This window comes from Castanea sativa, chromosome 9 (genome assembly GCF_040712315.1).
Source record: "Castanea sativa cultivar Marrone di Chiusa Pesio chromosome 9, ASM4071231v1".
NCBI lineage: Eukaryota > Viridiplantae > Streptophyta > Magnoliopsida > Fagales > Fagaceae > Castanea > Castanea sativa.
The window spans coordinates 10,600,783-10,672,006 of record NC_134021.1 but is presented as its reverse complement, the minus strand read 5'-3'; the positions used below and the strand labels follow the sequence as shown (position 1 = coordinate 10,672,006).

Genomic DNA, 71,224 nt, shown 5'->3' with positions numbered 1-71,224 from the left:
AGCATTACATTGTGCACATGGGTGCACATTCATATCCAGACTCTGATAGTGTGATAAATTCCAACCATGAAATGCTTTCTTCATTTGTTGGAAGGAAATCTCTAATTTAATCTAAAAATTTATGTGGAAAAAATTTTGTGTTGGTTCCTAATATTTATAGTATTCATATGTTATTTTCAGTGTTGATGCAGCTCAAAGAGCAATAGTGTATCATTACACTTGAGAGTTTCAGAGGACCAGAACAAGCGGACAGGATATCAAGTATGTGAAATTTGGCGATATATGATTCTGATAGTATTTTTTTGCATTTAGTATACATTTTATTTATTTATTTATAATATTGTGTTCATTGTACAGAACATGAATCAGTTGCATCTGTTGTTGAGGATACTGTTCATCATCTTCGCACAACAAGGTCATGGAATTTATGGGAAATCGTAGTTTCTTTTTTCAGCAAAGATAACAGGCACGATGTCAGAGTTGGCTATTTAGATAGTGGTAAATCTCTCTTTTCTCATGCACTTTTAGTGTGTACTAATTAATTAGTAAAATGTTAGATACTAGTTTTTAATCTACATGTGTTTGGAATTTTAACTGGGACCTGAGTTCCTACTTAGGGCCTATGCCAGAGAATTTTAGAGGATGTTGTGTCACAGACTATGAATTCAAGGAATCCAATTGTAACAGGTAAAAGGTTTGATAAACTCTAAGTCTACTATAAATTTGACTATAAAATGATTACAAACTAATATGACAATGAATGTGATTGGTGCCACATCAACAGCATAATAAATACATTTCTAAATTACTTTTTTGTTTTTATATTTAAAAGTTGACTTATCAATTTGTTTGGTTTATGTAATAAAATTTTCTGTGCTGCAGCATCCTCAAAAGGTTTATTTCAAGCTTTACTTTTGGCCATGGTACAAGTTATGCCTTGGAATGAAATTAGACAATAATTCATTTGACTTATTTACTTTTCTTTTAGACGCTTAATTAAAAAATCAGCATTACTTATAATATATCAATCTACACTTATTTTCTTTTATCAATAATGTTTTGACACTAACAATTTTGTATGTGTAATGCTTGCAGTAAATTAACTGGGTCTCAATACTATCATGATGGATTTTTGGAACAAATCGGCCCTCCTGAATCATTTGGAACTGTTTATCGATGGCCATGACACTCATACAGCATCCAAAGCTGTGTGATCAGAAGTGAATTTGATGAATATACAAGGATGGAAGGGCCACACAGCACAAGGTGGGGCACCTCTTGCTCGATTTGGTGCGTGCAAAGTTTGTTGGCATAACATGTTCTGACATTTGTAAAGCTTATGGGGATGCAATTGATGATGGTGTTGATATCATTACTATGTCTCTTGGTCCCAGTGACCCACCACTGAACTATCTAAAAGATTGCTTTTCAATTGGAGCTCTCAATGCTTTTATAAATGAAGGTTTTGTTTCTGCTTCTGCTGGCAATGTTGGAGCTACTGGAAGTGTTGTAAATGCATCTCTTTGGGTTTTGACAGTTGCAGCAAGTACAATTAATCGAGAAAGCTTTTGCTAATTTGTGTCTTGGAAATAGAAGAGAACTGCAGGTATGAACTAGCTGAAGTTCTATTTCTATGTTGAGTATTGAGGGCAGGCAATATTTTATCAAATAGTTTAAAAATTATAGTCTTGATTTAACAGGGGAGACTTTTTCAAGGTTATGGATATAAGTAACTTATATGAACTAAAAGGTTATTATGAACTTGTAGCAGCAGCTTTTGTGGTTTTTAATCAGGTAGCAATGTGAGTAAAGTATGTCACTAGGTATGTTCCGGTACACTTATTAATTCATTAGTCTTACATATCTCAATTAACTTAATTGCTTTCTATTTAGCTATTGTAAAGATACACTCGATCTCATCTGATCTGTAAAAAGATTGTGGTGTGCATAATTTGGAATCATGGGATGAAAAAGTATGTGAGAAATCAGTAGTAGTAACAGAACAAGGAGGTGCTGGGATGGTCCTCATATCTCCAGATATAGGAACTGATATGACATACAATTTTGCTGTTCTTACCATGATAATAATTAAGAAAGGTGAAGTCGACAGATACATGTGTAGCACAAAGTGAGTATTACATGCCTAAATTCATGGGTCTTTCTTTGGTTTTTGGGTTGAACAATATAGTGTAAAATATGTAATTTGACAGTATTTGGGATAATTGCAGTAGTCCAGTTGCAAGCTTTTTGTTCAGTGAAGACAAGGTTAAACCTAAGCTGAGAATAGTTATCTTCTCTTCAAAAGGATCTTTAGATCTAGTTCATTATCTCCTGACATCATTAAAGCAGGCATTTCCTCCTCCATTATTTAACAAGAATCTTTTTATTATTATTTTTTTCTAATGTTTATGATGCAATATATGTATTACTCAAGCCTTCATTATATCAATGATGCTCTTTTATAATATGATGTTTATTTTTCTGAAATTGTGTTTGCAGCCTGACATTACTGCACCAGGGGTCAATATTTTGGCAGCTTACCCTCCCTATTTCATGAGTCATGACCTACATGTAAAAATCATATACATTGGAGTATAGTACTTACGCTCTATATAGCTTTGTGGTTGTCATGCTTTTAAGTTCTTTTTCTTTTTATAATGTTGGTTACACTTATGAATTATTTTTCTGATCTGTCACTTGTGTTAGCTCGATCATTTTTTAAATATTCATGATTAATCGGTTTTTTTAATTAAAACTTACATGGTTTTCATTTTTTATATTTTTAAAACAGTTGTAATTAGAGATAGTACAGGAGGTATAATTCAATCATCGAAAGGAAATGATGCATCGCCATTTGACTTTGGATCTGGACATTTTAAACCTGACTTAGCACTTGATTCAGGCATGGTATATGATTTTTGATGTGGATGACCCAGTTGATTTTCTTTGTTATCAATATGTGGATCTTTTTCAACTATACAAATTGCTTCAGAGGGAGGTAACTTGCAAATATTCACCAGTTGCTCCTTATTACAATCTCAATTACCCTCCAATTGGAGTTAATTGATTATATTTGTCTTGTAAAAACAGTAATGCAAGGATACTACAAATCACCTTTTGTTTTTCCAAAAATGATGACTCTACAAAGATTCATCAATTACTCCTTGCAATGATCCCAGAATTTATAGTTTCCAATGAAAATCCTTCTGGAGCTGATATTACAGATTTACGGTGGTGCCTAATGTGCTTGATTTTTCAAATGGTCACAAAACTTGAGTACTTTTCAGTTTTTTTTTTTTTTTTTCTTTTTATACATAACAACTACTTGAACGGTATATGATATACGTAAAGGAAGTTAAAATAGCCTGGTTTATATAAAATGAAAAAAAAAAATGAAAAAAAAAAAAAAGAGAAGAAGAAAAGAGTCTGGTATTAACTTGCAAAATATGGTGAGAGTGACTAGTTAAAACCTCAAGATTAGTTATGCAATTAAACCAACCTTTCCTATAAAACTTGATGATTTTCTGCTATTGCTATCACCAGGCTGTGTGGATGGAGAACTGAGTTAACCATTTGAAGGGTGAAAACCATTGATGATGCTAACTTAGCAAAACTTGGCAGTGACGCAACTTAGACATATATCAAGATCAAAATTAAAAAGCCTCCTTGTTATAAGAAAAAAAAATTAACAAGCCTCCTATCAAAATTATCAGAATGGAACACATTCTCATACTATAGAGATAAGGTATATTTATCACATTAGACATTCACATATCAAATGCTTAAAATCAGTACAGCAACTCACTTCTAGAATTCAAACACCCCCAAAATCAATATTAATATAAAAATCAGATACAAGAACTTATAAAAAAATTCCTCCATAAAGTTCATCATGAGTGTAAGAATGTTGAACTACATCAGTCAAATAAAAAAAAAAACAAATATCAGTAATACAAGCAAGCATTACCAAATCAAAACATCAGCGTAAAGAAGAGGCCTAAAACCCACTTTAGAACCCCATTACCCAAAAGACCATCTTGAAGCTATCCTTCACATCCCGAGGGTGGTTAATCAACCAAGGGCTAACCCAAATATCTAAATCAACCCAAGATTATGGTTGAATTATATATTAACAACAAATAGGGCACTGAATCAACCCATTCTCATTGCACCCACCACACCTCACCATCTTCTTTTGCTCCACATCCAAAACCTTACAACTTCCACTACAATTCATGCACATCACAAATCTCACACCAGCACAACCTTCACATCCACCAAGAGCCCTTGGAATCCCATCAAATAATATACTCAATTTCCCTTCCTCTTCCAACTTCACCACCTCATCAACTCCACCAATCAACCTTCCCTTCACAAACACAAGTGGAACCCTCACATCTTTTGTCCCCATTAGTCCCCTCAGTTCCTCCTTCAACCCCGAATCCATCGATATATCCCTCTCCAACACCTGAATACAATATGATTCAATGATGGACCGGACTTTGTTGCAGTCTTCAAAAGTCTTCCTGATCCCTCTCAATGTTGTTGTGTAAATAACAACCGCGTTTTCACCACCGGGAGGGCACTTCATCACAAAAGAATGAAGAAGACTAGACTCCAATACTTGGGTATTCCTTGCTCTACGCAATTTTGCATTGGGAGAAACCATCCTCTTGATTTGCTCTTCCTCTTCAGACAATTCTCTCTCATAATTCGCAACGAGTTCCGGATCAAAAAGAGGACTATAACTCTGTCTCCTCGACAAATACCCCAAGTCACTCCCAGGAGACTCTACTCTTTTAGCCCCAATCGGAGATCCTTTCACCGGATAACTGAAATTCAACACTGCCTTACAAGAATTCTCAGAAAAATTCTTACTTTTCAGAACCCTTTTGGGGCTACAATCAGACCGAAACAAACTAACCCTTCCTTTATTCTCTTTCCCAGAAAATCTCTTCGCTTTCTTAGGTGAACCAGAGAACTTCGCTGGACTAAGCTTGGAATCAAAATCAGTAAACCCACGAAGAAATACCCGGGGTTTCGGGCTCTTCTTTGGAATGGGTATTCCTTCTTCTTCAAGATCTTCCATGAGTTCCCAAGCATTAATAACCTCTGGCTCTTCACGGCGAGAACGAGGAGGATTAGGAGGAGGGGATCTCTGCAATTTCTTGGTCTCTGAGACACACTCTTTGATGGGTTTCTCATCGTCCAAGTTGAGAACCCCATAGGTGCTCGAAGTGAGAGACACAACGTGGTTCACAGACTCTCCGCCGCCATTGTTGAAAAACAACTCTCGCTTGAGTTCTTTTCTGAACAGTTTTGAAGAAGCACAGCCCATTGATTGATCAGTGGGGTTTGCTTTTGCTCTGTTTTTTCCGCAGTTTTTGTTTGTGGGGTTTTGGATTTGAAGAAAAAAACTGTAATGTGAGAGCGATGCAACGGTATGGGAGTTTTTTTTTTTTTGTTTCTCTCTCTTGGTTTTTTTGAATTTAACGGTTACCTTGTGTGCTTGGGCCCAACGGTCGAAAAAATTCGAATGGACATCATGCGCAAGAGAGATTATTTTGTCGGAAGCCCCTGTAATTACAATTTTTTATTATTTAAGCCGCTTATCTTTTGTAATTTAAGCCCTTGTAGCTTTTTTCATTTGCTTTTTTTTTTTTTTGGGTGCGATTGTACCCTTTACTTTATTTTTTTAACAAGGGTTTAAGTCTTTAAGAGTACACATTAATCATCAATTTTTGAAAAAAATTTATGAGAAATTAAAAAAACTGTCAAAAAAATTAATGATTTTTTTCATAAAACATTTCTTAAAATAGTTTATTGATGTGTGCCCTTAGTAAAAACCTTTATAATTGGATACTTTTTTGGTGTACACTCCAATTATGGATGCACTTGGATTCTCCAAAAAAAAAAAAAAATGGATGCACTTGTTTTGATCCACCCCAACTGCCGAAGACCAAGAGAATTTGTAATGCATAAAATGTAGATGCAAAAAATTTGAAGTTTTTAGTTTGATATTTTTAAAATGCAATATTTGATATTTTCTTTGTAATATAACTGATGGTAAACCTATGACACAAGTTTATTTTTTTCGTTGGACACAAAACCCAAGTGAGTGCATCCCAAAAAGGAAAAAAAAAAAGTGGGGATTTGCAAACTAATATCTTTTTGACATAAATTCAGCCGAGCCACTTGGTACTTTTTTTTTTGAGAATCAAGCCACTTGGTGCTTCAGAAATGAATTCAGGTGGTATGAATGTTTGGTCAAGATTTTGTCAAATGAAAGTCCACAATTAATTTTTAAATTTTGTAATATATATATATATATATATATATATATATATATATATGAGTTTTACTAATATATGCCTTACATTAGTAAATCATTTTTAAAAACTTTTTATGAAAAACAAAAAAATAATTAATTGTTTTGACAGTTTTTTCAATTCTTCATAATTTTTTTCAAAATGAATGGCTAGAGACATATATTAGTTGGATCCTATATATATATTTTTTGATATTTTGATATTTAAAAAAAATATTTTGACATTATAAAAAATTGTAATATCTAAGTTCTTATCAAATAAAAACTCATAACAGATTATTAAAATTATTAAAAATAAATGGCCATTTCTAAATTTTTTTTATTTTAAAATCATGTATTTCTTAAAACTTTAGTTTCAGTTTTAGAATTTGATCTAGAATAAATTATTTTAAAAATATAAAAGGTCACATGGTAGAAGTAGGTTATTCTAATACTAATGTGCTCTAAAATTCTTTTTCTTTCCCCTTTTTTTCAATGTCAGATTGTGAAGCAGCTGAATCTCTTTTTCTGGATATAAAATAGAAGGAAAGCAAAGCATCAATGCGTGGATCTGACATCATAACAGCAATGTGTGGATCTTGAAATTATTGTCCTTCTAACAGTGCTCTGAATCTGATTGAGTTTTTGCTACTATTGATTGTTCAAACCAATTTGGTAGCAGTCCAAGTGAACCTGAACTAAAAGATAAGGTGAAGGTGGACCAATATGTCAGTGTTGAAGCCAAAACCTCAAAGAATTCTTTGAACATTATTGTCCTTGCAATTAGCCTGTAAAGGTAAGGTTCTAGGATGAATCTTAATGAAATTAGGCAAAAGATTTTTAGCGATTGTGGCTTTCTAGCTGATGGGCTAGCCCAGGTTACAAATGAGAAGAGACCCAATTGATTTCAGATCGAGTAGTGCTATTCATATATAATAATAATAATAAATCATAATTTATGAGGGTGTTAAATTGCAAATGGTTGCACCATTAGTTTTTGAGTTATGTTAACGAGTGTCTTTAGGACAATTTTTACATAACTTTCATAAAAAATATAAACAATAGTAAAAAAAAAATTTAATTATTTTAGCATTTTTCCTTAAAATTTATCTAAAAGGAGTTTCTAAACTAATGCTATTAAAACATTCGTTAAATCTTTTTTACTATTTCTTTTTTCGAGTTCATTGTATACCAATCAATCTAACTCAATAATTATTGAACACCTTGTCCTAATCCTAGGCAACTAGTGTCGCTGCTATCGAAAGGGAAATATCAAATATGAACTGTAACCTAACTGCACTGGGACTAGTCACCAGTAGTTAGTAGTTATCTATCAACTACTTGTCTTTGAAGTTGTTGAGGCCTGCAATGTCGTTGAAATCTAAAGCAACTTGAGCAAAAGATGGGGACACATATCCAGAAAATTATATATATCCTAATGGTACATGTCCCCCAAAGTTACCTTATTGCCTCTCCTCCTGTCTTGTAGTTACAGCAACCAATTTTTCTTCATAAATTACCCTGATTCATGGGTCGGCTCCACCTTACTCATCTAAAATTACAAGCAATTATTAGGAAAATTGTCTTATTCTTCGTCTTCCAGGTAACAAAGCAGTTCATTTGTTAGTTAAACATGTTCAAGGCATAAATAATTTTGTTATATGAATAGAAAAGAGCCCATATTTCTTAGAACATGCTCTATCTCGTGATGTAATTCCTATTTCTATTTAATAAACTTTACAACACTCTCTTAAAACAAAAACAACAAACAAAGATTCCTTTTATGTGAGAGGACTCTTTAGGAATTAAAGACTCGTTTGGTAACGTTATTTGTATTTTTTGAAATACGTGTGAATGAAAAAGTGTGTAAAAATACATGTAATATCGTTTAAAAACTGAAAATTGTTGCTCAAAATCCCATACCAAACAGTCCTTCAGTTGCTAAATTTGAAGGGTTGCTTAGATTAATTGCCACTCCTTGGTCACTTAATGCACAAAATCTTCACCATCATCATTGATCAATTATGATGATGAAGAAATAAATATATGAAAAGAAATCATGAGGTCCCCCTACTCATTACTTAGCTAATTTCACGGGAGTATAGGTCTCACTCAAGTCCCAGCTTGATTCTTTTCCCAAGAATGACTTTGTTTTTATCTGAAAAATGCATATGAATCTCATCTAAAACATGAACTTCTAGATACCTTTAACATGTTGTAATATAGTGCTGCTTTGTGATCCTTTTTACACTGCCGACTAGAAGGATAGAAATTAGTCACATGTTTTAATGTCTATGCAAACCACATCAATCTCTCCCTCACCCTCTCTCTCTCTCTCTCTCTCTCTCTCTGCACACACAAAATCAGAAAGATCATCCAGATTAAAATATGCAGATCTATTCCTTTGCCAATATCTTGTGCATCCACCTTGTTCACTACTTCCACAACTAGCATTGAATAGACTGCGCATGATTAGAAATGTGAAAAAAGTACATATCTTATACCTTACGCTTGCAATGTTTTAAGTAATGAGAAAATCTATTAATACGAAAAATTTGACATCAGTTGATGTGGTAAATCATTAATGACAAATAAAAAAGTGATATCAATTATAAGTTTAAATTAGAACTGGTAAAATCGTTTCATCTCAATTATAGGATTGCTTATTTTAACAAAAGAATATAGCATGTTATAGTTGTACTTCTCCGAGGATAATTTGCACAAGCTAGAAACTACTATTTCCTTGGTAAGGATTTGCAACTATAAATTCACTTAGCCCATTGAATTCAATCACAGTTTTCATTAGGGGGTATTTTTCCAACTCATTAGTCATAGGACATTTTCAACAAAACCGGACCCTATGGTTGAAAAGTCTCCAACCCAACACACAACCCTTGATACTCTAAAATCTAATTCCACTCCAACCAAACTTGTAGAGAGTGAGTTAGGTTGGATTAGGTAGTCAGGTTGGGGCTATTTTATCTAGCCAATTTCAAAATTTGGTTTTGCCTTTAACTTTTTAAACGCATTATTCAATAAATGATTACAATTATATAATTGAGTCCAACTTTATCAAAATTAAATTTCAAAAATACTATTACTCAATATTTCAAAAAACAAATACCATTACCAAAAAAAATTCTGAATGCTAAAATAAATCTAGCTAAAAATTAGTCTAAGTTTCAAAATACAAAATAAATTAAACCAACAAATTTAAAATACATATATATTGAATCAGATTACTTTAGTTGAATATTTTACCAACTCGAATCTAACTCAACCCAAATTTCAATGGCAATTTAAGATCTGATTCAACCCATCAATCCAAAAAAAAAAAATCATTTGAGAGGTTTGGTTGGATTGGGTTGGGTAGTGCTCGCTAGTGGGTTAAATTCACATGGTTGTTACTCGAAGTCTTTTTTTTTTTTTTAATTGATAATGGTACTCAAAGACTTGATGTTAAAAGATCCACCGAAAGTGTTCAATTTCTTTTTTGTTAGAAGAAAGTGTTTCATTTCACTTTCAATTGTTATTGAAATGTAATGGGCAACACAAAAGAGACATGACACTCTAGCAATCTAGCTAAACCTTACAAGTCAAAAACCACTATTTCGGCTCTTTCCTCCTTTTGAAGCTATTCATTTATTTAGAAAACAGGTTGATATACCAATTCCATAATATTCAAACAACAACACTACCTAATTAACAGTCATTATCATTAAAAAAATATATGCATTATCAATGATCAATATTCCCAACATTTTTCTTTGAAATTTTTATTACTATAGCTTTCTGCAGTAGCATTGTGATATGCAAGAGAACTTTGTGTTTTTTTTTTTTTTTTCCTTTTAATCTCTATCTTTCTTCATTAGAAAGTTTTTGTTGTATTGCCTTTTTTATCTTCTGGAAGATGAGAAAAAGAAGAAGAACAAAGAAGCTTCATCATTGCTCACATAAGTTTTACCTTTTCGGCGGCGGCTTTGTTTGGAATTGAAGCCAAAAAGAAAACATTCTGTGTATGTCTTTATCTGTATTACTATTATATTGTAGAACTTTAACATGGTTTGACTTTCTCTTTGAACCCAACAGGCAACCACAACACTACCTCCACTTTTTTCTTTGTTTATTTTTTTTCCTTTCTCCTACATGGCTTGTCTAATTTAGAATGGGACTTTTACAAACCTCTTATGTATGATAAAGATAACTTAAAACTTTACTTTAACTTAATTATGGATTTGTTGAAACCAAAGAAAGAGAGATGGTCAATATTGGGTAACTAAACGTACAAAGTCGGTGTACTATTGGATTTGAAGTCTAAAACTTAATTATGGAAAAGAATATGATGGGGGACTGATTTAGCCCATCTCCAAGTCGTCCATACAGGTCGTCCATAACCCACCTACCACCGTAAACACCCTCAGAAACTTGCCTACAAGTACCTCGTCCAGGGAAGAAGAGATCAAGACGAGGTAAGCACCACCAGAGTGATGCACTCGTCCAGAGTGCCGACAGCCTCGTCTTGATCAAATTCGCCCGTTAGACGAAACAGCCCCTGCGCGTGTAATAAAGCACACCCATCTGAGGAACTCCAGGACGAGGGTATCACACTTGGGAAAATCTCCGAATAAGATGTGATAATCCCTTATCTCACGCATAACCGCCAGGTATCCGTTGTGAAACAAGAGCATAACTTCCAAGCGGTTATGCAAGTTACGTTTGATTTCTATCTCTCCTTGAAGCCAGGAGAAGTTCCAATTTTGATAACCGCCTATGAAAACACTATATAAAGGCTGTTTCAGACAAACCCAAGGTATGTTCATTTCGACTCCAAAAAAGTTGGAACTCAGATAATATAGAGAGAAAAACTAACTTTGCCATCGGAGGATTTTTGGCCGGCAGCCCCGGTCGCCTTTGATTCGCTTTTCTTTCTTTTCCAGGCCGTAGAGAGAACCAGTGGTCCTTTGAAGTCTGAAGCATCCAGTCTACTGATCTTCTTGGCATCATCAGAATACATTTGTTAAATCAACTTCAACTTCAACTTCTTTTTTTCATTTAATAAAAAAAATTTCAACTTCTTTCTGGGTGGAATTTGCTCCTCTGTACTTTAGAAAAATAATATAACATGATAAAAAAAAATAAAAAAAAAATCAACATGCAGAACACAAAGGGTCCAAGAGGCCTAATTCAAATTAGGTTCAAGAAAAATAAAACTTGGTCTCTTCCACGTATTAGACCAAACAACATCACAATCACAAATCAACCCAAACAACTATAGTCCACAGATCATTAGCCTCCACTGACTCGAAATCCTAGCTCCATACTTACATGCCATGCTGTCATAGTCATATGGCCTTTACCTAAAAAATTAATCTTAATTTACTGATACAGTGCTCATGTACGTATATGTCATTAAAAATGATAAAATATTAGTCATAATATTTTTTGATGATTCAATAGTTAGAATGGTGGAGTGAAGACTTAAACTCTTGACAATTCGTTAAAAACACCAAGAATTATTAATTGAGTTATACGATTCTCGACAACATTAGTCATAATTGACAATCATGGAAACTTGTTTTGCATGTCTAATTTTTTCTTAAAAATAAATAAAAATGATTCTTACAAAAGGAATACTTTTTTTTTTTTTCTTTTGGCTTAGTAAGTATAATTGTATAAATATGGTATCAGTTTCATTACCTTAATCTGAAAAAAACAGGTTTCATTACGCTAGTCATTGACTCATTGTGAGAGCGACGAATATAACATAGAATTTTAGACTTAAACTGGCTATCAATATGGCAATAATTAACAAACTTGACTGAAGACCTTGCTTGCTTGGTGCTAGTAGGAGAAAAGTCAGTCCTTACTCCATAGGGCACATTTATTCGCCCCACTCCTTACTCCTTAGGGCACATTTATTCTAGTGAGTTGACAACTTGACATATGGAAGATAATAATAATTGTTTAAGCATTAGTTTTCATGGCACAAAAATTAGAAATCCAACTGAATTGATTGAATACCCAATAAGAATGATGAAGAAACTGAAATTGAGCACCGGCCGTGATGAATGGTATTATAAAATAACCTCTAAAAGTTGCAATTGTCTTGAATTCAAATATTACTTTAGGTGGAGATTGTAAAGAAATTCAGAGTTGTTAGGCACGGTTGTAATGAATATGTGTTGGACCAAAAGGTAATTATAGTGTCTTTAGAATTATGAACATTTTTTGAACATTTTAATCAAGTCGTCACCCCCAACCACAACCCCAACTAAAATAAAATCAAAATTCTGTGGGCTTTTAAATTGATGGCTAGAGTGGAAAATTCATTTTTCTGTTTATTACTCATGGAAAGAGAAAATCTGATATGAGAGACAAAAAATAATGCTTGAAATTTTCCAATGCCAAAAGCTAAAACCACACAACAAGTTGTGATCGGTGGAAGATAACGTGAAACACAAAAAGTGGTACAGAAAATTTGTATGAGAAAAATGTTAAACACACCTACTTTTTTATAAACCGCTAATGGTTATTGATAAATAAATCCATTTTTTTGTTTATTACTCATGGAAAGAGAATCTGATATGAGAGACAGAAAATAATGCTTGAAATTTTCCAATATCAAAAACTAAAGCCACACGATAAGTTGTGATCGGTAGAAGATAACGTGAAACACAAAAAATGATACAGAAAATTTGTATTAGAAAAATGTTAAACCCACCAACTTTTTTATAAACCGCTAATGTTTATTGATAAATAAATAAGTGATTCTAGCAGTGAGCTTAGATGAGAACCGATAATAATTTCTCTATTAATATTCTGTAAAAATATTGTAAAATTTGTATTATTAAAAAGAAATATTATGTTTATAACATTTTTATAACAAATTTTAAGTGGTAGGTTATTATTGGTTGTTATAGGTAGGAAAAAAAAGTAATTTAAGTTATGGGTTTAAATTAAGACTATCTTCTAAAAAAAAAAAACCCATAACAAATAAACATTTATATTTGTTTTTATTATGAAAGTGTATTGTAAAAATATTATGGACGTTACAATTCTCATTATTAATTAGTGCATACATTGCATGCACAATTGCACATTCACAAAGAAAGGAATTGAGTGAAAAGGCAGCAACATGAATGGTTCCTCAGAAATGTCATAATATCCGATTTTCACGTTGTTTATTAGTTATTATCAATTGCTGACTTTGTGGGATATCTGAAAATGATCCACCTAATAATTAATAGAATCCATATCTTTTACCTGCCAAATAAAAAGGAATTAAAAAAAAAAAAACAAGATTTTGGGGACGTGGCAACATATCACAGGTCATCAGGTCAATTACAAACGATGGATTATATGCCCCTAATATCAGGTCATCTCCTTAAAATAGGGGTGTCAATCTGTTCATTATTGTGTTTGATTATATTCCTCTAGAATCTAAGATATTGAGGTTAGTGAAGAACAGCCACAAGATTTGGTGGTAGATGTTAAAGATGGGCTAAATTCTGGATCTAAATTCCAAGGCTGTTGGTAATCCTTTTCTTTACTATTAACTAGGGATTTGATTTCTTACCGAATGTATTATTGCATATTAAAATCATGATTTTTGAGAATATCATTTTTTTAAGACATAAAAAGATCCTATTATTGAATCTTAATTACTTATATATTACTACCATATACACAAAATATAAAAGAGAAGGTTCGTACTACATGGACACAAAATTTTCAATATGAGGCCAAAGTTATTATTGGTGGATAATAAAAATAATTATAGTAGTGAGTTTGTGTGAAAGTTTAGAAATATTATCCACCAATCATAGCTTATCACCTCAAAAAATTATGAAAAAATAGTAACAAATAGTTGTATTCATGGTGTAATTGGTTTGAGGAAAAAAATATTGAGAAAAAATTGTCATATTCTTATTCTGTTAACGTATACTTATATAATACACATACTTGTACAATACTCATATGTCTTCTATTATTAGTACTTCTCAAGTTGAGAGACAATGCTTCCATCACCACCAAATGATATAATTGCACATGAAGACCAATGGGACATCATTGACACAAGGAATTCTTGTACTCCATTTCCTCTCTTTCTTATAAAACTCTATCTTTCAATAATGTATGTCAATGTTTACAGCAGGGAAGCATTAATAGGTCATCTATTTATAAAGCTTCTTCATTTGTTGTTATGCCATATATGATATATGGAAGACTTTTCTTACACCAACATTTGTAACAGGTCGTACCTAATCAGCCTCTAAATAATATTCCTCCTAGCTACCACAACAATTATCAGACCTAACTAGGTGTGCATGACTGAATATATGCTCAAGAAAGAGTAAAGGCAACTGTAAATAAAACAGAATAACAAAATATAATGGATTAGGACAGCACTAAAAATATAGGTCTTTTTGATAATCTCAGCATCCTCTTGCAAGTCAAATACAAAGCAAGAATGTTCAAGTCATTGTAATTAAAGAATCACTGCCAAAATTGTTTCTTTGCATAGTTCATACGTAAGTTAGACTAATTGAATGATGGGTCACTATCATCACTTTCTTTAATTGAGGGAGGTAGGCGCATAAAAGACCTAGAGATGTTAGTGATAAAAAAAATTTTACAAAAAAAAAAAAAAACACGTATGAGCCCATGCTAATATTAAAAACCTAGCTTAAAATTCAACTAATTTATTAGTTACATGTTACACAATATGCAACTTTTTATTATTATAATTTGATAGTTTTTTTTTTTTTTTGAGAAAGCATAATTTGATAATTGAGGGTAGAATATTTAAATCTTAAATTTTTCGTTAAAAATTTCTGAATATAACAACCATTTAAGTTACAATATTCTTAACACACCCACAGGACTTTTATTAACGCTCCGTTTGTTTCAATGGAAAACCTTGTGTAAAAATAGTTTTCCTTATTTTCCAATGTTTGGTAACATAAAAAAATATGAGTCAAAGGAAAACTATCTTTGGTCAATATAAAAAGTATGGCTTATTTTTAGAGATTGTTTTCCATTAAATTTTTTTGGAAAACAACTCTATCTCACAGCAAGCTAAATAAGGGAAGTTAAGAAGTTATTTTTCAACTTATTTAAAGTTGCTACCAAATATTGGAAAATGAAATAGTTTTATAGAAAATGCTTTTTAGAAAATGACTCATTTTCTAGAAAATATCATTATTGAAACAAACAGAGCGTAAAATTACAACACTTCATAATTTTACATATATATTTTTTCAATTATATATATATAAAATATTTTTCATGTTATTTCATATCAATCGAATTTAAGTAGGGCATGTGCGTACCCCATGTATGCATGTGCGTCATACCCACGCAATTCCAAAAGAACGTAGTTATCAAAAACAAAAGTGGGACATGTTATTATTAAATATCTCCTCCTATTGTTCAGTGCTCCCTTTTGCTATCTAACTATTTTTTATCCTTGTTTATCAAAAAAACTATTTTTGATCCTTAAATATATCACAATTTTAAGTGGGCCATGTTTCTTCTGCCATCAAAATATTTGGACTCTTCACACGTTAAATTAAACCAGTATTGATTGATGATCAGCAAAAAACCAATAGTATTAATTGCCTTTGAAAAAAAAGTGAAAAAATTACAAAGGTCCATTTTATTCTCTCTCCTCTTTTTTTTTTTTTTTTTACAAACGGTAAGGACGCAATTCATGTCTAGGCCCAGCAAGAAGGAGAGTATAGGCCTAAAGAGCCTAATATAATAAATTTATAAAGTGTGAGTCAAAAATCTTAATTCTAATGAGCTTAAACAATTATAGCAATGACCCAAGATTATGAAACAATAAGGATGAACAAGTTTATAAGATGAAACTTATCCTCGGACTCAAGCCAAGAACCAAGTGCTTATATTTATTTTCACTTAAAGATTAATTAACAATATTCAGTTTACAGTGTTTTTCTTTCTATCTCTCGATCCTCTTTCCTCCCTGAGACCTCTTTTCCTCTTATACTCCCCCTCGCCCCTCATTTTTGCTCTCCACATGTAAGTTCAAACTGCTAATGTTGATACTTGTCTCATCCATCCCTTCTGAAAGTCTTTGGGTAATAACTGTAAGGCTGAAATTCACTGTTCAAATATCACTTCCGCGTTAATGCGGCCAGAGACTTAGGTACAAAGCCGTTAATGCGGTGATAGTAGCTTTGTCTAAGATATTTCCAACTGTTCTTACTCTCCGTGCCCCTATGAAACATATTTTCATCTTCAAAACCTCCTATATGATCATTCTAGTCAACATGTCTTACCATTTGACCCCCATCTCGACTAGTCGAGGAGATATCTCTCCTCGGATTGCTTCCATTAGCCTCTTCTGCCACAATTTACTCTTAGGTCTTCAAATCTGACATCCTTATCATTACTAATCTGTCCTCTGATGGGTAATGATCCTTGGACAAAGCTTATGGACCAAAAGCACCTTTTGGACCTTTTACCCCCACACAAATGATGGTGTTTAGACATTTTTGAGTATCTAACTATTTTCTTAGGTGTATAGAATTTCCTCATCTCCCATACATCAAATTATTATAAGGAAGAATCTTACGTGGATAGCCCCAAAATACTGACAAGAAATTTCGAACACAACCTTAAGAAATAAGAACTACTAGCCCAAACTTTTGGAATTCTCTCCTTAAGTTGAAGTGGTGTGAAACCTAACATTAGTTTTAACTATTTTATTTTTTTTGCTTTGTGCCGACTACATTATTATAAACAAAGATCCAAAAACTGTGTATAATTAAGCTTGATTCTTCTTTCCCTTCTCTCTTTTTATTTTATTTTATTTTTTATTGAAGGTGAATGGTAATTGGCAAAAATAGAATCCCTCACATCCTTTCGACGTTCTTTATTATATATAATAAAATTAAATATAGTCAGAGACATCTATTGTGGCTTTTACTATTTGTAAAGGCATTTTTTTTTCCTTACTCTATATAAAATTGCTTCCTTTAAATAAGTCCCCCAAGGACATCAATTACGTGATACGACTCATTCATGAGTCACGAGAGTTGTTAGTTGTTGGAGCCTAATCAAAACTACCTATGGATTGCAGCTCACATTGAAATATAGAAAGTGTATTAATTAATTTAAACTTTTTATTCATATTCTGCATACATTGGCTCTTTTTTTGCCACAAAAATTTGTACTTGAAACTTAGAATTGCCCCCTAAAGAAGTTTGGGTTTCAAATTTTCAAACGCCATACATTGTCCAATCTCTATTTGGGAGAATTACGTACCCTTCTGGGCACTGATGAAAAGGCCAACATCCAACGTTTCATTTTTTTTTTCCTTGAGAAGTGCGTTTCAGCACTTCAAGTGGTACCCATGCATTGTTTATGGGACCTACAAACCTCTTTGTTCAACAAAATTTTCATTAAAAATTAGTTTCACGGCACTATTTACACAATTAAAAATTATTTTATTACAATTTTTTTAGTTTTCAACAAAATAAGCGGTATTCAAACATATCCTATGTCTCAAGCTCCTCTCTCCCACTTAATTATTACCAAAAGCAAAAGAAAAGAGAGAGAAAAAAAAACCATAAACTTTGGTCCCAAAATTTCAAAGAACATTATAAATTGTAAGGACCAAAAGCTCATACAATCAATCTTCGAAACGTTATTGTTGCTCTATTCACTTAAGAGTCCTCATACAATACATTTGGTAGAGAGGGTTCAACAACAAAAAGCCCCCCCACTCGTAATCTCTTGATTCCTATTTATACTATTCTTTGCTTTCATCGTAGCCTTACACCTTGCAATCTGCAGTCCTTTTCCCGTGACACTTGTCCGTCGGCAATGGAACAAGATTCCACTTTGCATCCCGTACTGTTCAGGTCATGTCCACATTAATGCGACAGATAGAGGAGATGCTTGCTAATTAATGCGGCCAGAATGGTTGTTGCCCAGCATTTAATGCAACCTTGCAACCTTCCAAATCAGCCTATTACAACCAGATATTTGTAACATGCCCCTTATTTAGTTATCGTCCACGCCACCTCATCTTCGGGCACACCTGGAGAGACCTCATCTTTCATTCTAAATGTTGGCCTTCCTTTCTTCGGGTCTTCGGGTTCTCAGGTCCTCGGGTCCTCACATAAATATTCAACAAATTAATCAAGATGGGTCACATTTTTTTTTTGGGATGTGTGTGTAATTCTATCATATCTAAAATAATATTTCCTAAATTTTAGGACTTTTGCTAATCTTTTTTAGTTATTCTTCTGTTATGTTTAGTTCTCATGATTTGAATTAACTCACTCTTCTTTGTTGGTATATATCCTAAGAAGCACAAACACTAATACAATATGATAACACGAGCTATTTATCAAAAATTATAACATGTGCATCAACAACAAAAAAATTATAACATAAAATAGTCAATCCGATATCAGCATGACATGAATCCAATACCCTAAATGAAATGTAGGGACTTCCTAGTATATATCCCATCTTATGCCTCTTCTGATTCATATTTCCTACTATTTTCTAGTTCTCTTGACTTGAATTAACTGCTCTTTGTTGTTGGTACATCCGCATCCACCACTTATTGTAAAAATATAAAATTTTTTTGGGTGAAACAGTTTTGTTATGCATCTAAAGCCACCAATTAGCAAAGCTTAATGTTGCCGCCATAGCTTTAGAGATAAATATCACCTATGGCTATAAAGGCATAGAAAGGGTATCTATCTCGTAAATTACAAGGAAAAAAACAAGATTGCACATTAATTGAAAGTTCAATCAACGTACAATTATTCAAGCAATCATTTTTATTGTCATTATTTTTAGAACATGACGGTGGCACGTATTTCTAATAGGCTGGATTCACTGCAGGAATGGGGACAAGATGGCAAATCTCTGACTCCTATAATTAGAGCATTTCCAGAATTATTTGTTATTATATTGTATAGATAAACTAACAAGTATGGGGCACAGAAAATTTGAGTTGTTACATACAGATATAAGATCTGGCACCAAGTGGTCATTATATTATATTATTTTATTTTATTTTTTTGGATTTTAAAAAATATATATATAATTTTGTGATTTGATTGTTTGAGGTTTAGTTGAGCCATTCACGTTATTTAGAAGATTTATTTTCATTAATTGCCTTTCAATTTAGCAATTAATAGAAGGCTGAAATTCAAAGCAACAATTTATTAAATTGGCATACGAGTAAATATTCTGTCCACGTTAGTATCCCAAATGTTTCTTGAAAAATTATTGTGTATTATCAAAATACTATAAATACGTATTTTTTTTTCTCACATAAATGATAAGTCTCACTAATTAAATTTATAGTAGGACTTACCATTTATGTGAGAGGGGAAGTACGTATTTATGTGAGAGGGGAAGTACGTATTTATGGTACTTCGAGAGTACTTAATAATTTTTCATGTTTCTTTTGCATTAGAAGTGAATGATGAATTTTTGAGATAAAGGATAGAAACTATCACAAAATTATTTGGAAGTAAAAATGAATATTAGAGCATTTATATTAATTTGTACAAAAAATTTTATGTTTATTAAAGTAAGTTGAATTTAACTAAATTATAATCAAGAAAATAAGATGCATTAAAAACCATTCCTAATAAAATAAGTGAGTTGATTTATAAATTAAGCTATAATTATCCACTACGCATTCTTGGTGTGGTGTTCACTCCACAAGTATAAGTATTTGTGGCGTGTGGGGAGCAATGGCCGTGGTTCAAGTCTCCAGAACGGAGCTTTACACACATATATACTGTAAGGTTGAAATTTATCAACCATTGTGTTGACTTTATTCCGTGCCAATTTGCTTGTAGTTTAGCACTTAGAAACCATGTATTTAGGTGGGATTCATGTAAGGGTAGTGTATGAGAAAGTGTGAAAAAATGCTCAAGAATGTGCAGTAAAGCAGGGACTCGCGACTGGATCTCGCGGGTGGCTCGCGGCTAGCAAGCCGCCAGATGATGCACACGAGCAAAGCATGTTGAGAAGTTGAACAGTCACGCCAGTTGGAGCACTACAAGACAAAAATTCTAGTCTGGCCATTCTGTTTGCTCACGGCTGGAACTCGCGACTCAGTCAAGTTGCAAGTCCAAGTTGCCAGCCAGCTCTGTTTAGGAAAATATGACTCTTCGCATTCCTTTCTCACCCTAGCATAAATACCCCTTATACCCACGAAATGTAGAGAGATTCCAGAGAGAATTTTGAGAGAGAAACCCTAGAGAAAAACAAGATTGACTCATCCACAATCTTCACATAGAGACTCTTCAAATTCCTCTACTCTCTTCCTCTCTATTGTTCTATCCTTGAGAGGTACATTACCAAAACATTTTCTCACCATACCCACATCTGTGAGAAGACTGTTTGGTGCTTTGGGAAGCAGTTAAGAAGAGACCAATTTTATATTGGTTGATGCTATGGGTTATAGTGGAATCCGGTAAGCTAAAGAAGAAATAGATTCGGCGCAACCTCGTTGGAGTAGGAGCTTGGAGGGCTTAGGTACACTGAGTAAATTAGGCTTGGAGGGTCTTCTGCTGTCCATGTATCCCAACTATATTCTTTAGTGGATTATTGACCGCTTGAAGGGCGGCGGAGAGGTTTTACGCCGAGGGCTTCGGTTTCCTCTTTGATAACACATCGTTGTGTTGTCCTTGTGTTTGCATCTCTCTTCTCTTAATCTTTGCCATTTAATTTTTGTTGTGGATGTGATTTTATTTGGTTTAGATTGTTTATCAATTCTGTTATAAGTTTATGTTCATCTTCCGCACATACTTTGTTTGATATTGAGCTTGAATTAGTAATTTGTTAACTGGGGGTCTAAACGTTCAAAGGTGTTTTACACGCTATTTTGAACTTTCATACACTTAGATTAGGCTAGAGTAGAAATTCTATATTGTATAATAAATAAATTAAGCTATAACAAATGGTCCCTAATATAGTGCATATATTAATGAGTAAACATTGTGATCTATAAATCATACAATGTGTTAGGAAAATTTTGAAAAAGTCATGATGCTTGCATGACGAAGGAAGAGAAATTATTTACTAAATTCTTCAAAGCAAAGCAGTCACATTGAATTAATCCAAGGGCCTATTTAGGCATTTACATAATGAGGAAAAACATTTTACATTTTAAATCCTATAATTTTAAAATAATGAAAAAAAAAACTTGAAAGTCAAAAATAACAAATTAAACAGTAAGATTTCAAAAGGTAACAAAATAAATATAGATTGAGGTCTAGTTTTGGTAAGATAAAAATAAGTTGGATTTAACCAAATTATACTTAAAAAAAACAGGATGCATTCAAAACTGTACCTAAACAAAAAGTTGACTTAATTTATAAATTAAGATTAAATAAAATTGATTAATAATAAATAGTTTGTTAACATATGTCCTATTATTAGTTTCAATTTAAACTTACCGTTGAAATTACTCTTTTACCTTATCAACAACAACTTATAACAATTTATCATAAAAAATTTATTTTGAAAGTATTACTAAAATACTGTACGGCGTCTGTGAAAAAAAAAAAAATCATGATCATTCACACATTCTTCCAAAATAAGAAAAAGTCATGGTCGTTCACACATTTTTCCAAAATAAGCAGCCACGCTGGACTAAGCTAAAAGCTCATTCACAAAAAGAAATTAATAATTATGTTTAAAAAATAAAACAGTATATATAATAATTAAAAGCAAAACGACGTTTCGTACGGTTCAATTTCGTATTATTTTGACGAAAGAAAAAAGATATATATATTTTTTTATTACCAAAACCTCTTTTTTCCTTTCTCTCACATAAAAAAGCAAAACCATCAAAACCAGCCAGCACGAGTCAACAAGTTGAAAATCTCCCTCCAAAATTTTCTCTCTCTCTCTCTCTCTCTCTCTCTCTCTCTCTAACAAGTTTCCACTCAAAAAAAAAAAAAAAAATTTGTTTGTTTCTTTTCTTTCTATTATATATAAAATCCTCTCTTTCAAGTTTCAAAGTTTTCAACTACTCCTTCTTCTTCTTCAACATTCTCTCTCTCTCTCTCTCTCTCTCTCTCTCTCTCTCTCTATTTGCTTTCTCAATTTCATTGCAGAGTTCTTGTGTTCTTGACGATGCCACAAGTGGATCTAGAGAACCTAGTTACAGCCTGTGCCGGCGGCTCCGATCGGAAAATCGCCTGTGAAACGCTCGCCGACGGAGATCACCGGGCGGAGCAGTCAGATCAACCGGAGGTACCTTCGGATTTCCCGCCGGAATCGTTTTGGCTTTCCAAGGACGCTGAGCTTGACTGGTTCGACCAGCACGCTTTCTACGAGCGAAAAGATTCGGGAAAAGGTAATGGAAACTCGACGAACTTGAATCCGAATCTGAATCCGAGTGCGAACTCGAATTCTCAGCGGTTCTCCCTCAGCTTGAAGTCCAAAGCTTCCATTATTGGCTTGCCGAAGCCTCAGAAGACTTGTTTCGTCGACGCGAAGGCTCGCCGGAACCACAAGCAGGGAAATACTCGGTTGTTTCCGAAACGGTCCGGTTCGGTAGGAAAATCGGAGTCTTCGGTGATTGAACCGTCGTCGCCGAAGGTTTCTTGCATGGGAAGGGTGAGATCGAAAAGAGACCGAAGTCGGAGACTAAGGAACCGGCAACTCTCCTCCGAACGGATCCCCGAGACAGAAAAATCGGGCGGAAAACGAAAAACCGGATTTTTCGCCACTTTTCGTGCTCTTTTCCGAGCCGGTCGGCGAGACAAACCGGCGCCTAGAGTTCACGCGCCACAGATTGAGTCCGAATCGCCTCCGAGGAAGAGTTCGGCGATTAAAGCGCGTGACAGTACGGCATCCGATTTTGACGCGCCGAGAGGGAGCTTATCGGAAACGCCCGGTTTGGGCGGAATGAACCGGTTCGCATCCGGAAGAAGATCAGACGCCTGGGCCGATGACGTGGCTTGATCTGATTGGTTGAGTCCAATTCTTCTCTGGCGGTCGCGATTGGGAATATCTGTGGAACCCACACCTTCGTTCTAAAATTTGTCGTCGAGATGACGTGGCACGTTGAATAACGGTTTCCCCTTCCTCGGGGTGAAAGGTGATAGCTAGTCACTACTACAATTTTCTACACAGTTAATTTTTTTTTTTTTTTTTAAACTTTTAAATTTGTATCGTAGGCTCTAGGGTTTTGTAAATATATATTGAGTGTTGTGGAATGAGTAGCTGTAAATTTTTTCCCTGTAAAAGTTCGTATTAATAATGTTTGGATTTGATTTCTATTTTGCTCAAATCTCGGTGTTTTCCTAATTTGATGGAAAAAATTAAACATTAATAATTTTTTATAAATAATTTTAAAATGCTGCCAACCTGGCATCTTGAATTATTTCCCTCTTTAGACCTTAAGTATTTTGTGTACGAAGAAGTGGCCACTTAACTAACTTATTTGACTTGGTTTTAGGACATTTCACTCACTATTTTAATGTAGTAAGTTATGATATATACATCAAATGGTATAAATTTTGACTAAATAAAAAATAGATTTAGCAAATGCCTAAAGAAAAGTTTCACACAGAGAAACAGCCCCTTTTTATGTAAGAGAAATTGGAAAAAAAATTGTTAATATCTCATCTTAAAAGGACGGTAAACAAGTCAAGCCAAGTTTAGTTTTAAAAGTTCAAGTTTGTGCACTTAATTTTTTTTTTTTTAACACGAGCCAAACTTAAGATCATTACCAAACAATAATTTATGTTCAAGTTCAAGCTTATTTACGAGTTATTTGATTAATTTATTCTTTTTCTATATATTTAAGTTCAAGTTTAAGCTCGAGCTACTTGTTTAACAATATTGTTAAACAATAACTAACACGTTTTATGTCTCTTTACAATTCTATGAATTTTTACTACAAATAAATTGTTTATATCATCAATAAATTATAAATAATAATTTAAAATCATATTAACCTATTGACAAATTTAATCTCAAATCTATATAAATATATTTTTAGACAAGTATACATATACAAATTTATTTGTATATAATTAAATCAAGCCTTCATGTTCACAAGCTTGTTCACGAATATATTATTATGTTTAAATTTGATTCGTTTAATAATTGAGTCCAAACTTATGACTTAAAATATTATTACTGGAAATCAAAACCTCAAATCACAACTGAGAAGTTCAATATTTAAATTTTTACGAATTTAAAAGTAGATTTTTTTTTTCTTCTGGGAGAAGCAATTTAAAAGTAGTTAGTTCATATAAAACTAATAAAATTATAAATTCTACTTTATAAAAGGATTTAATTTGAAACCTTTAAAACTGCTTATATAAATAATTTCTCAAGAAACTACTGATTTAATTTAAAACTATGCCTAAAACATAGTTTGCGTAAAAAATTTTACTCAAAAAATGGATAATTTCATCAAATTCGAAGATGATCTCATGAGTGATGACTTATTAAGTAAAGCAATAAACTTTAATAAAGTAACTCTCTTGCTGCATTGAAATCATGTTAGTTAGGAAAGTCGTTACTCTTATCCAACAAATAGTTGTAATTCTATACGCAAAACCATCCAACGCAATTATTATATTTTTTTTAATTGAAAATCAAAACTAGTTAGCATAGCTGGTAATATTTTACTTTTTTTTTTGTCATGTTAATGGGTGCTTAAGGCAATTATTTATAACTTATTTTAGGAAAGTTTTAACATTGTTTTTATAAAAAAAATATAAAAAACCGTAGAAAACAATTAATTGAATTTTTCTTTTTTTTATAACAAAAATTTTAAAGGGTAAATTGCAAATTACCCTCCTAAAGTTTGGGAGTGATTGGATTTTACACCCTAAAGTTTCAAAACTTGAATTTTATCCCCTAAAGTTTGGGGTGCTTTAATTTTACACCCTAACGTTTCAGAACTTAGATTTTACCCCCTAAAATTTAGGGTGTTTGGATTTTACACCCCAAATTCTGAAACTTTGGGGGTGTAAAATTCAAACACTCCAAAACTTTAGGGAGTAAAATCCAAACACTCCTAACCTATAGGAGTAAAATCTAAATTTCGAAACTTCAGGGGGTAAAATTTAAATTCTGAAATTTTAAGGTATAAAATCCAATCACCCCCAAACTTTAGAGGTGTAATTTGCAATTTACCCAATTTTAAAAAAATTTGTAAACCAATGTTCTTAGAGCATTCATTAATTTTTTTTTTGGGTTGAAGACAGTTTTAACCCAATACTTTTTTTTATTTGACCGTTTGCTGCATTAAAATTCAATTCAATGTGTCATGTTCTCTGTATACTCTTATCCAACAAATAGTTGTAATTCTATACGCAAAACTATCCAACGCAATTATTATATTTTTTTTTAATTGAAAATCAAAACTAGTTAGCATAGCTGGTAATATTTCACTTTTTTTTTTTGGTCACGTTAATGGGTGTTTAAGGCAATTATTAATAAACTATCTTAGGAAAGTTTTAACATTGTTTTTATAAAAAATATATATATAAAAAACAGTAAAAAACAATTAATTGCATTTTTCTTTTTTCATAACAAAAATTTTAAAATAGTTAGTAAACCAATGTTCATAGTGCATTTATTAACGTTATTTTTGTTTTTGGGTTGAAGACACTTTTAACCCAATACTCTTTGTTTGACCATTTGCTGCATTAAAATTCAATTCAATGTGTCATGTTCTATCTGTATAGTCATTGATTTGTATTCAAGTGTAAATTTACTGATTTAGTCTTTGCTCGTGTGTTTGATGGTAGCCTTCACTTACTGTTCAAGTCATAGATGAGGATTAGTCACTGATTCACTGTAAGGGCAACGGCGCCATTGACTGCTAATGTGGATGCCACTTTGTGAATGATCAAGGGCAGTAGAATATTGACTAGATTGGCATCACACTAATGATCTATTTCCAATTGAGAGTGACTGCTTCACCTAACATCATGTATTCTCTTTAAATTACTCACCCAAAAAAACCAGAAATCTGAACCTAGAATTTATATATATATATAAAAAAAAAAAACCATGGTCAAAATTATGTTCAATTTTCCCACATTAATTCTCACCAAAAAAAAAAGTACTATTATGAAATAATAAGCTTGCTTATGGAGATGTGTTGATGACCCATTGAAGCTTTGATTTGCTTATGGGAAACTTTGTTAACAAATGGATCCTTAAAAAAAAAAAAAAAGGACAGGTTTCCATTTTTGACTAATGCTACTTGAGCAAATCACTAAGACAGTCATTGAGGTTTATGCAGTAAGCTTGTTCAACTCTAGTGATGAATGAGACGGAGAGGACTTTCTGTGTAGGTCGTAGTTCGACAAATAATGAAGTATAGCTGCATGTATCAACTTGATGCACTATTGAATAAGTCATTTTTAGTTCAAATAATCTTGTTTATCAGCAATCTTTTATTAAAATTTTAAAAAGAGTTGAGAAAAATTATGAGAATGAAATTGACCCCTTTATTAATTCCTCCCAAGATTGCTGAGCATTCTTGTCGCTGTAAAAGACGAATATATATGGTCCTAGCTAATTTAGGTTGCGTGGATAGGAATGGAAGTAGATAAGAATGTGATGTGTCACCCTTTGAGGTCACTGAAAATTTTCGGTGGATAAAGCCTGGATTGCAGTCCACTGGACTTTAAATCAATAGTTATGAATAATGCAGTCGGCAGAAAAGTACTCAAGTAGATTTCCATTTCCTAATGTACATAATGTGCTAATAGATGAAGCCAAAAGGTTGTAAAATTAGATGGTGACAATCTGGAGTTTTTTGGTTTCATTCCTTTTGGTCCCCTTAACAGAAGATATTGATGTCAATTAGATGGTGACAATGGTTGTAAAATTAACTGTCGCCAAGCTCAGCAAATAACTCAATCTGTCGCCCATTCAGTTCCTGCAAAGGCCTTGCGTTTTTCTTGCAAGTAGAGTCCAATGGTGCCTGAAGAAGCTCGACCTGCTCCTTTGATATTGATCTCACCTGCACGTTCATTAGCCATATCAAACCATCTGTTGTTATATGTATGTGTGCGCGCGTGTGCGGATGATTTTTTCATGAATGGCATGAACAATCAATTAATTACCTTGCCGAGGATGCTCCAGGTGACATTCTCTGTGCATGGTGGAGTGGTGAGAGAACCAATGTATCTGTAATACTTGCGGGTCTTTTTCTCCATGTGCTTTGTATTCAAGGCCTTGACAGGAATATGAGACTCTTCATTCTTTGCACACACTTCCTTAACCAGTTCATTCAACTCGTCCTTAATCTGCAACCATATAAACCATCATGATAAACATTAAAATTCCAATTTCCTTGTTTTGGTTTAAAATTATGTTTAAATTGTGAAGTGCTAATTCAACTCAGAAGGACATATCAAAAAAAAAATTTACCTTGGAAAGTAGGGGATCAGCATCACCATATTGGTAGAGGATTGACACAACTGCGAAGCTGCCATCAGCTGCCTTGTGGACCATATGAAGCTCAGTTGGAAATCTGTAGTTATCAATTGTTAATTCATATTGCAAGTAGTAACAGTAGATGAGAGAGTAACAGAAAGTTCTAACATGATTTGTGATAAAAGCTTTTCAAGATTATGCAGAGACAAGCTCCTCTAGCTAAGTTTTAGGTGGAACCTTTTGGGTTTTGGGCTCAAAGTTGTTCTTGCCAATCCAACAGCTGAGCCCATTATTATACAGCACATAAGGTTTACATCAATGGACTCTTGTGGATCAGTACACTTTATTGTTCATTTTGATAGAACTATATGAATAAAAGAATTTGGATTTTAATTTTTAATTTTTAATTTATGTGACTTGGGAATAGTATAAAATAACAATTTTTATTAATAAAATTTAGATGGATTTAAGTTTTATTAGTATTAAATTAAATTTGAAATGTAAATGTAAGAAGATATTTCAAAAGCTCTTACTCTCAAAACAATAAATCGTCATATATTGTTAAATTTTATACAAACAAATCTACTTCCAATCCCTTGATTTTAAATCTTCAAACGTAATCTTATTCAATTTCACACCTAATTTATAAGAGCATGTTTGGTAGATTGTAATAGACGCTGTAATATAATAGTTATTTCTATGGTTTAGTTATTCTTTAGTTTGGTTGTATTTTTATTATAAGGAATAATCATTCCTTATGAATAGCTATTCTTAAAAATGAGGAACAACTATTCCTCTTTAAAAGTTGTATTAGTTATTTCTTAGTAAATTCAATAATTTCAAAACTTAATATATTTCCAAATAAACAAAATTTCTATATACATTTAACAATTATAAAAATAAAAAATCATAAAAAATAACACATATCTCTCTTAAATTTGAAAATAACAATTTTTAAGGAGATATAATTGTATGAGTAAAAAATTTCCTAAAATAAATGTTAAGTTTTATTCTAATGTTGTAACTCACAACCAAACTAATGAATATGTTTAGTTATCACATTACAACACATTTTATTCATATTAAGTATTTGCATCTTATGTGCACATGCGCGTGTATGAGAGAGAGAGAGAGAGAGAGAGAGAGAGCGCATACTGTTCTCCATTAATCCTGTGCTCAGAAGGAGAATGCCAGTGCATTTGCTTCAAGCTGAAGTTCTTCCCATCTGTAACCAAGACTCCCACATTTTCCTCAAAAAGCAACTGCATAGGCAAAGGGCACACGCATTGGATCAGAATTCAGAAGCATAGTGAAACATAGGCGCATTGGATTATCTATTATTCACTATTCATTAGTCTCTTTTATCACTTTTGTTTTTTATGTTTCTAATACTAAGGTTTTAGACTATCCAATTTCTAGATTGTTTCTACCATATCATAATTGTGCAATAAAAATAAAAACATTTGAGTAAATTGGATAGTCAAGAATGGTTAAATTATTTTACTCTCTATCATCATGATATGCCAAAAGGTTCTATATCTTCAAGCTAAAATGGAATCTCATTATTATTTAGGCATCAAATGTTTCTTGTGAAGGAGAAATTATTAGGTCTACCAAGAAGACTACTGACATGGTCTTCTCTAACCTCCCAACCAATAAAATGCTGTTATTTATGTAAATGTGAAATCATCTGGTAATTTTTATTTTTTATTCCTTGTACTGATTAGGAAGTTCACACATACATTATTCATAGATAACATTATCTCATTGGTTAAAGAGAACCATATCGACAATTCTTCCGGTGTAAATAATAATTTCTCCTTGTAGAGGGCTTATATATGGCACCCCTGCATCCTTGTAGGGACTTGCACTTGAGGACAATACAAAGGTAAAATATTTATGAATTACTTTTTTTTTTTTTTTGGAAATGTGCATAGCTTTATATATATGAAAAATTAACGGATACTCTAAGAATTTTAGTTTATAATTTTATTTTTACAAAAAAAAAAAAAAACATTCAATTTTTTTTATGGTTTTTTATATTTTCTATAAAAATAGTGTCAAAACTTTTTTCAAATGGTTTATTAATAATTGTCTTAAGAATAACGTTAGCATCAGGGGCGGAGCTAGAAATTTTGGTTTGGGGGGGCCAAGTTGTGATGCTAATATAATAGTTAAGACAAACCTCTACATATACACACACATAAATTAATTTATTAAGAGAATTTATCATCTTCTAAATTTTAATGAGTATATAAAAGTCATGTATTTCTTCTATTAAACATGTACAAAAAATTATCATTTTCTACATTGTTTGATTTGTTAAACCTCTTAATTTATATGATTTTAATATAATTTCTCTTTCTTTTAAGAGCACCATTGAAATGGCTTAAAATGGGGGGGGGCCAACTTCAATTTTTACATGCTACATATTTTTAAATGTAAATAATATATATACTATAAATTAATTTTTTTAAATTTTGGGGGGGCCTTGGCCCTCCACTCTTGTGTGTGGCTCCGCCACTGGTTAGCATGACCTTATATACATAAAAAGCTTTTTAAAAGGTCACTACTTTACAGCTATCCTTTTGCATATTTTCATAAAATCAACAAAAAGTTAATTATAATGTAAATATATATATAACTTACCACAAAAAAGAGATGCAAAGAAGAAAAACTATTTCGAAGTTTAATTAAGAACATACCCCAATGTTAAACCCATTGTTGACCAGTGTGGCATTTGCAGTACTGTAATCTCTGGTTAAGGGTTTCAAATTCTTGTTACGAACAACTTTGTTCTTCACTATGTTCACAGGGGACTGCCTTTTACCATTTGAGCATGCCGAGAATAATGGACTCAAGCTTCCCCACTTTTGAGGGCCATGGACTCCGGTATAACCAAATGAAATTGAATTAAGCTCTGTTACATTGGAAAATTTCCAATCATAAAATATATTAGTTGTTTGGAAAGTAAATTTCACTTTCCATGTTAAGAAAACCAAATCAAGAGATTGATTTACAAGAAAAAATTATGGGATTGAGACAATTAATATGCAATTTAAATTCAAATTATGTTTGACTATCATATGTAGTCCTGTCATAAATATGAGTTCCTTTGTAGTGTTTTATCTCAAGTCCAGTGGATCAAGATACTTTAGGTTTAATGGTGTGATAGGCTATTAAAGCGAATCACGTATATTTTTCTCTTTCTTTTCTCCTTACTTACCCTTGTATTTTCTACAATTCTCCATTGTTCTCTTTAATTTTCACATGGTATACTTTCCAACATTAGTCGCTATTAAAAATGAGCATTTGGCCTAGATTCTACAAAATATGGATGAATAAATATGCACAGTTAGTAATTTATTTGAGAAAACACAATTTTTTCACGTAAAAAATAACATGAAATAATTATCTCATACATTAGAGATGTCCTACACCGGCATAATAGAAAATATACATATACCGAATATATGAAATAATTATCAATCTAAAAGAAATAGAAATCATACCTTCTACAAGATCATCTGCAGAAGTTCCAACAAGCAACAATGTGATTGCAAGAACCGAGAAGGATATTCTAAGAGACATATTGCCACTGCTAATCGATCTAAAATCTCTAGCCAAAAACTCAGCTCTCTGTGACAAAAATGAAGACGAAAGGTTATGTTTATACTGCTTACTAGGAACCACTAACTACCGTATATTGTAGAGAGATCACCTTGTGGTAATGCTTCTTTCCTTTCCCACCACCACTAAGTGCTATTTGTGATATATTTAGAAAGCTCTCTGCTAAATCTGGCTGTGTTTTGCCTCGAAACTCTTGGAGCACCTTAGCTTGGTGTTAATGGTATGTCTGCACCTATATATATATATACACGTGTAGTGCAGTGCTGCCTCGTGCTCTGCATTAACAGTTTTGTTTTCTCTTTTCTGTGCTTAACAAAAGAGGTTTTGCTTTCTTAATTAGAGATTCCCACAAAACTACTTTTATCTTTTAGTACAACTAGCCTCTGTAGGCACAGTTTTCTTTCTTAACTTACCCTTTGTTTTGTTATAAAATATATATTTTTTAATTTGGTTTATATAAATTTAAATTACTTGGTGATGAGAATTTTATAACTGGTAATTCGTTATTTCCAAAAATAGGTTAAATACTACTTCTTTTAAAAGTTGGTTTTTTTTTGGCTAAAATGTAAAATTGACCCTCTAATTTTCTTCAAATTTCATTTCAGTCCTTTAACTTTGCTTTTGTTCATTTCAGTCCTCTAAGTTTCAGATTTATTCAATTAAGGCATTTCCGTTAACTTTTGTTAAAATTTTTTTGAAAATAAAAATCTGGAAAATATTTTTTAATCATTAATTGAATTTTTTTAATTTAAAAATTTTGAAGAAAAATTTATAAAATTGAAAAATTAACCACAACATATAACAAAAGTTGATGGAAAAGTCTTAATTCAATAAACTTAAAAGTTAGATGACTGAAATGAATAAAAGAAAAGTTAGAAGATTAAAATAAAATCTAAAAAAACTTAAAAAGCCAATTTTGCATTTTGCCATTTTTTTTAAATAAAAGATAAACAAGTATAGTAAGGAGTTTCTCCATATCTTTTTCTTTTTTTTTTTTGAGGAAAAAGTTTCTCCGTATCTTAAATGGTTTCAAATGGATCCATTTTCATTATTCAAATTAGATATTACAAATTTAAAAGTGTATTCATTGTGATGTTATTTACCACTTTAAATTATGTAGCATTCTCAAAGTAACATGTGCTACATCAATAACAAAATTAATAATTTTTTTAATTACTTTCGCAGGAACGTTATAAATATTATAAATTTAGGTTCGGTTAACAGGTACTTTTTAAACATTTGTTAATAGATTATTTTGGAACTCAACCAAAAAAAGAAGTTAATAAACTATTTTAGGAAAATTTTGATACTACTTTTATGAAAAATATAAAAATGTATCAAATAAATCAATTACTCATTTCTTTTCTCATAAAGAGTTTCTAAAAATATTTTATAAATTAATACTTGTAAGGACCAAAAGCTCATAAAATCAATCTTCGAAACGTTATTGTTGCTCTATTCACTTAAGAGTCCTCATACAATACATTTGGTAGAGAGGGTTCAACAACAAAAGCCCCTCACTCGTAATCTCTTGATTCCTATTTATACTATTCTTTGCTTTCATCGTAGCCTTACACCTTGCAATCTGCGGTCCTTTTCCCGTGACACTTGTCCGTCGGCAATGGAACAAGATTCCACTTTGCATCCCGTACTGTTCAGGTCATGTCCACATTAATGCGACGGATAGAGGAGATGCTTGCTAATTAATGCGGCCAGAATGGTTGTTGCCCAGCATTTAATGCAACCTTGCAACCTTCCAAATCAGCCTATTACAACCAGATATTTGTAACATGCCCCTTATTTAGTTATCGTCCACGCCACCTCATCTTCGGGCACACCTGGAGAGACCTCATCTTTCATTCTAAATGTTGGCCTTCCTTTCTTCGGGTCTTCGGGTTCTCAGGTCCTCGGGTCCTCACAATACTCTTAGGATGTTCATCAACTTTTCCATATATATTTTACTTAATAAGTCTTACAAATTATTGATTGAATTTTTAAATATAAAATAAACAAGTAATTTAAATTTTATTTAGTATGTTAATATGATAATAAATTATTATCACGTTAATTTATAAAATTTTTATAATAAAATTGAAAGAAAAAAAAGCTATAAACATTTTTCTTACAAAATTTTATTTTGTGTTTAGAAGTTAGTAAATCAATTTGTAAGAATGCCTCTAAACACTCTAACAAGGTTCTATATAAAAGTTAAATGGAATTTGGTGGAAGCAAGGGTAGTAGTAGATAATAATTGCATTGGCTTTTATTGGGACTGGTGTCTGAAACTGAAACCACATATTAATATCCAAGTCCACATCACTACCTCCAGCACAACTCAAAAGCACTAGTAGAAAGTGTTATTTGGAAGGTCAATAGATTCAATACTATAATTGAGATTGTAAAGTTGTACATTATTAGACAGAGATCCAATCAATTTTCTCCCAAGTGAAGGGTAGGCAGAGTAATATGATCAAATTCTGTATTTAATTTGAATGCCCACCAAGGAAACCAAAACACAGTTCATGCCCTCAACACCATTAGTTTCTTTTTTATTCTTTTTGGGGTCTCCAAAAAACCATTAGTTTCTGGTTTTTCCTACCATCCACTAAGGAATTTGGCAGTGCACTATAAACAGCATTTACGTGATACACATCTACATTTAGGCCTTTAAAAAAAACCAATTTTCTGTTTCTCCTACCATCCACTAATGAGTTGAGGAACTGTAATTTGTTGAAGCTCGTGGCAGAGAAATGAATTTTATATTAAAGCACAAAGTTCAAGAGGTTGACAGTCGTGTGTAAAATATACACAACTCATACCTACTTCAACTCGTTTTTGTGTGCCCATGCAATGTTGAGTGGCTCAATTTCATTTTCAGAGCATGATCTGTTTTCAATGAAGGCCCAACAAAACTTCCTAACAATTTTATAACATTCCTAAATTAGGCTACGCATAGTATCTACCAGTACACCCACTATAATATGTTTGTTTTTCTAAAAAGTAAAAAAATATATATATGAGGTGGTATGCTAATTTGAGACAATTGTAAACTTTTGTTATGAACTTTTTGTTTAATAATCAGTTGTAAAAGATTTAACTGAAAAAGAAGGTCAATAAATTTAATATGAGTGCTGGTGTAAAGCAAACAGAATTTAAATAAATACACTATGAAATTGTTAGAATAATGGTTAAATTATTAATTTACTCCTTTTCAATAACTTAAAATTTTTGGATCACTGGAAGTTTATCATAGTATTAGAATAAGTGATTTTAAGTTTAAACCATGTCTCCACTCTACTTCTTACTTAAAAATTTCAAAATTATACGTAGTTAAGACTTATTAACATTTGATGATCAATGGTAACTTATCGAAAATTTTGAATAGTAAACATAACTCATGAGTATATGATATATTCTTGTCTCTGCTACTGTATTCCTTAACTGAGTTTTGCTTCCGGTCTTATTAAGACATATTTAAGTATATATGTTCATGCTTCAAATTGTTTGATACCTCTGAAAGAAGCCAAGGTTTGGCTCCCTGGCTAGTCATACAAGTTGTATTCAGGGCAAATTGCTCGTGAGCAACATACTTCATTTGCAGCACTATAAAGTCTTTCAAGTGCATACAACACATGGCCAATGGATTATGGAACACTTTCATTGAAGCTAGAGACCATGAAACACATGTCCAAAGTAGTTGTTCAAGTTCTCCATTTTCATCAATGCTATTAAGACTCCATTTTTGGTCAATGCAAATAGCGTGATTCTCAAGACTGAGGACAAAGTAGCTGTTCATCAAGTTCTCTAGAGTTTATCCATTCTATCAAGAAGAATGAGAAAGCCATGGAATTAAGCAAGATAATAACTCCAGATCATGTCCTTGAAATTATCTTAATTTCAAGGAGGTTCTTAAGAATCAATAAGCAAGAAAAACTAGTCCCGTACTAAGTGAGAATTCCCAATATTTTATCATTAATATTTATCAAGATTTCCAATTCTTATAAGAATGTTGTCATTCTCAAGTGTCAGGGAAAAGTAGCTTTTCAAGTTTTCTAGCATTTAATCATTTATCCTTGTAACAAGAAACAATTAAGTCCAAATACAGAATAAAATTTCACAAACTTTTTTTCCACAATTGTGAAGTAACTTGTTGTAATTGATATACAATAAAAACAATCCCTATGATAAGTTCATGTGAAAATAATGTTTCACCGTTCACAATTTACAAAAAAATTATGAATTTTTTTTGTGTTTATAGTTTTTCCCATCACGAAAATATCCATACCCCTACACCCAAAGCCCATAATGAAAGTTGTAGTGGCAGCCACTGCATTCTTTTCTCAGGAGGCTAGATGCTTCTGAGGCCTAAAAATCTTACAAGATATAGCAAGGTTGTGGGCTAAAATTAAAGAGAAGTTCCAATTAAATATCCAATAGCCATAAACCACAGCTTTATTATTTTTGAAAGACAGATATCACCTTCCCCTGGTAAAATGTTTTACATGGTTTGGTTCCTTTTAAACAAAAAAGCCTACAGGTACGGCACTCACCACAAGCCAAAGTAAGTCCATGTGTGTCGCAATGTTAGTACTTAGTGGACCCTCAGTCACACGTTTCTCAAACATTTATGCTTGTGCTTCCTGACCTTTCTGGTATGCCAGGAGACAATACAAGATCCACTAGAACTTTAACTATATTATAGTTTTTGCAGAATAAACAGTATTTGAATACTCGAGCATAGAGCATGCTTTTTGTTAATGTACAATTTTGAGCTCCTTGAATCCAGATTTTATTTTTGATAATTCAATAATTATAATGGGAGGAAAGATTTGAACCTTAGACATCTTCATTAGAAATACCAGAATATACTAGTTCAGTATAAAACTCTTGGCAAATCTAGAATTTTATAACTGGAGAGTCGAAACATGATACAAAAACTTTTCACCATTTATAATTAAGTACTAAAATTCAAAATTAAATTAATACATGATGAATAAAATTAACATATTTAGTATTACCCAAATAAATATAAAATAATTATTGTTAATACATTTTAATTCAATCATCTATCAAACTTTGAATTCAACACTTTAAATTTCACGGCAATTTTTCTTTCAGAGTTGCAGTAGGAATAGGAATTATAAATACAGGCATCCACCATATAAAAAATTAGCAGGTTATTGGTATGATTAAGAAATTTTTGACAAAATTTTGAAGTCAGGATGTTGAATTACATTATAATCATAATGGTGAAGTTCAAATTTCAAAAAAAAAAAAAATTTCATGATCAATGAAGTGTTGCAGAAAACATGTATATTAACAAACAAAGGTGAGACGTGGATGATTGTTCTCCTTGACTCCTCTTGATGGCAACTAACTTTAGGGTTTTCCTGAAGCTCATGATTATCAAAATGAATTCTTAAAAGTGGCTTCAGGGTGTTGGTTAGGAGACTAAACTCAGGATTAAAGAACTACCAGACAAACCACTTGAGTTTTAGAGGGAGGGAAAAAAAAGACAATGAGGTTTATAGGGCAATAAATTTAACATATTATCACATCAATTATTTTCAATCTTGCTTTCTTAAAAAAAAAATTGATTTTAAGAATACAGGAATATTGGAACAATATGATAACTTGGATGAGTACAAAATTCATGATGAGTATTTGAAATTGAAAGATCAACATTCAATAGTTGCTATTCCATTTATCTGCAATTCTGCATGATTACACTCTGACAGACAAAAGTTGGAGTCAGAGGAGGCAAAGAGCAAGACACAGAGTCGCACATGCATGCTTGTATTAATTAATGGTGTACTCAAAGATCAGGAATCAGATGCCTCATCCCAAACTCGCCATGCCGTTGATGCAACTCTTTTCTTTATGAAAAGTGAGAGCATTACAGAATGTCATTGATGAACATGTCATGCTTCAACCTCCAAGAGTCACATAAAGTGGACAGAGAGAGAAGGAGCCAGGACAACTCTTTTCTTCTGAGCTTCAAAAACATAAATAGAGATTCTCCACTACAGTTGTGGAAAGGTCTTGGATATACTTTCAATTCCCCCACCATATGAGGACCATAGACTATTCTTTGCAAAATCTGGTAGCACATTATTGATTCTCCTGTTGATGTAACAAAATATGCTTTCTAATATTTTGGACAAATAAATGAAACGAGAAGACAAATTTTTTCATAACTGCTTATTGATAATTTGATAGTTAAATAAATGAAACGAGAAGACAACTTTTTTCATAACTGCTTATTGATAATTTGATAGTTGGGAGGGAGAGGATTTGAATCATTGATATTTTTGTTAGAAACACCCAGAGGTGCCAACCAATGGAGTTACAAGGCTCTTGGCAACTTATTTCATAACTGCTAGCTAGCTATGATTAGTGCATAATAAAAGTGGCGTCACTAGCTAAGTCTATGTGAAAATGTCCTAACTCCAATCACAAGGGGCTGGACTAAGTTGATTCCTGACTCTTTTTTCCTCTCAAAGTAGGTCTCTTTTTTACTCTCAAAGTAGGTTGTCAGTGAAGTTTACTAATCAATAAAAGTGTCTCGTTCTATCTATTTGGGGTTGATAATATCTCCACCACCTCTAATCACAATGCATAAGAAAAGCAAGCCTACCACATTTCTGCTTAAAAGTAAAGTAAAGCCAATATTCTCCATAACAAACGCTTATAGATTCCAATAATTTGGAGTCTTTTAGTTATTTTCGTCCATATAACACCATTCGGGGCCACTTTAAAGTGATAATTCCTTCCTTTATCTTTCTTTCCCGACTCTTCTATTCTCCCTGCAACTGACTTTAACCTCTTTTTTTTTTTTTTGGTTTATTGATGTTACTATCAATGACACTTTCTGATTAAATATCTTGAGCATAAAGCAAGTAAAAGTAGCCCACTTGGAACAAAAAAGAGATAGAATCAACCAAATAATAGCAAATAAAAATTTTTGTTAACAAACACCTAGCAGAAAGTTGTGAATTCAGACATTCAACAATGTTAGAGTAACGGAGAAATGAAGAAGTCACGGAAGATTGATTTCCTTTTTGCAAATTTTCCTATTCAACAATTGTTTTATGGGGTCCCATGTGAAGTCTAATTGAAACAAAAGTAGGGTAATATTTTAAAGATCAAGGTCTAAGTCATTTAGAGCTGAAATAGTTTTTTATTTTGGTTTTATTTTATTAGAGTCAATTTTCTAAGAGATCCTTAGTATTTTAAGCTTTATTTCCTTGGAGTCCAAGTTAGTATATTATTATGTGTTTAGTGTACTAGTCAAACCAGGAGTCCTAATATCATGAGTAAAAAAAATTTAAAAAGTCATATATACATGTGTATGTACACTTAAGTTGTGTTTGGCATGGACTTCAAAAGTCAGTTTTTTTTACTATTTAGCTTATTTTTGCTACTATTCATAAGTCTCATTGCACTTTTTGGTACTATTTATGAGTTTCATTATACTATTTCAGCTACGTTTTAGCTCTATTTACGATACTTTCAACAAAAAAAATTCAGTTTCAACTAAATAAATTGTTCCCAAACGAACTCCTAATGTTCCCAATGGGAGATGGAATTGATTAATCAAATATTGAGTTTGGGAGTATTGAGGCACATTAGTCTTATTGTTCTTTTCCCCAATTTTATATTCTCCCTTTCTCTTCTTTCTTTCCTTCTCTTTCTCGGGGTTTTGTTCACGGGTACCATTTGCACAGCCCTGAACACTATACAATCCTCTCTTTTCCTTATTCCTTACAACCCGAAATCAAGACCTTCTTTTACCTATCAAAACCCTAAAACCCACCACACATGCTTTCTTCTACCAAATAGGCATTAAAAAACTCATTAAAACGTAGCAAATTTTGAATCATAACCCTTTCTTCTACAATTCTAAACCATAGACCCACAATTTCTCCTAACTCTACTGATTCCCCCAATTTGTCCTACGTGAGAAAATGCTCTTCTCATGGGTCTCATTATAGATACTAAACTGCCCCCTGACTTCGCAGCCCTCAACGTGGCATGCTTTGCTAAAGGGTTCACCACAAGTACAACTTTATAAGAAAAGAGTTCTGAATTTGAGCAGGGTTTCTCATTTTAATTAGAGAAAACTGGATGGGATCTCTTTTGACCCACTTCTTTAGTAAAATGCCAGAGAGTCAAAGACACTGATGTTAACCCTACTTTGCCTATTTGGTGGGCAATAGATTTTGTATCAGAAGTTATGCAATCAACTGAAAATAATAAACCATCCTCCTATACATACATTAATAAAAATTGAACACAAGATCGCAGCACCATGTTATCAACCACTTGGTCTAGTACAGCCCACACCAAATTGAGGCACTTATTTCCACTAGAAAGAATATGATAATATACAATAATCACATCTCAGAGTATTTATATTGGAACAAGGTAAACATACATTTTCAAAAGAAAAGTGAAGAAAGAGATGTATAAGAGAAAAAAGAACAAAATCTCTAAACCTTTGGAAAGCATTGCTTATTGAACAGCATAGGTCGCTTTTATATACTCCACAATTTCTGCACTTTCAAACATTTGCACCCCAGTATTTGGATCTTCTAGATAAGGTACCTGCCAAAAATTGTTGTAAAACTTATGTCTTCTGTCTGATGCCATGTCATGCAGTAAGTGGAATACTTCTCATAAAGAAGATTTGATGGACTATTGAGGAAAGGAACTTTAAAATACCTGAAAGTGTCCAGCTTTCTCATATAGTATCTGCCGTTTTGGGCTGCCACGAGCGCAACTAAAAGGAGAAACAGTATGGAAATGTATCGGTCATGATTCAGTATATATAAAACTATGGATGCAAAGGAAAGACATGAAAAGCAACCCCAATCAAAAAAATCCCCATAAAAACTGATGAAAACAATTTCCAACACAGATACATAATAAAGTATGAAGATTACCAAACACAACTTAAACTGGGAAGGACAAAACACTCATGGTAATATTGAAGTTTAAATGATTGACAGCGATGAATGATTTAGAAACTTAGTATATATGTAGCAAGCATATAAAATATTAAATGCACATGCATTGCATTGATACTAAAAAAAAATGAGAGAATACCATTCTATAGAGTACAAGCCCAATGCTAAGCACATACATACAAGTTTATAAATTATCATAACCACAGTCACAGTTTGTACTTTGTAGGAGTCTTGAAACAACCATATTATCCCAACCTACAGGGGAAACTGGATAGAGTGTTACTTACATGGGAAATTTGTGACTGTTTCATTAGATATGAGTACTAAAATATACACATATTCTTGTTTTCATCAAAAGAATTTTGTGCGTGTGTGTGTGTGTGTGAGAGAGAGAGAGAGAGAAGGGGGCGGGGGGGTGTAAATATTAACAGTAAAATATGAAATGTTATGACAAAATTAAGAAATATGTTAGATGGCAATGAATGATTTAAGAGACTTAGTACACATGTGGCAAGCATTAAAAAAAGTTGCACATGAAATGCATTTGATACTAATAAAAATTGAGAGAATCTCATTCTTGATTGTGTATCAACCTACATTGGAAACTGGAAACAGTTCTTTTAATTGGAAATTTGCAACTATTTCATTAGATATAGGTATTAACATTTACACCTGTTCTTGTTTTCATCAAAAGAGTTTCGTAGGTACTACTACAATCATAATTTTCAGACTATTAGCTCTAGAAATCGCACCAAATTGCCAACATAATAAAAGACAGTAGGCACATGAATGCGCATAAGTGAAAAGGCATCACATCATTTAAAACAACTGAAACAAAGACTCATTTATGAGGTACCTAACCAAACAGATCACCACAGATGGACCTACCTGCGAAGTAAGTGTGGTAACTCTAACTCTACAAGTACTTCACGTACAAGTTTACAGAAGGGGGAACCCTGTAAGGAAAGAATTAACATTTCAAATTAAATATTATAAGTAAACAAAATAGCTACACTATATCATGTATGCTACTATGAAGTTAAAAAAGAATTTCTAAATAAGGCGCCTAAGAAATTGATTTTGAACCCAACTCCAAAATTATCATTCAAATGTCTACAAACCTCATATGCCCATATTTCAAGTGGTTTAGGTGGCAGTTTTGATGGAATGTAAGAAGACCCCTGCATAACAAATGAGAGATGGTCAAAGCAAGATTTTCTAGCTATTACTTGTATAGCTGATAATTAAACCAAAAATCTTGATAATCTAAAGATTCATATAAGAAAGAATTAAATTTTATTGAACTTTCACTAGAAGAAATATTGACCTGCCATAGACAGAATATGCACGTGAAAAGAGTTTATTGTTATTCCAATTCAAAAAGAACACTGAAAAAAATGATCATATATTAAAGACTAACATCCATGTCAAAAGAGCTTCTTAGACATTGGGAAAACAAATTTGAGACTTATGCAAGCAATGAGTTCAAATTCAATTTACCTTCCCCATGCGACCAATCAGTGCAAGGCCTGCAGTCAAAGTCTACAAGAGCAAAACAGAAAGCAATGAATAATATATACTTCAGAAAACTCTTCATACAGATTGAGGAGAATTACTACAAAAGAAACATAAGCCAACCGTTAGTAGACCAAGCGACAACATGAGAGGAACATTTCCATCACCTACACAAAAGAAATCAAACAGCATTAATTGTAAACTATTTGTGGTATACAGAAGTAATAACAAAGTAACAGTTATATTCAATTTCTCATTCAAGAAAAATAGAAGTTTCCAAAGTTAAGAGAAACCAAAAATAAGTTGTGGTAGTACCTAACAAGGCATGGATGGAAAAAGCTCATCTAGACCAGGAAAATATATCAACTTAAAAAAAAATTTAGAACTTCACAAAAAGGACATTCTCAAGTTTTTTGTATAAAATAGAGATCTACAAATATTGCATAGTATGCTTCAAATATATGGTCCTCTTGTTAGTATGAAATAACTGAATCAAACAATGAAAAAATAATTGACAATTCAAAATGCACCAATTGAGCGCAAGTCAATGTGACTACACACCATATTTTCCAACCAAATACTTAATTATGTCATCTGATTCATACATTGCAACTCCCGTGTTTGGATCCACCTGCAACAGGAGAAAGAAGCTTGCAGCTTAGCTCCCACTTGAAGATACTACCCAATCATAATAAGTTACACCCAGGACATGATGTCACGGAAGATAGAAAATACAAAAGCAAATCAAGAAATTAAAAACTAAAAAACTGTAACATAGATGGTTTGACTAGGAAGAAGTATGGTAAGGATTTCTTACCCACTTTAGTAAAATTAATATAGTGTTTTACCTTATCTTTATTTTAAAAAGCTATTCAATTCATTTTGAGCCAATTATCTATTCAAAGGTGATGTATATTTAGAGACAAGATTAAACATCTATAAAGGAATTTGATTCACAGCCTTTCACATTGGTTTTTTTCATCAATCAAATCTCAAATCAATTTCTCTTTATTTTCCTTATTTTTCCTTTCCAAAAACATCGGCTAACCAGAATCGAATTTCATTTGTGACAGTTTCAAAGTCCAGAAATCATACCAGCAACGTTTGATGACTTGGTAAAAAAGAAGTTATGAGAAACTAGACACTGATTAAAAAATAAGGGAAGTTTCTTTATCATTTTTCGTAACTCTCAATCATGTTCCAAAGCCCTATGTCAAGACATTAAAACTTAGGATTTCTCTTGCTTCTAAATTAATTTTCCCATTTAAATTATAAGTACTCTATCCTTTTGGAAGTGTGGATGAGGAGGGGAACAAATTAATAATCCAAATTAAAAAATAAATAAATCTTACCATGTAAGGGAACTGCTGTTTTCCACCCATCTGAGCAACTTTGGGGCGAAAGTTTGGACCATTTTTTGGGCAAGGATAAAACAGAACATCGATATCCAACACTGCAATGATTTCCCTAACCTGTACAAAATTAATTGTTAGTCCAAACCATTAACAAAAGTCACAGAAAGTAATTTCAGGGAAAAAAAAAAAGGCTCTGATAGAGAAATCATTTGGATCTCTTGGTAAAAAATATATGATGCTCCTAATGTCCAACATTTCTATGGCCCTTGAACAACATACTCAGCTCATGTCCAACCACATTCTTGAGAAGCTGAGCATTTTGTTTTGTTGGTCAGCAGCCATCTCCATAGTGTTCCATCTTTCAGAAGAAACATACCATTACACTTTCATCCTAAAACCATAAGATTTTATTTTAAAAGCTAAACTTATTGCCTATTGCCTGAGATCATTCTTTCGTCTAAGACATAACACCACCATCCTATAGTTATTTGTGCAATACAGTAGTCATGCACATTAAGTGTGAGGTAGTTTCAAGTGGGATATTATTTCCATCATATAAAATTTTAACAAAATTATGCACTACAAAAGGATAAGGATTATCATTTAATATATCACTAAAAATCAAACAGAAATCCTAGGATGCTGATATTACCTTCCGACAAAATGGACAGCTTTACATGATCCATGATAATCCATACATGAAGGAGGGGGAAAAATATGCTGTCAGTCTTTGTTCATCACATGGGCATATTACATAGGGAATAAGATAAGAAGATAATAAGGCCTAGAAAGGAAAGTTAGCATCAAGGTCAATTACTGCCAATGAATTCAGAGGAGAAAAAAATGATACCCTTCAAACTCATATATCTCAATAGGCTTCTCTGGCCGAGGACCTAATTTTGAAGTCTCTTTTGCCTTGGAATCTGTAATTTGGTCCAAGAACAAAAAAATCAGGAAGACAGACGGGCAGAGTTTTCTACAGAGAGTTATATCAGCATTAAAATTTACTTTCAGATTTGTGATATTAACAATTAGAGAATACTTAGTCAGCCTCAGCAAATATTGGCATAAAATGGCAGAAAAAATTATATAAGGGTTTTCAGATTAAATCTCAAAAAGTGATCTGCAGTTTGATGGTACCAATTGAACTACAAGTGGCATCATTGTGTTTCTAACTATTACAAGGATTCACAAGCGCCATCGTCCAGTAAATTGTCTACATATTCAATATATCAATACGAAAACAACTTAAAATTTTGGGAGATGTAAAACATCTCAAAATAGTAGAAAATTTCCTCTTCTTTTGTAAACCAAAAAAGAATACTTAATAAGATTCAATAATGACATGTATAGCATGAATGTGACAGAAAATTCCCATCAGAAAATTATGTGGAACTTTGTATAGGGTTGACAGAAAACACCACAAACAACACATTAGAATTCTTGAATAGTGCACAATATAGATGTATATAAACTCAGGACGTCATATCATTTTTCTATATTTGGTAGGAACATTCACTTCTACTAGCATTTCAACTACAAGCACACAAATGTAACTAATTATAAGATGACAAAGAAGTAGCCATAGTGAAAATCAAGTTACCGCCAGCATCAAGAGCATACTGGCCAGGTGGAATCTCATTTTTGGGAACAAGGGACACCGAATACCTGCCATGGTATGAAACCAAAGTAACAAAATTAGTAAATCTATGTAAGTGTCCACAGCTACATTCAAGAGATAATGATGTATGATAAAACACCTTCAACAATGTAGATTTTTATAACATAAATATCTGCAAATGTTAACGTGAGTTGATTTTGAAGCTAGATTTGTATGGTTTTCCAAATAGTATAGCAATATTGTCCTGTCTATGCACTTGCTTGTTTCCTCAGAAATGTTCTGATCTGATTCTTAATCCTTTCAATTCCTAGTGAACTCTATTTGGGGCCTAATAGTCCCTTTCAAATTCCTTCGTGTTCCAAAAATTTATCTTTTAAGAAGGTGAATTTACAACACTAGCATCCTATATAAGGTTCATCCTCAAAATAAACAAACGACAAAGATGTTGCATTTTTTTACCGTCAAAGACTCTAGAGGATATAAATTTTTTTTGTAAACCAAGCACACACAAGATAATTTGGATCATTCAACTCTAAAAAATAAATTATGGGAAACAGAAAAAACAAAAGCAACAAAAAAGAAAAAAAAGCAAACTGACCCAGAAACGAAAACACCAGTCCCGAGGCGAAAAAACAAGGCAAGAGAAGCGGTGAAGACTTCCCATCTCTTGTCGGGTCTGACACCGAAGCGCTGCGGCACCGGTGGCTTGAAATCAGGTGGAGGAGCAAAAGTTACCGATGATGATGATGAGGAGGAAAGTCCTTGGTCTTTGGTGGAAGTAGTAAGAGGAGGAGAGGTTTCAGAGGAGCTTGTTGATGCTCTAATGGTGGTGATCTTGGGTATTTTGCGGAACGAGAGTGGCCTCAGAAGTGAAATTGGTGGTGAAAGGTTCAGAGCTGTGGCCATGGTTTTTTTGCTTTGCAGTTTGGCCAAGAAAAAAAAAAGAGTGGAGGGGAGAGAGAGAGAGAGAGAGCGCGAATGTTTTACTTTTTGTGGTTTTGTGTTTAGGATATTTATGACTTGTGTCGTTTGAACAACTTGAACTTGAACTTAGCATTGCATGTGACTATGTGAACGAGGGTGTGTGTACTTGGTACTTACTATGATTGGGACATGACCATTCCACTCGTGGCCTAATATGTGCCGGAGGGTCCTTTCTTTTTTTTTTTTTTTCATACCACACAACTGTGCACACTAGACACCGTCGGTGTACGGTGAAAAAAAAATAATAGATTGATGTGAAAGTGATAAACAATTAGTCACAGATTCATAGTTTAACACATAAGATAGTTGTGACATAAAAAACAATTGTGATGTAAAAACGTATATTATGTTTTTATTGATGGGTAAGTTTATAACAGAGAGTTGGTGGTAGGTTACCTTTCTCTTTGCTTTTTCTTTTTTTCTTCTTCTATTCCTCTTCTCTCATCTTATCTTTCATGTCTAATTCTAAATAGCAAATATATAGTAATGGTTAGGTAACTCTATTATATATTTCTTAAATTCTATGAATTTATGGGGATGCATTGTACATAGACATGTTTGGATGACAAGATTTGGGCACATAGATTTGGATTTGGATGATTAAAGACTAAATACCTTGTTTGGATAGTTTATAAAGGATTAAGAATTTCGATTTGATAAATTCACCAAAAAATTTTAACCATAATATTCTTGAATTTGAAATAACCTCTAAAATCATAGAATTTTAGAAATCCATATAACATACTTAAATATATATGAATTTGGAATTAAGGCATTTTAAATCTATCAAATTCAAATTCAAATATCCAAACATAACCTAAGAGTTTTATAATTCAACAGGCACCTAATATATATATAGTCAAAGCTTATAGAAAATCCAATTAGATTCTAATTAGATTCTCAATTTTGTGCCACGTGTCTCATTTAATGTTTAATTTTGTGCCAAGTGAATTTTTTTTTAATACAAGATAGAAATTCTACTCTAGCTAATCTAAGTATATATGTGTGTGAAACTCCTTCATGTGCCAAGTGAAGTATTGAGTGTAAAAATTGAAGTGTCCAAATCCAATTAGTTTCTAAATTCGATTTTAATTGAAGTCCAATTTTTTGCCACATGTTCATCTAAGTTTTTAATTTTTGTAGCAAATGAATCATTAGGTGCAATAACCGAAAAATCTAAAACTAATTAAATTTTAAATCATTCATACATATAATGAGAAACCATTACATATTTTAGAAACGTATGGTTTTAAAAAAATATAAACTAATATCATGTATAATTCGAACATCTTCTAAAAAAAAACTAATTTGAATGGTATAATTGTGATTATTTTTTAAGTTTTTAATTGTATTTGTGTATATGCCCGGGTTACACACTACTGTTTCTAACGGAGACATCTATGGTTCAATTCACCGCTCTTCCCAACTGAAAATTTTATGTCGGACACTTTGGGTTAAAACTTTTAAGAAAATCTAATGAACGAGATTTTGTAACACAAAATGAACACGACTGGTGAAAGCAAAACTACAACGGACAAAGAGGCTGAAAGAAAGAACCACAAGAGACAAACTTAGCTCCGTAACCATCGCCATAGAAGTCCTGATCAGTTAGAGACATTACATGTCTATGTCTAACCCAGCCTTTTGGACCAGACATTACCTGTATATGATTTGAAGCTTTGAGCAACGTTAGTCACACATTTTTTTTCAGTGTACATCTCTGGATACGATTTTGAAATGTTATGCATCGTCCTTAGTACTAGTGTGGGGCTGTGCAGGAACGCGATTTTTTATATGTTTATATATTATACAGGTACCTAATGTGCTTGACTTTCCAAATTGAGGGGCTTTGGGATATTTCTACGGACATGTTAGGATGAGTCCACTCGATGTAAATGTTTTTTAGGTGAAGAGAGGAATTATCTATCTTTTGAATGGTTCTTTTAGTAGGAATTTTTAGTTTCTGAGTGATTTCTTCGCTTAGAATTATTCTAATTTAGGTGATTTGAAGTTCAATAGACTGTACCTTCTCAACCAAAAAAAAAAAAAAAAAGTTCAATAGACTGTTTGTATTAAGTTAATTATGTTTAGTTTTTCCTGTAATTTTCTCCACATGCTTTCCTATGTTTGTTCAATTTAGCTTAACAAGAATTATATGGTAGAAAAATTCATATTGGCCAAATCTGATGGAATACAGATGATTCTACATTTCTACTCCACTTATTTCATTTAAGTCACAATTTGGCACATTTTTCATTTTATTTTTTATCTTCATGCCTAACAATTTACTTGGACAGTATAGTAGTATACCGAACGAAAGCTTTGTACCTCCAAAAGAAATTATACTAAGATTAAGACATCCTAACATATAGAGACGATAAAGGAAAATGATGTAAGCTGAAATGAAATTTGGTTGAGAAATAGTGAGAGGAAATGACCACGGTTCAGAAATACAACCCCAAAACAAAGAGGCTTAAATAAAAGAACTACAAGGAAATAAACTTGATTCCAAAACAATCCCTATTGTGAAGCCCTAATCGAAGCCATGAAGGGTTTCTGTCATGAGTGGAGTTGATTGTCTTTTTTGGAGGATAATCTTGTTTTGGATAACGTTTGTGATTATGTTGTGTCCTACTCTATACCAGACTACCAGCACAGCAGCACGTTGAACATGTAATAATATTTAAGATTATTTTCCTGCATCATAATGACATTTTAGTTTATACAAAGCTGTATATGAAATCATTGCTGCTTTGTGCAGATGGTAACATATAAACATGAAAGGACAAAAAGGGCATTGGAAGATGCAAGTTTGTTTATTTTAACATTCGTGTTATGAAATCGTTGCTGCTTTATTTTAGAATTTCTCTGTTTGTTAGTTCATGGTTTCCTGACAATCCAATGTAATTCGACTGTGGTAACTAAAAATCCTTTGGTGAAGTCTATATGTGCTAGACTTGATTATATTGCTTACTTTAAACAAGTCGTTGCTAGGGGTATGCACTTCTGTAGATTTTTCTTATTTCTCATCTCAAAATCCTAATTTAACTCACATTCACATAACACTAATATTAGGTTTTTCTAGCATTCAGCTATTCACAAACAACCATGCTCATGCAAGATTCATGTTTTGTTGAGGAGCAATGCAACTAAAATAACACCGAACAAAATTCCAGCATCTGAGAACTGTTATTCATGTCATGATGCATAATGGAATAACAAGAAGGATATTTCACTTTATACACATATCAAAAGCATCAAATCAATTATGTAAGATATTACATTATGGAACATGAATGGCCTGGATATCCAAAAAGTTGTTTTTATTTACTTTACAGAAAGTGTGTTAATTTACTATACCTCAAGATTCTAAAGTTGCTATGTTGCTATTTTTCTTTCTTTTCTACTTCCAGAGCAATCTCATTGCGGCGTTGGAATGGAAGTGTGAATGGCGGATTATACTGCAACCATATATACAGAAAGTCATTGACACGAACAAAGTGTCCAGAAGTCAATGTTTACAGAGACCTTTGGTGTTTAACATTTCAGTAGGGATCTCACCTGTGCAATTTCCACTGAGCCATCCTCTTTAATCTGAAACTGTACATCATTTTTCAGAGCTTCCCGTAACTTTGATTCCCGTTGTTTAACTTCTTCATCAGTAACAAATCCTAATAGAAATTAAGAAGGGACAAATATTATAAATATATCATATCCACTTTGATAATGAATAATATGCTACTCTCTGTTTCTGAAATAATTACAGTACTATATTAGCTCACAATTTAAACAGAACTTACTACAACTATGATCCAATTCTTTATAAGGTGGCTTGAATTAGGTGGAGTTGCATCACGTGCAGGACTCCAGTTGGCTCACATAGAATTATTCTCCATGGTCAGTTTACAAGTTTTAAAGTACTGATTATCCCAAAAGCTTAAGCCGTTAGGAAATTGTGAATTTAATCACTTAACCATAAATCTAACACTCCCTCTTGCTTATGGGCCTAAACTTCCCTTAATAAGTGAGGCCTCAACAAGTGGAAATTTAACATTTTAAAATGGGAGGTAAAGTAAAACCAATGATCGAATTGCTTTGATACTAAGTTAAATTACCGATTGTCCCAAAAGTTTAAGCTATTAAGAAATGGTGAATTTAATCACTTAACCATAAGTCTAACAACAAGTAATCAAGATTGACTTGTATTTAGATTGCACCCCCTGAAAAGGAGGTAAAAGGGGATTTTGGGCGTTTGCCACAGCAACAATCTAACCAACTTTGGCTATATCTTGAAATACCATTCTGCTTTGGTTTTGAATTGTATACCAACCTCCTTGCATCACAAGCCAAGTTTGGGGGTATATATATACATAGCTTCTAGTTTTTTCCTCATACCATAGCCTTGTGAATTTAGAGAGATGGAAAGCTCTGGGCTTATTTGGTGTTTAGATTTTGTGAGTCTATGCTACATTTGTGATCTCCCCATTTTTTAGTGAAACAGTGAAACTTTCAATTCAATTTTGTTCTTAGACATAGGCTTAAGGCAGAACAACGTAAATCTTTGTGTTTCATGTGTGATTATTTTAATCTTTTTTTTTTTCTGTGTTGCAAAACCCACTATAATTGACTACACTCACAACAAATTGGCTGCAGAGTTTCCTCTATCTCAACCCAATCACTAATGCATACCTCAAAATGCATAGAAACTTACATACAATCAGGTGTACTTAACGACATGCTCTTGAGTCTGTTCTAATGTTGGAAAGCCTTGGTAACAAATAACATCCAATATTTAATATCTAGGAATAATGGTACATTTAAAAGATTCTTAACCTTTATATATCCACATAGCTCAGGGGTTATCAGATAAAGGGAAGGACAGACCTGAAAAGGCAACAACTGCAATAATTTTCCTTGGCACCTCTCTGATTGTCACAGACGAATCTTTAGGCAGCGGAAGATTGGCACCATACTTTGAGGGCATGACAAAAGACATCTGCCACTTATCTTGATCTTCCAGCTAAAACATTTTCAATAATATCAGATCATTATAAAAATATAAAACATACCAAATGCAAAATATTGAAAAAGACTACAAATTAGGATTTTATAGCAATTGACATCTTTCTACTGTACTTACGACAAAATTGCAAAACAAGAAGATGAAAAAAATGAAACCCAACACTTAGACCAAGCAAAAAGTCGTCCTTGGCTTTTGACTAAAAACGACCAAACCATATAATTAAGGACCAATATTTGAAACTGGGACCTTATAGCTGTTCATCAAATGAAAGAACTAGATAGATTATTAGAGTCCAAGGGCAATCTTTGATATTTGATAGTAATAATGTCATGATAAAAAATCTGTTAAAAAGGAATTAGTTTCAGCTAATAGACTAATTTTCAGCTGGTCCGAGGTAATGCCAAACTAAAATATAATCATTTTAGACAGGTTAAGTTATGACCATATGACAAGATTGATTTTTTCTTTTTTAAAGAGCATACTCTGAGAGAAATGTAAAAGAAAAGCAACATAGGCACCACAAGTGCCATTTAAAACATACAAGAACATATCAAAATTCCATAACATAAGCAACTACAAAAATTATTGAACATGTGAATTATGATGCATTTAAAAAATATCATACCCTCTTTGTTATCACAGGAGTTGTCATTTCCATTTTCTCTCCATCTGATTGGGTCTTACGTGTAAAAACAGGTGTGGTCATCTCCATTGTCTCCTTTGTTGTATTCTACAAACAGCAAAAGCTCCAGATTAAGCAAAGTAAAAAAGATAAGTACATTACAAAAAAGTATGACAGCATTCATTACAAAATTTCAAGACTACCTTACCAAACAGGTACGCAGCTAATACATTAAAGGATTGAGATGCTCCATTGAAGTCAAATCCAGTACTCCCAGGCATCATTGTCTCTGCTACAAAGTATGGCTGTTTCCACAAACACAACCCCAATTTAGATATTATCATAACCAGTGCACAAAACTTAGACTTTTGCGAGGTCTGAGAGAAGTTATGGTAAGTAGCCTAATCCCCAATTTTATACTGATTCCTGAACTCAAACCCGCGACCTATCACTTTTGGCGAATGGCACCTGCCATCTCACCAAAGCCTAACCTCTCAATTTAGACACTATACGCATATATATTGTAATCATTCTTTTCATTGTTATCTTATTATTTTATAATCCGTTGTTGCTATTGTGTTTATGAACATGACCATCAATTATTTGTATTTATCATAACATTCCCAAATCCAAATCAAAATAATCACCAGTCTACGAGGAAGAGTAAAGAACATACTGTAGTAGCAAATTCATACCTCAACTTCCCTTATCTCATAAAGATCTCCCCTACTCAAAACCTTGAAGTTCACTGTCTCTAGGTCCGGAACTACATCAAAAACCCAAAAGACAACACAAAATCCCATAATTCCATAACAGATAGACCTCAAAAACATAAATTTCACATTCAACAATCAAAACTTGAATTCTTTTTTTTTTTTAAATAAAACCATGGACAAATACCAAGAAAAGCATACACAACCACTTTAAATCTATACATGTGCCCGTGAATCATTGATCTGTAATCATGGGTTACTAGTTAACAAGAACCATTGAATTTAAACCTTTCGTTATCGAGTAGAACTAACATAAATTTCACTATACAGATCTCACCAATCAGGCAATCACATTCATTGTCATGTCAATTTGTAACGTTTTATAGTAAAATCGACCCGAAGCTTTAATATTTTCCACTTTTAAAACACAAACCAAAAAAAGTAATCAAAAAACTTACTTATTATCATGTGATTAATGTGATACCAATCTGCTCTAGTAAAAAATTGGTACTAGCTTTAGCATTTTCCCACAATTAACGATGTTTTATATAGATTTTTCAAAAATCAAAATAAGGACACGGACATCATCAAATCAAGTTATGTAACAACAACTGTATTTTACCTGCCATTAAAGCCTCCTCGAGAGTTCGACTCTCGAACCTCTTCGGGGACACGTATTTGACAACCTCGGTAGCTGTATCCACTAAAACTGCACGAAAAGAAAACAACGTCAAAATTCAATTAACAAAAGCATAGAGATTGTGAAAAAAAAGTAAAAAAGGAATTGGTGTTGGACATTTACGTCGCTGAGAGAGAGAGGAGGCTTGGGAAGCGAGAGTGAAGACTAGAGAGATTCGGGCTTCGAAGGCGGACATGGTTCTTCGCCGCTGAGTCGGTGTGGTGGAGTTGGTGGTGATGATGGAGAGTGATCTTTTAGGGTTTCGTGGAGTGGAATTTGAGGTTCTGAGCTGAGGTAGAGTGAGAAGTGAAGGCTTGCATAGAAGCATCTTTTGGTTTTTGTGTGTGTGTGTGTTTTGAATTTCTGTTGCAGAGAGAGTGTGAGAATTTGAGGAGGTTCACTCGTAAAAAAGAAGTGGTGGTTAAGATTTTCATTTTTCCCGGCAATTCTGAAAAATAAATAATAATAATAAAAATATACTATGATTATTGGATTTTTTTTTTCTGAATAAAAAATGGATTTTCCGTGGACTTATCGACGTAGCGTAATGTATATCACACAGGCTTTGTTGGGCTATTATTTGAATTGATTTTTTCTGAGTGCCGGAATAAAAATTCATATCATCAAGCCACATTCCTGTGTGGTAATTATTACATTTTACTCAGTATATTTTTCCTCATTGAGCTCCATAACTCTTGAATTTTGCATTTTCTTCCCCTTGATTCTTTATTTATTTTTAAATAAATAAAGAATCTCACCAAATTATGATTATCATTTTTTCTACCTGCTTTATAGGGTCAAATCAATATGTTCTAAGAAAATAATATTTAAATATCAATCTTATTAATTTCATGAACATCATACCAAATCCCATCAATCGAATCGTTTGAGAAATCTTTTCAAGAAATGTTAAGATAGCATGGGCCGTGGAGCATAATTGAAATAGTGTCTATAAGAAGTTAATGCAAAAGTGATACCAATTATAATTTGGCATCTTAGCACGTGAAAAACGTTGTATTGCTTAATTTTTGGATTTGAGATTATACTGAAAGATCTAGTAAGCTAACGCAGTAACCACACACATTCTATGCTTGGATTTTCCATTGTTTTTTGGTGGGTTGAATGAATTTCATCAGATTAATGAACAGCCATAAATGCGTTGGAAACCACAAACGGGTTGTTGCGAAAATAAGAGGGAACTAGAATTTAACACTCAGATTCTCAACCAAAAAAAAAAAGCCCTGTAATTGAAAAATGGCTGAGATTGAAAGGATAAGGTCTTCAGGGCAGTATAGGTCATATGGAGTAAAATCAAGAGTGGAAACTTAGCAAGTGACAAATCAATTCTTAATTTATTTCAATAGTTTTTCTAGTTTTTCCTCTATTTTCTCATTTATCTTCTAAATTTCCGGTTGCCAACATCTCTTCAAGTCCCAACATCAATTCTACCAGTCCAGGAGGTTGTTAATCTCCTTCAAATTTTTAGTATTTGATAATTTACAGCTTCATTCTCTTTGCTTAAATTGCATATGAGATGCGAAAGCTGACATGGAACTAAAAAACACAAACAACACAATAGGAGGCACTAAACTGTCAAAGCCTCCTGCTGAGAATGCCAAGCAACTACATCTTTGTATGCCATATTGCCTCCAAAAATATCCAAAGCACTGCCCACGGTAACATCCACACGTCCCATCCCAGCCACCTTTATTCTCTCTAAATCAGCCATCACCGTCACACCACCAGCATAAGTTACAGGAATCTGGCACCAGACCATGATGTATTAACAATTTATTCATGTAAGATAGCATGCATATAGGAGAGGAACAATATATGAATGCATGCCTAGTGACTCCATACATTACAGACGGACTTCCAAGGGACTGCGAACTATAGGTCCAAAGAAAAAGTATCATGCTCACTTTTTTTTTTTTGGGGGGGGGGGGGGGGGGGAAGCTTGGGATGAGCTGTAGGCCCAAACATCCTAGGTTCAAGTCCCCAATAGGAGTTCCCCTAAATTACCTGATACACAGTTCTAGCGGGTGGAGTCGTGTATCTATGGTTTACTCCCTAAGGATGGGTCTAAAGGGTCTTGCCTTGGTGAGGTTCCATGTCATCAAAAAATAATTCAAGCACATGGTTGCATTAACCACTAATGTACAATCTGTGTTATTTTTTCCAAGAATAATTAAATTCAATTCAGTGTTTGAATTTAATTAGGGCACCTAATGTACTGTAGCTAAGGAACTATGCCTAAGTTTTTACCCTTTTGTAGGTGAGTAGCAGGCTCACACTTATGTTTAACAGGCACGCTATTTCAGAATGGTTCAAATGAAGGTACTTCAAGCATGAGAAAGATTTTGGTAAATCCAGTGCCTTGGGCATTATCAGTTCAGCATATGGCAACAAAGAAATGAGAAGGTAGCGAGATAATCATCAAGACAAATTATAGTAAATAAATGCAGCTAATACATTACCCACCGGTGAATGATTCCCAAGCAATGCCACAAGCTCTTCATCAATTCCCAGCCTGCAACCAAAAAACAATCAAAATCATATTATATTGATGAACTCTTTTGGAAATCAAAGACACTTTACAATCTTTATTGTCAATTAAAGACAGTTTTTATTTCCTTTCTTTGGCATGCCAACCATAAGCAAAGTAAACCCCAATTACAGTAATGATCCCTAACAAATAATATGTCTGAAAGTAATTAGATACTTATGAATCCTAAGTATAGGAGCTTGAAGGTAAGGAATAAGACAAAAGTTATGGTCGAATTAAGGACTGCAACATTTAGGACTTACTTTTTCCCTTCGACATCAACGCCATGGACAAGAAACTCATCCGCATATTGGGCAAGAAAATCCAATATTTTTCCGTCAAGATATACACCGGTGAACTTCTGCCATCTATCAGTTACAATTGCATATTTACCTTCCTTCAAATCAAAATCAACACATATAAGGTAATAATTGAAACTGAATAGCTATCAAATAATTTGTTTTATTGGTAAGTTAAACACACACTCCATAGGTCTTGAATCCACAACCTTACTCTCCATCCCACTATTGTAGGAAGAGGAAGTGTCATTTAATGGGTGCAATCATATCAGCACTAGTTCACCATATCCCATCAACTAACAAACAAATGGGAAAAAAAAATTATACAAAATTATCAAACTTATTATTTTTGGTTCTTAATGTATGCTTTTCTATGTGTAAGAATCTGAGCCAAGAGCACTGATATGCAGCATTGATAAAAGCACACTTAAAAATGTGAAATGCGAAGCTCTACAGCCAAAGCACTCCAGAAAGCTGAAACAGAGCATATTTTCAAAAGTACATTTATATGGGTCCTTGATTTGGTCTTTTTTATTGGTAAGTTACACAAGCACAAAATGGGTTTTGAACCCACGATCTCACCCTCTCCCTAGAACTTATAAGGGAGAAGGTGCAAGTTGAGCTAGAGCTCATTAATGATGCGATACACAACACAAGTCAACTTCTCATTATTCATCAACATAATACATTCTAGAAGAAATTAAAGAAATCACAAGGACCAAACAGCAAATGAGAGTTACAAATCTTATGATGAAATTGATGATGGTCTGATGTTTAATGCAAATGATGAACTGATGATTATGTTAGGCATATACCATTCTAGAGCTTTTTGGTCTTTGCCTTTTGGCTATATTTTGATTTAACCACACATTTCATTTTGATATTGTATAATTTGTAAAGCACAAAAGAATTATATAAAATGCTATTTCTAAATTTTAAGTTTTTTTATAAGAAAATATTTCATTAATAAAAGAGTGAAAATGAAGCAACCCTAGTACAAGGGATGTGTGCATGAGGCAGAGCTACAAACAGTAAAAAAGTCAAGAAAAATAAGAAATAAAAAGTACTACGAACAGTTTTTTTAAATTTTATGTGATTAATTGATCACTTCGTTGTTAAATTTCTATTACTAATTGTTTTCAAATTCACTACATAGAAAATTTAAGAAATTGAACTAGGCTATTTAGAATTTGAACCTATAACCTTTATGCAATTGCGTAAGACTCCTATCCAAAAAAAAAAGCAATTGTATATGACTCAAACCAATTGAGTTAATAGGCTAAATATCTTACTATTTTAATTTTCTTTCATTTATTTATTTATTTATTGTATATTGTGAATCCTTTTTTTATAGGTGTAGAAATATAGATTATATATTGTGAATCCTTCTATCAGAAGTTATTATACGCCTTTTTCTTCAATATATATATATATATATGGGCTTTACTTCAATTAGGAGCGTGCTTGTGCTTTGCCTAGGCTCCAAAAGGCCTTCGCGCTTAAGTCCATCTCATGCTTTCACCAAAACTGCCAATATGGCTTAGTTACCATTAAAATAATGAATACAAGAAACCAGAACAAACCCCAGTTCAAATATAAGTTTGTAAGACATGCCACATATTCACGCCTAAAGATATTTCCGACTAAAATCTCACTATGGAAACCAGTTACGCACTGCATAAATACTCAATTTGAAATTGTCTAATACCTTCTTTCTGCAACTAAGGTCCAACACAAGCCTCTGCTTTCCAACAACACGAACAAGATCTTTAAGCCTTTCAAGGTCCATTTGTCCATTCTTGAATACATACTGTATTGAAACCAAGATGTAAATAATGATCACTTTAAAATTTTAACCCAGAGAAATTCTTTATTTAGATTTACCTATCAAAAAAAAATTATTTAGATTATCTCAAATTCCTGGTATTATTTGCCATGTAAACATTGTTCCACGAGCATTATGCTTTAACCACCATTACATGAAATCCAGTTTCATCACATGAGCACTCTTCCAATACAGAGAAAAGTATGTCTTTACCCAAGGTAAGGGGTATGGATGCAAATCTTATAGTAACCCTTACACTACTTCAATGCAGGGGCGGAGCTATAGCAAGGCTTGGCACCCCCAAAATTTTAAAAAATTATTTTATATTACGTATAAGTATTTAAAACTTTAAATATTTAGCTACAAAAATAGAAGTTGGCCGCCTCAAATGTTTGAGTTAGTCCAATGATGCTCTTAAAAACCAATAGAATTTGTCAATTGGTCTAGTAGTTATAGAAACAAGGTAGTTTTTGTTTTCTCTAATTCGTTTTTTGTACATGTTTAATATCAAACTAGACAGTTTTTGTATACTCATTGGAGTTTAAAAGATGATAAGTTCCCCTAAAAATTTATCTTGCAAATATACATATGTGAAAGTTGTTAATTTTATATACAATATATTTATAAATTATGATTTACTCTAATATCAAAATATTAATGTTTATATTTGTGTATGTGCATTTATGCATGTGTGTGATGGTTTATCTTGGCTTTAGACTAATATATTAATACCAAAATTTGCCCCCCCCACACAAAAAATCCTAGCTATGCCCCTACTTCAATGGTTATTTAAAAATATTCCTTCTATCATGTTCAACACTAATAACTCAATACATATGACAGTTAGAATTAGGATGAAGAATGAGACTTGAAATTTCATATGCATTCTGATGAGAGAGAGAGAGAGATCAGAATTATATTGAATCATTAAGTAATTATTCATATTTTTTATGTAAGTGTTAAAAAGAAATTTAAAGATCAATTTTTAACATACCGATGTGACAATGACATGGCTAGCTCCTTCCTCTATGTAACTCAACGAATTGTCAGAATTGATTCCACCCCCAACTTGCAAACCGCCTACTTTTACCAGTCCTCGCAGTAAGTTCAGCAGAGGAAAATTCTGTAAGTTTTAAACTTATAATCAATTATAGAGATCAAAGGAAAAACAACCTAATCTCAAAGTGCTCAGTTCCAAGGGTTGAATGTCTTCATATAAAGCACTTAAAGTGATGCGAATGCAAGATCAAAATCAAAATCACATCCCAAACTTGTATACGGAAGTCCTAGAGCAAAATTGATCAGCTAACAGAATGTCTGTTGTAATTATTTAAGATAAATAGATACACAAGTAGGTGAATAACAGTAACTTAAAGTAGCTTGTGATCACATACAAATTGTGAAACGAAGACTATGCACAGTGAAGCCTAACGTCATGCTCATTAAATCTAACTGGATCTGGTCGCACTCTAGTAAAAATGACTAAATGAGAGAATCATCCTAATAGATTTAACTTCTTTTATTTATTTATTTTTTAAAAAGAAAGAAAAGAGGGAGTTATAATCAAGAAGCTGAGGGTCCGTTTGGTATTGTTGTTTTAGTAATGTTGTTTATATTTTTTGGAAATATGTGTGGGTAAAAAAGTGTGAAAATACGTGTAATGTTGTTTGAAAACTAAAATCTGTTGTTTAAGTGCATGTACCAAACACCCCCCTGAATTTCCATCGATATAAGTTGAAAGAAATTAATTAGTATTCAATGGCATCAATCAACAAAGGCAACCACAAAAACAACATATCAGAAGACAGCAAACAAATTCATCAGTTCAAGAAAACGTAGACCTACCGGGATAAGCGTGCAATGCTTCAATGGCTGCGCTGTTACTCAAAGGATCTGCTCCAATCATGATGACATGACCACCCGTAAGTCCATCTTCTTTATACAAATTGGCAAACTCAGCCGCTGACTTATCTGATTCAAAATTGGTAACAGGAGCTGACCCATCCTCCTTCAAATCCTGAATGGTTGACCCAACAATTTGTTTCACTTTCCCCTGTTAAAAAACACACACACACACATATTTCAAACACAACAATCAGGTAAAATTACTCAAGGTCCAACCTCAAATTAGCACCACTGCATGAATATAACCAAATGTATCATAGCCATCCACCCCCATTTATACACATTGGCCACCGCATACAGCAGAAGAATTTATCTTCCCTCATACCCTTTTGACAATCCAAAAACCGAGTAGTAAAGATATTATATTTTAGAAAAACATTATGTAATAGACACCCTTTATCGTAAAACAGAATAAGAGTTACCAAACCTTTAATATCTCTAAACTGTGTTTCCTTGACATTTCATCAAGCACCTTATAGGCACTAACAACATTTGTGCTAAAAATTATCAATGACAAAAATATTGAGAACCCAATACAAAACTTGACCAATATTTAGTTCTGGTACCTTGTGTATATCAATGCAAGGGCGGAAACGAACCGAACAGCTAACAGAGAAGCGTGAGCGTGAGAAACCAACACAAGGAATAGCTTTGACGATTCTATGCTTGATTCGGCTGTGGAAAGAAGAACCTAAAGGTCGGAGCGAACTCAGGTCGGAGGTTGGTGTTGTACGGAGGGCCCGAATCATCGTGCTGTGCATTTTTACTACGGATTCAGATAGTAGGAGTAGGGGAGAAATTCAAAAAACAAACAAACAAAACGTAATGCTAAAGAGGAAAGAAATAGAAGTGAAGGAAAAAAAAAATACCCAGGTTTGGGGTTTTCGGCTGCACTGTTGAAGTTTGAAGGAGTGGACGGAATCGGAGATCAGCTAATTCAGAACGGCTACTCTTTACTCTCTCCTCTAGTGTGCTGTTTTTTTTTTTTTTTTTTTTAATTGATTATCAAAAATCTTATATAGTCTAATGATAATTTTTTATTTAATTAATATTAAAATAATACTCTCTTTTTTTGGAAAACAAAATTACACTATTAGATAACACCATTGAATTACACTTACCAATTTTATTTATAAACTCATATTTTATACATAATTTAAATATATCAATACTTGAAATTTAAACATAAAAATTATCTATCTCTAGTTATCTTGAAATTCTAGATAGAAATTGTAACAATTGGATATTATTTACTATAAATAAAAATTGTTATTTATTTCTCATTATCTTGAAATTTTGTGAGCATAAAAATTTGAAGAAGAAAATGTAATTTAAAAATGGATTTTTCTAAAATATGCATCCAATGAAAAATTATTAATAAATAATATAACATTACTTAAAATTACACTTAAACTTAACCCTTTTAAATATACTGCATTTTACCCTCATCTTTTAATACATTTAATTAAAATGTTTATGATAATTGTTAAAGGAAATGGATTAAGAGATAGAATAAGGAGAAATATTTTGAATTATAAAAAAAATGTTACAACATGTTTCTCTCCAAACTTGTTGACTTGAGCCCTATAGTATTTCATAGAAAATAAAAAAGTACTTGAGAGTCATATGTGGATTTTTTTTTTTGGGGGTGATATTTAGCTACAATACTTTTTTTTTATGGGAAGCTTATAAATTTTATTGAAAGAATTAAATATTGGTTACATCTAAGGGTGATAATCAATTGTTGTAGTCAATATAGGGGATTTTTGGGTCCATGCCAACCTCGTTGATTTTCTTAAAACATGAACCACTGCAACGCTGTTAGAACGAATTCTAACTAGGTCAAGGACAAATTATGTCGAAGTGAAAACTGATTTCATTGGATTCCACCATAAGAAAGAGAGAATTTTGAAAATCTAAGATCTAAACCCTTAGGTCAAGACATCAAAAACCCACGTATCAAAAAAATAAAAACATCAAACCTACAAGCCACAACAAATATTAGAGTTAAGGCTTACTTTGTATCAACTAGAGATTGAGGATGAAAGTTAAAGGAGGATCTTTGATTTGGGTCAAAGGGGTGCCACTAGAGATAAGAAGAGAGAGAATCATGAGAGAGGTTGAGGAATGGAGAAATATTTAGGTTATGAAATATAGGTTTATACATGTGTGTGTGTAAACGCCGACTAGTGCAGTACTTGTTGGAATTATAGATTCATTGTCAATGATTGTATCAATCGACGTTATAAAGCTATATGCATCTCCAATTTCCACCCCATAAATCATTACTAGCCCTTCACCTCGATTCAAATGGTATGATAGTGGCTCAGTCTATTGGGTTGAGTCGGGTGAACATCCTTAGTTACATGATTGACAAGTACAACTTTTCAGGTTTCCTCTATCTAGGTAAAAAAAAAAAAAAAAAGTCATCTAGAGATTTAGCATGTTATGCCAGAATGTGGGTTGGTTGGCACGAGTGCACTAGTATACTCACGATGATATTTCACTGAAGCGATAGTCCTCCCTTGCAATGCACTACAAACTAGTTGTCACCTTTAAAACTATATATTGTAGCCCTACATCATGTGCAAATAATTGCCACCTCTATAGCTTTAGCTTCAATCTCAAGTGCCCTAAGTGGAGCATGAAATTTCTTACTTAATTTTTGTTCGTATTGGTCCATGCCAAATTCTTGTAGGGCTAACCAATAGGAATTACAATTAGTAAACCTTCCATATTACTCTTGGTGGCCCAAACTAGTTGTTCCTATTGCACGCTCTCCCTTCTCACCTAAATAGTTAGTTCATCATGAATTAATTAGTAAAATTTACTATTATGTTGCAGAGTATAAAATTTTCTATTATATTAGAGAGTGGAACACATATTTGTTATGCTCTTAAAACACTAAATAAATTCTCCTAAATGAGCTAGGTAGGCAATGAGTAAATAATATGAATATGTTTAAAAAATAATAAGAATATATATAGTTTTTTTTTTTTAATAACAAGAATATACATGGGGGAAGGGATAAAGCTAGTATTTCTTATTATATTGGTGCTATTTTGATTTTCAGAAGAAAAAAATAGCAGTAACCCAATCTGTGTGTTCTGAAAAAAAAAAAAAAAAGCTTTGCAGTGTTTTGTAGACATGAAAAATCTAGATTTTGAAAACGTAAATGTGCTGATTTTGTGGAGCCAAACGGTTTTAAAAATCACGTTTTGTCTAAAACACACATTAAAGGTGTTGTGAACTGCCTATTCAAACGAGCTCATAGTTAAATGGTAATTGTAAGGTCACAATTTGTACCTAAGCCCAATAATAGGAAGGGTATAGACCCAAAGAGCCCAATACAATAAATTTGTAAAGAGTGGGTTTAAAATCTGGTTTCTTATAAGCTTAGCTAACAACGATAATGGCTCAAGATTACAAAACAATATTGATGGACTAGTTTCTATAATAAAAAATTGTCCTCGAACTTAAGCCGAGGAACTGATTCTTATATTTCTTTCTTCTTAAAAACAGATTACAAAAATTTTCAGTCTTAAGTGTTTTCTCTCTTTTTCTCCCGATCCCCCTCTCTTGGGGCTTTCCTCTCCTCTTTATCCTTTTCTTTCTCCTCTCTCTATCCTCCACGTATGGATTAGATTGCCAGGTCAGGATACCTGTCCCATCAGCACCTTTTTGAAACTTTTAAAGATAGCCATAAGGCTGAACACTGCTATTCAGGCATCACTTCCTTATTAATGCAACCAGAGAGTTAGTTGCAGAACATTCAATGCGGTAGTAGCAGCTTTTATTTTAAATATTTCGTGGTTTTCCTTTGTTCAATACATATGTGTTGCACATCCTTATTAACAGAGTCTCATGAGACATTATCTCTGAATGGTAGATAACTCATTCCAACCTCAACCTAGCTGATTCGAGGAGACATTCCTCTTCGGACCAACTTCTCGGATGATCACGATCAAATCTTGCTTCTTTACAAATTAACATAGACCCATAGTAAGATGTTTACTCATCCTCGGACCACTAAATGTCCTCTGCTTGGGCCTCTGGCCCATTATGCACATAAATGTACACTCCTAGGCCCATCTCCCCCACAATAATAAATGAATAAATGGTAAGGATAAATTATGTATTTAGTCTCTATTCTATACACCATATTTCAATTTGGTTTCTAATCTTTTAATTGTGTTAATTTGGTTCCTAACCTTTCAGTATTGTGTCAATTTAGTCCCTATCGTCATCTTTTGAATGAAAATTGATGAAACTTATAATGGTTAAAATAAAAAAAATTAGCTTTCACTGATGTGAAAATACACTAAAATTTTATTTTGGTTGTTTGTCATGTCATCAATTTTCATTTAAAAGATAATGACAAGAACTAATATTGACATAACATTAAAAGGTTATAGACCAAATTGATTCAATTGAAAGGTTAGAGACAGAATTAAAATATGTGGTATAAGATAATTTCATATATGGAGTATACGAGATTTTTTTTTTGAAAATAACTATAAAAATCAAACAATTTTGTTAGTTAGCACAGTTTTGAAACTATTTGGGTATCTAACAACCAGAGACCAAAAAACTCGATTTTGGAATGCTAAATCGACTACACTGAACTCGATTTCAACATCGTCTACAGCTGATGTGGATACTTGGTCCACATAGGCATCGAACTCGAGTCAAACGGACTCGAGTTTTGTCAAATAGAAATCGAGTCCGTAGGACTCGATTTAGTTGTTCTTCTGCTTCAACAACTGCAGACAAACTTCCTTATTCTTCTAAGCCCCAAAAACCCATGAACAAAACCAAATACAAAACCCAAAACAAATACCTGATCGGATTGGATTTCCCTCGCCTAAAGCTTTCGCCGCCTAGGTTTAGTCAAAATTGCCGCCTGGGTTGCTTCTCCTCTAGAAAGATCTTCTAAATAAAAAAATAACAAGTGGGTTTGGTTTTGGTTGTTTTCCTTTTCCAGGGAGAAATGTATTCGGCCATTCACTTGCTCCCACTGGATGCGCAGGGATCCCTGGACGGGACGAACCTGCCAGGTGATGCTTGCTTGGTTCTCACTTCGGATCCAAAGCCCCGACTACGTTGGACTGCCGAGCTCCACGAGAGGTTCGTTGACGCTGTGGCCTAGCTTGGCGGCCCTGATAGTGCGTATACACTATTATTGTTACTATACATTCTACTCCACTGGAGCGGCAGCAACATCATCGGAGCGGCAGTGAGAAACCACACCCACATTAAGTCCGACGTGTTTGGCCTTCGCCGCCATCACCTGAAGCATTTGCTGCCTGGGTTGCTTCATTCTCTGGTGCTTCATTCTTCGTTATTGCTGGGTAACGAAATCGAGCGTTACAAACTCAATTTTCTGGGTACCAAAATTGAGCATTACAGACTCAATTTTCATGCCTGCGTGGATAGATTTCCACATCAGCTACAGCACGATGTTGAAATTGAGTTCAATGTAGCATTTCAAAATCGAATCCTTTGGTCTTGAGTTGCTAGATCTCCAAATAGTTTCAAAACTGTGCTAACTAATAAAATTATTCAGCTTTTATAGTTATTAAAAAAAACAGAGTTTACAGAAATGATAACTATTCAAAACCCCCCATCAAAAAAAAAAAAAATATATATATATATATATATATATAACTATTCAAAACCCACCTAACTGCCCATATAGGACGAAAATGGAAAATTAGCCATAACTTTCCAACTATATAGTTAGTAGGCCGGTTCCCAAACTATATTATTTAGTAACATCTCAAGTCTCAGAGGCTCGATTTTGGGCTATAAATCGAGTCATTGAGGCTCGGTTTTCCTAGTTTGACGTGGCATTTTTTCCACGTGGCGTCCACATGGAAATCGAGTCTTTAAGACTTGATTTATGTGACGTAGCCATTTGGGTATGACGTGGTTGGTCCATATGGAAAAACAGGAAATCGAGTCTCTAAAACTCGATTTCAAGTTGGGGTTTTTTCAAAATTAACACCTCTCACACAGATCAGACACTCTCCACTCTCACTCACCCTCTCTCTAACACAGAGTAGACACTCGTACGCTCTCACTCTCCCTCTCACTCACCCTCTCACTCTCACACTGAACCTCAGCCTCTCTCACTCACTCACCCTCTCCACTCTCACTCACTCACCCTCTTCTCTCACTCACTGTTCTCTCACTCAGTCTCCACTCTCAGTCTCCGCTATTTCACATTCATCGCCTTCGCCAAAAGATTTCATAAAGCCATAGCAAGGTGTACAGAGCTTTGAGTTCCTTCAGTCTACGTGGTCTCTCAAAACTAAAAAAAAAAAAAGGTGAGTCGCTTTGTACAAAGTTCACTGTTTAGTTGCCGAGAAACAGTGGGAAAAATCAAAGAAACTTTGGTTTCACCAAGTTTTTTTCTATTTTGGTTTCTGTATTGAATTTCTAATATAACTGTTAAAAAAGATCGAAACTTTATTGTTTTTTGAGATTGAATTGGTTTGTGGGTTTGATTTTTTTATTTTTTATTTGGTTTTGTTTTGCGCTTTGTTCTGTTCGTGGGTTAACATCAGGCAAATTTCAAATTTCTATCTTGAACTATGCATTGTTCTGCAGTGATGATGTTAGGGTTTGTTACCTGGGTCTTTGTTAAATTAAATTGTTGATGTTAGGGTTTTGTTAAAGTTGATGATTTAGTGTTTAATTGGATCCATGTTACTGAAAGTTTGATGACTTTCTTCTTGCTAAATTTGATAATGTCAAAAATGATATTGTGTTTATTAATGTAATATTGCTATAGTGTTATTTTATTTGATTTTATTTGCTAAGTTCTTGCCTTGCCTGCATTTACTATGTTGGGATATTTTATTTGATATTGAATTATTGTTTGTTTACTTCTGTCATCTATTCCAATTATTGTTTGTAGTACTTTCTTGTGCAGTATGGCTGCTACAAATGCTGGGTGGATTGACTATACACAGCCTGGACCCATTAACAAGTCGGTGTTATCACAGCAGCTCAAGCATCGGTCCGAAGCTATTTGGAATGGGCAGGTAAAACACAACACTAAAGATTTAACTAATGGACATACATTTAATTCATACAATGTACATGCATTTGCTGTCATATAATAATCCATGGTTCTGTTTTGTGCAGGATCCAGGGTCCGTTACCTGCCGTAGCCGTAGTTCAGAGTTCTCCAATTGAGAGCCAATGGTGGACGACCGAGTCAGGAACATCATCAAGGCAGTTGGTTTGGAGGGACTCCTTTGGGTCCCAGGTAGAGAGATTGACCATGGCCTGATAACGGCCTTAGTGGAGCGATGGCGGCCTAAGACTCACACCTTCCACATGCCACATAGTGAGGTCACTATCACATTGCAGGATGTGGAGGTTCTTCTCGGGCTTCCTGTTGATGGTGACGCTATAACAGGGAGTATGTAGAAAACTTGGGTGGATGTGTGCCGGGACTTCCTTGGCTTTCAACCTATAAATCAAGACAACCATAAGCAACCTACTGGCCGAAGGATTCTCATCAACCAGCTTTTGGAGCAAGTTGCTAATCCATTGCCACCTAATGCTGAAGAGGATTAACTGCATAAGTACGCACGATGCTACATCCTAGCACTACTGGGGGATATAATATTCATGGACAAATTCGGCGATAGGGTGCATCTAATGTGGGTGCATCAGTTGGAAGACCTTCACAACCCATGAAGGTACAGTTGGGAAAGTGCTTGCCTTGCATGGTTGTACCGAGAGCTATGCAGGGCAAGCGAGGACACCAGTCAGATTGGTGGGTGCTTACTGTTGGTCCAATATTGGGCATGGGCTAGGTTCCCTTATTTGTGCCCGGCAGTTGAGCATGGCCCGCTAGTGGGTGCTTATGGTCCTCCAGTGCGTGGTCCACTGTCCTTGAAGTAAGTCTCTACCTCATGCACGTCATATACATTATGTGATCATTACCTAAGCCCACAATCATGTAACTTGATTTTATTTATTTATTTTAAAGGATTCTAGCAATTTTTTATGTCAACATAAAAAAAATTTTAAACAGAGGTTCAAGATATATGATTATGTTAATATACTCTAATTGTGTGACTGTTATGTGGCTTGTATGTGCTTTGTTTTTTATAAGGATTGTTTCTTATTCTAGTGATATTATTAATTAAGTAAATATCTATAAGATTATCTCAGTAGTTATATGTGATTACATTATAGTTTTAACATTGGAATTATCTCAGTAGGAAAGTTCTAGATATTGATCCCTTGTTCTTGATTGTAGGTGGTTATGGGTCCCAAATAAGAAAAATAGGCCCGCCCACATCTTCAGGGACAGGTACCGCGAGCAAAGAGCTTCAATGTTGTCAGGCCAGGTATGAAAATGCATTGTTTTACATATTTTGGAACAAGATATAGGTTTGGTGAGCTTTGAAATATAAACATTGTTGCCTAATGTGTTGTGTACTTGTTTTTTGGCTGTTGTAGGTGGTGTGGCAATCATATAAAGCTGAGTTAGAGGACCTTCCGCCGTGGTGCGTTGCAGGGAGGGCCATGTGGACGACAACAGTGCCGCTTGTATGTTTCCACCTAGTAAAAAAACATACATCGGATCGTGTCGTTCGTCAATTTGGGATGATCCAAGAAATTCCCCGCGATATTGACACTGACATAGTGCTTCATGGCATTGATTTGAAGGGGAAGGTCGGTGTTGATTGGATGCAAAAACATGCTGTGCATATCAATGAGTGGGGTAATCGCCTTCAACGGCGTTGTGAAGCAGTGCTTGGTGATATGCCTCCACAGCACGAGTACCACAACTGGTTCAAAAGGGTAACTCGGAGGTTCATCGATAGGCCTGGTGCTATAGTGACTCTTCTGGTAATTTCTCAATGTCTTCTACATCTTACCGTACTTCTTAGCATGAAACCACTGTTTAGAGAACATGATATATGTTACTACATTTTCTGCTTAGCACTTGGTCTCCCTATAATTTGCAATTATTACTAGTAGAACCAATTCAGGACCAACATTTATTTTATTATCGGTTGGCATTGTTGATTTGGTATTGCATTACTAATATGTGTGGTTTTTTCATGTGCAGATTGAAAGATACGTCTATTTGTTAAGGCGTCACCCAATGGGCATGGAGGACCACAAGGACATTACTAAGGTGCTAACAGCAGTGCATGCGATTGAACGTGTACAACCTCCTATCCCTGAGGCCCCGAATGAGGAGGTAGCTTATGATTATCAGGTATACATCTTATATTTATGGAATTATGAGAAATATATTTTTCTGTTGTGGCTCTGGTGTTAGATGTTGGGACATTTACACTGTTCATTTCTAATTTGTAGAAAATTGGAGTTTTAGTCACACTATTTTGCCTGTTCCATGCTTGCATTGGCCTGATTTTACCTTCACTTGCCAAATTGAGGAAAATGTATGCTAAAGTAAGTGTTCTATCTTATAACTTTAGAAGAGTTAGCTTCAATTTTGTTATGCATTCTTTGTGGTGCCTCGTAGCTATACATTTCTTGTCAAGAAAGAATCATTAAAGCTAAAGAGAATCTCGCTGCTGCTGAAGCAGAACTTGAAAACCTGCCGCCATATGAACCTCCAAAAGATGACGAAATCAGTAACTTTTCTAGCCAATGATTGATTTTATCTGGCGGTGTGGGTTATGATGTGAGTTTATCGACATATGGTCGTTGGAGGCTTGAACCACTTTCAATATATGGAGCTGATTTTGTGGTTAACTGTCTTGAGGCATCTTGAAAAAGTTATGGTCTCTTTTTTTTTGCTATCATCAAATGTATTGGTGTACCTATAAAAAAAAACCATTGTATTGGTGCAAGAGTCTCCAATGGAAGATTGTATGTATAGGTTTTCTATTTGCAACTGTAAAGTCTGGAATTATATTAATGGTCATTTGACAAATTATGGCTGAAGGAACAAGCAGCAAAAGTGTGACAAAGAAATGATGTATACAATTTTGAGATATTTATTTTTATATGTTGTAACTTCTTGAGTTACATCAACCTTCAATCCAACTCAAGTATTTAACTTAGGCCACCTAATATTAATATATGCATGATTTTATTTATACAAAAATCCAATTTTATGATAATAGGCCCTGTATAAGGCCAGTAAGAGGGCAGGCCTATGATTTAAGGTGGTGACGAGATGGAAAAAATCTTACAATTTTAAAATTTTTAAACTAAACTATTTAATTCTAGAAGTTTGAAATTAAACATTGAAGTTTAAGATAGATTAATTTCATAGTTTTGTTATTTATAGAGTTCTAAAATTAGTTCTCAAATTGGGGAAAAAAAAAAAATATATATATATATATATATATATATATATATATATATATATATATATTCTAGTAGAAATCGAGCTTTTGAAACTCGATTTTCAGTGAAAATCGAGTTTCAGAGACTCGATTTTCAGTGGAAATCGAGTTTCAGAGACTCGATTCCTTTTCTCAAATTGGGAAAAAAAAAAAAATATATATATATATATATATATATATATATATATATATATATATATATATATATATATATATATTCCGGTGGAAATTGAGCCTTTGGAACTTGATTTCCATAGGAAATCGAGTTTTAAAGGCTCGATTTCCTTTTCAGTGGCTTTTTTGTAAATTGGTCTCGCAGTTTATTTACGAATATGCCACCTAATGGAAATCGAGTTTCAAAGACTCGATTTCCACTGGATTTTTTTTTTTTTTTTTTTTTTGCAGCTACTCTTGCAGCAGTAAACCAAAATTAGTTTTCCCTTCCCCTATAGCAGTAAATTAGATCCAGAACACATCACATGGGCAACAGTAAACAACTAGATACAAGCATATGATACCAGTCAAAGGGAGAGTACATCAGATGCAAACAATCGGATTGAAACAGTTACTATTCATGGGCATTATAGTTGCCCTCTTAGCACACAAAAACATTCAATACTAGCTATCATCGCTTCAAACAAGGCCCCCTGTGGTTGAACTTGCCAAAGTAGTTGCTACTAATGCCAAAGTAATATCATTGCTAACATTATAGGCAAAAACTGCACAACGCAACTAATGTAACGAGTACAATGGATAGAAAATAGTTCAATTACAACAATATTCAGCCATAAACAAAATAACAACTAAGTCAAATTAACATAGTCTACATAGTTGCCTAGCACTTGTCCATACAAAAGATAACCACAAGTCCCACATACAATGCCATTCCAAAATCGAGTCTCTGCTCGCCTGACATGAAAATACGGTCATTAGTTTCCAAATGCGAAGAACAAAAATCAAATGAAATTCTGAGCATATTATATAAAAATAGTGAGGGCACTTGCCTAGTTTGTAGCACTACCACTTGTCAAAGCCCCACGGGAATTGGGAAAGCTTCTGCTTTTATGCCCCTCTTGATGACACACTCCACATCGCTGCCTCGGTTGAATCTCCCTCAAGTTCGGATCTTCCATTCGGCTTCCTCGTTCTCGCCATACCCCATCCATTTCATTCCTTATTCTTGACTGCACAGGACGACCTTTGGCCCGCAACAGCTGTGGGTCAGGCACCCACCATGGACTGTGAACGTCCCTCCACAATGACTCTGACTTTGGCACCACAAAATGATGTGAATATGTGTGAATGGTGTTGTTCAAACTGTAACATGGGTCAATATAGCTGGTCACATCGAGGTGCAGACCTTGAAGAACTTTAATTGCATGTGAACAAGAGATCTTCAAGTTTTGCCACTTTCCGCAACCACATGTTCTATCAATTACGTGCACTTC

The 71,224-nt window shown here is 33.3% G+C and overlaps 6 protein-coding genes and 1 long non-coding RNA gene across 10 annotated transcripts; 2 read left to right on the top strand and 5 right to left on the bottom strand.

Annotated features, from left to right (window-relative positions):
- The first annotated feature begins 1,121 nt into the window (after nt 1–1,121).
- Nucleotides 1,122–2,691, top strand: LOC142609384 (uncharacterized). The gene is made up of 2 exons (XR_012839592.1): nt 1,122–2,349; nt 2,500–2,691. It is a non-coding gene; the product is annotated as an uncharacterized LOC142609384 (long non-coding RNA).
- Nucleotides 2,692–3,808: 1,117 nt separating this feature from the next.
- LOC142610008 (uncharacterized) lies at nt 3,809–5,444 on the bottom strand. The gene has a single exon (XM_075781725.1). The coding sequence runs from the start codon at nt 5,336–5,338 to the stop codon at nt 4,130–4,132; it is 1,209 nt and encodes a 402-aa protein (XP_075637840.1). The 5' UTR covers nt 5,339–5,444; the 3' UTR covers nt 3,809–4,129.
- Nucleotides 5,445–22,342: 16,898 nt separating this feature from the next.
- On the top strand, nt 22,343–23,615 carry LOC142611413 (uncharacterized). Its single transcript, XM_075783533.1, has one exon. It carries the CDS (start codon nt 22,454–22,456, stop codon nt 23,285–23,287), a length of 834 nt encoding a protein of 277 aa, XP_075639648.1. The 5' UTR covers nt 22,343–22,453; the 3' UTR covers nt 23,288–23,615.
- A 3,336-nt stretch (nt 23,616–26,951) lies between these two features.
- LOC142610805 (alpha carbonic anhydrase 1, chloroplastic) lies at nt 26,952–31,670 on the bottom strand. Its single transcript, XM_075782746.1, has 7 exons — nt 31,458–31,670; nt 31,249–31,373; nt 30,442–30,656; nt 28,892–28,998; nt 27,731–27,833; nt 27,424–27,606; nt 26,952–27,320 (listed from the first exon to the last, which is right to left on the bottom strand). Exons 2-7 carry the CDS (start codon nt 31,325–31,327, stop codon nt 27,186–27,188), a joined length of 822 nt encoding a protein of 273 aa, XP_075638861.1. The 5' UTR covers nt 31,328–31,373; nt 31,458–31,670; the 3' UTR covers nt 26,952–27,185.
- An 8,027-nt stretch (nt 31,671–39,697) lies between these two features.
- LOC142611424 (uncharacterized) lies at nt 39,698–45,847 on the bottom strand. The gene is made up of 12 exons (XM_075783543.1): nt 45,425–45,847; nt 44,809–44,873; nt 44,056–44,128; nt 43,858–43,876; nt 43,203–43,322; nt 42,412–42,481; nt 41,974–42,017; nt 41,836–41,877; nt 41,457–41,516; nt 41,224–41,291; nt 40,091–40,148; nt 39,698–39,973 (listed from the first exon to the last, which is right to left on the bottom strand). The coding sequence occupies exons 1-12, from the start codon at nt 45,730–45,732 to the stop codon at nt 39,881–39,883; spliced, it is 1,020 nt and encodes a 339-aa protein (XP_075639658.1). The 5' UTR covers nt 45,733–45,847; the 3' UTR covers nt 39,698–39,880.
- Nucleotides 45,848–48,259: 2,412 nt separating this feature from the next.
- Nucleotides 48,260–53,286, bottom strand: LOC142610014 (heme-binding-like protein At3g10130, chloroplastic). 3 transcript variants are annotated; one of them, XM_075781730.1, is made up of 9 exons: nt 52,965–53,275; nt 52,791–52,877; nt 52,151–52,221; nt 51,659–51,760; nt 51,459–51,563; nt 50,695–50,830; nt 49,372–49,481; nt 49,171–49,271; nt 48,260–48,507 (listed from the first exon to the last, which is right to left on the bottom strand). In XM_075781730.1, the coding sequence occupies exons 1-8, from the start codon at nt 53,173–53,175 to the stop codon at nt 49,197–49,199; spliced, it is 897 nt and encodes a 298-aa protein (XP_075637845.1). In that variant the 5' UTR covers nt 53,176–53,275; the 3' UTR covers nt 48,260–48,507; nt 49,171–49,196. The 3 variants fall into 3 exon arrangements, with proteins under 3 accessions (XP_075637845.1, XP_075637846.1, XP_075637844.1); XM_075781731.1 differs by lacking the exon at nt 48,260–48,507 and having other exon boundaries at nt 48,920–49,271; nt 52,971–53,286; XM_075781729.1 differs by lacking the exon at nt 48,260–48,507 and having other exon boundaries at nt 48,920–49,271.
- An 894-nt stretch (nt 53,287–54,180) lies between these two features.
- On the bottom strand, nt 54,181–60,425 carry LOC142609954 (1-(5-phosphoribosyl)-5-[(5-phosphoribosylamino)methylideneamino] imidazole-4-carboxamide isomerase HISN3, chloroplastic). 2 transcript variants are annotated; one of them, XM_075781681.1, is made up of 8 exons: nt 60,291–60,425; nt 59,988–60,174; nt 59,362–59,569; nt 58,511–58,596; nt 57,400–57,501; nt 55,656–55,789; nt 55,329–55,377; nt 54,181–54,609 (listed from the first exon to the last, which is right to left on the bottom strand). In XM_075781681.1, the coding sequence occupies exons 2-8, from the start codon at nt 60,168–60,170 to the stop codon at nt 54,433–54,435; spliced, it is 939 nt and encodes a 312-aa protein (XP_075637796.1). In that variant the 5' UTR covers nt 60,171–60,174; nt 60,291–60,425; the 3' UTR covers nt 54,181–54,432. The 2 variants fall into 2 exon arrangements, with proteins under 2 accessions (XP_075637796.1, XP_075637795.1); XM_075781680.1 differs by having other exon boundaries at nt 59,988–60,187; nt 60,291–60,390.
- Nucleotides 60,426–71,224: the final 10,799 nt, after the last annotated feature.

Bases quoted from the DNA above. Each gene is read 5' to 3' on its own strand.
- LOC142610014 (XM_075781730.1), bottom strand. From the start codon at position 53,175: ATGCTTCTATGCAAGCCTTCACTTCTCACTCTACCTCAGCTCAGAACC. The intron at 50,831-51,458 runs GTATGATATTTT...AAAATGTTTTAG, and splicing joins CTCCTGTGATAACAAAGAGG to CTGGAAGATCAAGATAAGTG. The intron at 49,272-49,371 runs GTGAGATCCCTA...ATATGGTTGCAG, and splicing joins GCTCAGTGGAAATTGCACAG to TATAATCCGCCATTCACACT.
- LOC142609954 (XM_075781680.1), bottom strand. From the start codon at position 60,182: ATGCACAGCACGATGATTCGGGCCCTCCGTACAACACCAACCTCCGAC. The intron at 55,378-55,655 runs GTAAGTCCTAAA...TTTTGGTTGCAG, and splicing joins GTTGATGTCGAAGGGAAAAA to GCTGGGAATTGATGAAGAGC. The intron at 54,610-55,328 runs GTGGGTAATGTA...GTCTGGTGCCAG, and splicing joins TGCTTGGGAATCATTCACCG to ATTCCTGTAACTTATGCTGG.
- LOC142610008 (XM_075781725.1), bottom strand. From the start codon at position 5,338: ATGGGCTGTGCTTCTTCAAAACTGTTCAGAAAAGAACTCAAGCGAGAG.
- LOC142610805 (XM_075782746.1), bottom strand. From the start codon at position 31,327: ATGTCTCTTAGAATATCCTTCTCGGTTCTTGCAATCACATTGTTGCTT. The intron at 30,657-31,248 runs GTATGATTTCTA...CCAATGTAACAG, and splicing joins TGCAGATGATCTTGTAGAAG to AGCTTAATTCAATTTCATTT. The intron at 27,834-28,891 runs GTATGCGCTCTC...TGATAACTACAG, and splicing joins CACAGGATTAATGGAGAACA to ATTTCCAACTGAGCTTCATA.
- LOC142611424 (XM_075783543.1), bottom strand. From the start codon at position 45,732: ATGGCCACAGCTCTGAACCTTTCACCACCAATTTCACTTCTGAGGCCA. The intron at 41,517-41,835 runs GTAAATTGAATT...TTTGTTATGCAG, and splicing joins TGATTGGTCGCATGGGGAAG to GGGTCTTCTTACATTCCATC. The intron at 41,292-41,456 runs GTTTGTAGACAT...CTTTCCTTACAG, and splicing joins TTGAAATATGGGCATATGAG to GGTTCCCCCTTCTGTAAACT.
- LOC142611413 (XM_075783533.1), top strand. From the start codon at position 22,454: ATGCCACAAGTGGATCTAGAGAACCTAGTTACAGCCTGTGCCGGCGGC.